General features: G+C 37.6%; 2 protein-coding genes and 1 long non-coding RNA gene across 12 annotated transcripts in view; 1 reads left to right on the top strand and 2 right to left on the bottom strand.

Annotated features, from left to right (window-relative positions):
- LOC127148225 (uncharacterized) overlaps positions 1-527 on the bottom strand; it is a 1,528-nt gene extending 1,001 nt beyond the window's left edge. The window contains exons 1-2 of the long non-coding RNA XR_007819068.1: positions 280-527; positions 1-190 (exon numbers count right to left, since the gene is read on the bottom strand). The exon at positions 1-190 is cut by the window's left edge and continues 26 nt beyond it. This is a non-coding gene — a long non-coding RNA (uncharacterized LOC127148225). The remainder of the gene's footprint in view (positions 191-279) is intronic.
- Positions 528-23,101: 22,574 nt separating this feature from the next.
- Positions 23,102-28,219, top strand: LOC103490125 (uncharacterized). Its single transcript, XM_008449490.3, has 4 exons — positions 23,102-23,791; positions 26,681-27,130; positions 27,415-27,724; positions 27,838-28,219. Exons 1-4 carry the CDS (start codon positions 23,384-23,386, stop codon positions 27,972-27,974), a joined length of 1,305 nt encoding a protein of 434 aa, XP_008447712.1. The 5' UTR covers positions 23,102-23,383; the 3' UTR covers positions 27,975-28,219.
- A 1,305-nt stretch (positions 28,220-29,524) lies between these two features.
- LOC127148222 (uncharacterized) lies at positions 29,525-43,668 on the bottom strand. Of its 10 annotated transcripts, none has more exons than XR_007819063.1 (4): positions 37,936-38,111; positions 37,760-37,836; positions 37,623-37,686; positions 29,525-29,763 (listed from the first exon to the last, which is right to left on the bottom strand). XR_007819063.1 is itself a non-coding variant. In XM_051081546.1 (2 exons), the coding sequence occupies exons 1-2, from the start codon at positions 36,455-36,457 to the stop codon at positions 29,714-29,716; spliced, it is 1,254 nt and encodes a 417-aa protein (XP_050937503.1). In that variant the 5' UTR covers positions 36,458-36,555; the 3' UTR covers positions 29,525-29,713. The 10 variants fall into 10 exon arrangements, 2 of the variants coding, with proteins under 2 accessions (XP_050937503.1, XP_050937506.1); XR_007819065.1 differs by lacking the exon at positions 37,623-37,686 and adding an exon at positions 30,373-30,436; XR_007819062.1 differs by lacking the exons at positions 37,623-37,686; positions 37,760-37,836 and adding exons at positions 30,373-30,436; positions 30,510-30,586.
- Between the last annotated feature and the right edge of the window lie 28,421 nt (positions 43,669-72,089).

Genomic DNA, 72,089 nt, shown 5'->3' with positions numbered 1-72,089 from the left:
CGCAGAGGAAGTGTCAATCCTCATCACTTCTAACCAATGCGTTTGGTGGGTTGGCACGAGCCTTCTCCAGGTCGATGTACTTTTTGAAATGTCTATGATAGTCGGCCCGGAACTCTTTAAAGGTCGTGAGCATCTGATGCTCAACAAACCTGTTCATTGCTTGATCATTGAAATCAAGCACAAACAATCGCTACACATTACAAACATAACACATTAGATTGGTTAAAGTTAGATATGTTTCAAATGAAATCATATATAATGTGTAGTGCATTTAATTACCTGGCGGTCGCCCTTGACGACCTCAATGTATTCTCTCCCAACGTCTGCTCACTTAAGACAGCGGACGGGAAATGTCTTTCGCACACGCCTATCGCCTGGCTGAAGCGAACGGCGTGTAGAGAAATAGGCTTCTCCGCTTCAGGGGCGATCATCATCGGAATGCGCCCATTTATTGCAACGTGGTGTTCTAACTCCAAGAGTCGAGACTGCGCATGTCTCCTAGGAGTCGGAGTCGTTTGTTGAGAAGAAGACCCTGCTCAATAAATCGATAATAACATATAAAGTTAGAAAAAAGAACATGAAATATTTGTAAGTTAAAATGAAGAAAATTCTTAGACTCGCCCGTATTGTCGCCCACAGATGACGACCCTCCCGCGATGTTATCTAAATCGTCCTCAAATTGGAGGAACATATCGTTCGTCTCCATAAAATTTGATCATCGATATGACATAATGGCTATGGACATAGAAAAAAAACATTCAATAACCAAATACAAACACATAGCTAGAATCAAAATATATAAACTAGATATAAATATGTGGGTATGTGGTTTAATTTGTCACTATAATTCGTCATCGCTTGCATGTGACAAGTGTTCATCCACTGCAAGATAGCCATCCCAAACATAAGCAAATTCAAAACAAAAAAGCTACCATAACTGCAGGATAGTCATCTCAAATCAACAATAAAAATATTCAACACAAACAGGCTACCATAACTGCAGGATAGCCAAAACAAATCTTAACACACATATTACATTCAAAACATAAACTATAAATCCCCTCCCCCCCCCCCCCCTCCAATTTCAATTTTCAATTTAACTTAAACCCCCTCCCCCCAGTTCAATTTTCAATTTAACTATAAATCTCCCCCCCCCCCTCCCTTCCTCCCCTCCTCCCCTCCAATTTCAATTTTTAATTCAAATATAAACCCCCCTCCCAATTCAATTTTCAATTTAACAATAAACCCCCTCCCCCAATTCAACCCCCATTCAATTTTCATTTAACTATAAACTCCCTCCTCAATTCAATTTTCTAAATAGCCCTAAACCCTAAACCATTCAAATTTCAATTCAACCACAAATTACACACATTCTATACAAAAATACATTTAACAAACAAAAATCTATTATAAAAGAAAATCCTAAAATAATTTTCCTAAAAAAAACCCTAAAACATAAATTTAAACTAAATAAATTTTAATTTTCCACATACCTAAAGTGGCAGACGGCGGCGAGGGACGGCGGTGGAACAGCGACGAAAGGATGACGAAAACGACGACGAATCTCTCTTTTCCCCTCTCGGCTTCTCCTCTCTTTTTCCCTCTCGGTTTCGGTTCTGTAAAATACAGAACTGAAACGATTAAAAAAGGGATCCCGATGCAGTGCTGCGGCGTCGGGAAATCCCCTAAAAAAGCATCAGGAAAAGGGGCCATTAAATGGTTTTCCCGACGCTTAGGGTTGCGTCGGGAAAAACCCCTATTCCCGATGCCGCTCCCGACGCATTGTGCACGACGTCGGGTATAGTTCGTTTTTTAAAATTAATTTATCCTTTTCCTGACAAATACTTGCCAACGCCTTCGTGATGCGTCGGAAAAGAGTGTTTTCCCGACGCGTCTCCCGATGCGGTGTTGATGGCATCGGGAAAGCCCTTATTCTCGACGTTCTTTATGCCGACGTCCTTTTTGGCGTCGGGAATGCTCCATTTTCTTGTAGTGAATGTTGGACCTTCACCCAAAAAAAGAAGAAATAACCCAACAAGTCTCCCACTATTTCACTTGTGGAGGAACTTGTCATTCTCAATACAATACAATAAAACTCAAGCTTCTCTCTTGGTAGATTCTTCGTCAACATATCAGATCCATTATGATCAGTATGTATCTTCTTAAGCTCAAATAGTTCATCATTTAAAGCATCTCCAAGCCAACGATACCTATCTTTAATATGCTTTGTTTTAGAATGAAATGTAGCATTATTCTTACCAAGATGAATAACACTATGGTTATTGCAGTATATCACATATCGTTGTTGTTTGAAATCAAACTCTTAAATAAAGCGCTTCATCCAAAATATCTTTTTACGAACCTCTACTGTTACACTATACTCTACTTCAGTTGTAGAAAGTGCAACACACTTTATGCAACCTTGACTACCAAGACACTACACCGTTTGCAAATGTTATCAAGTAACTGGAAGTAGACTTTTTGTGTTTAAACCTCTTGCCATATATGAATCAGTGTACCTAGCAAGTACTAGCTTTCCACCCCCAAATGTAAGCTTCAAACTAGAAGTACCTCTAAAAATCACTACAAGAAATTTTGGATCTTCTGATGTCGATTTAGACCGTCGGAAGATATGGTACCCTCTGACGTAATAATTGAAGCGTCTGGAGATCAAGTATCTCTCGACGCACTCCGTTATGTGTCAGGAGTTATGTGGGAACTCCTGACACCTTAACAAAGACGTCGAAAAATAGTAGGGAACTCTCGATGCCACCAACAATTCGTCGAGAGTTCCCACATAACTCCCGACACATTATGTGAGGCGTTGGTTGAAAAGAAATAATTTAAAGAATGATGGTGTGTCTCCCGACGTCTGAATGTACGCGTCGGGAGATATAAGGGTACTCTTGATGCTTTAATAGATGCGTTGGAATTAATGGGGAACTCTCGATGCTTATTGGGTTGTGTCTAAAGTTTCCCTTTAAAAACCCTCCACATATCTATAAAATACATATCTAAATAAAGGGAAGAAGAAAATTGAGAGTAGAACACCGCTCGTGCCCAGATCGGAAACACGCACCACTGTCGCTCGAAAATCGCCAATCCACCCCTTTCCTATGGTGTCGCTGCTTGCCCTGTGTCTTTTGATATGTAATTTATTTAGCTAGATTACTAATTTTTCCATAAAACTCTTTCTTCCTTAAAATCCTCTCAACAGAAAATAGAACGTGATATTAAAGCAATATGAAGGTTTATTAGATTCTCGAGTGGTTGGGGCACATTTCATGGTGAAATTGGTTTGAGAGATGGAGATAAACGTTTGTTTGAAATAGTTAATATAGAACAATGTGTTTTTAAGGTTAGCTCTTTTAGAAACGTTGAAACTCAGCCTCAATGAACAAGAATATTCTAATGCCAAAACATGCTCTTCTTTCGACTTTTTTTTTAAGTGTTGTGTATGAGCGAGACAACAAAGGTTAGAATGTTGTCCTCTTAGTTGATGATCTAATTGAACAATGTGTTAAGTTTATGTAAATGTATATTTTGTGGAGATAAAAGGGAACTTGAATATGATGAAATATCATACATATATTTTTGTATCTATGTATGAAAATGTATTTGATGAGATTCTATAATTGATATAAATTTGATGTTATGTTTTGATGAAGTTTTTAACAAATTAGGGACTTGTTAATCTACTATTAATGAATTAACGACAATGAATTGAATTTGATAATAATTTTTAAATAAGGCGTTTTTAAATATAGAAAAAAATTATTACTCTTTACACAAAAGGAGAATTGTTATGGATAGCAAAAAGATATATATAGTGGGCTTTTGGCGTGCAAGTTCGAAATCAAATTCCTAGAAATTAAATGCCTATGGGCTTATCTGATGGGGTTCTAATGTTTGAGAATTACAAATATCTATGTTTGAAATGCAGGGTTTGGAAATCTGAGTTTCTAATGCCTATGTTTGGGGGTTGGTTTTGAATTCTTGAATTTAGCTAATATGTTTTTTTTTCTTTTTGAATTGTTTATCTTAAATTTACCATGTATCAATTTTAATTGATTTCTTTTCCGTATTCTATACTTCTAGTTCAATTTCTTGAATTTATTAATTTTCAAGACAATAATGTAAAACCAAGAAATTTTATTATTCAATAACAATAATTTTGATTACAGTTGCATTAACACAAATGGTCTAATTAACATGAATGGTCTTATTAGGAATATTACAAATCATTCACAAAATACAAAGGTCACATAATCTAATGAGATTCACAAAAAAGTTACAGTCTAATAGGTTTTAAAATAAGTATAACCAAAAGGGTCAAACAAAAGTGAAAGTCAAGTAAAGTTACTTTTAGTCATTGTTATGGTTGTCTTCCTATGATACACATGCAATGTATTTTAAACCACTTTTATCGAAAGGGGGTTTAAATAAAAATGAGTTTTTTTTTTTTAAATAACTTTTTCTTTTAAGTCAATGCAAATAGGTCTCAAGTTTTCCAATTAAATTGACCAACGAAAAAAATGAAAAGTATTATTAAACAAAAAAAGGTATATGGATATATATTTACAATATTCACTATATTAGTGATATATTAATATTTTGACTTATACTTGAGATCACAATAGATTGATCATCAATTTTCATCATGAAAAATAGTAAAAAAAAATAAACAAAATCTCCTAAAATGAAGAAAGATTAATTTTAAACAAAGAAGAGAAAAAAGATGATCTAATAATAATAATTATTAAAAAAACTCCAGAAGAAAGTAAAATATAAGAATGAGCAAATGTGTATTTTAAAAATTATTGTTGTGATTAAATCAAAGGCATGTTTGTAATGATTCGGAAAAAAAATTTTTTCAAAAAATCATTTTTATTAATTTTTCAAGGTTGGCGGTTGTCGCTAGAGTTGGTGGTCGACAGTAGAGTTATCAGAAATGACATATAGTGGTCATCTAACAATGGTCATTGAGGGCGGTGTTCGAAGGTTGCCAACGAATTTTCTAGATTGAATTAGGAAAAAAATGTAATCCTTGGGCTTAAAGACATGGAGAAGAGTGTAGAAAGCTAACCTTGATGAAGACAATTGTCGATCAATGGTGAAGACAGTCAATGTTCACCAATGATTAAGATGATTGGTTGGTCGCCGACCATCATGACAATATCATTCGCCAAGGGTCATGGCTATTGGTCATTGAACATCACTATGATCGTTTGTAATAGACACGATGATCAATCATTAACGATAACTATTGTTCGTTGATCACCAACGATCATAATGATTAATCACTAACTGTCAAGACGATTCGGAGGCGACGATCAAGATGATCTAGAGCCAACGGTCAAGACAATCAATTGTCATGACCGTTGATCAATCACTATCGGTCATCAATGGTTGATCGTGAAGTCAGCCAACATTTGTTGCCAACGGTCATCAATGATCACTGATAAAAGGTTTAAGTGATTTTTTTCTAAAACATATGACATTCAATAATAATAATAATAATAATAATAATATATTTCAAACCCATGGGTTTGGTTCCTTAATCCCACGAATTTTATTCCAATTGTCCAAACATGGATTTGGCTTCAAATGCCAAACCCCCTTAATTCCAAACCAATGGCCCAAACACCCCCATAAACTTTTAGTTAACTTCTAAACAATTTTTTTTTTGTTTTTGTGTCTATAAGTACTATTGCATCATTCTCAAACAGTTTTCATAAGTCTAATGATTTGTTCAAGGAGTTGAACATATCCCCTCCCACGAGATCCTCAATGGGTGACACATCAAGTTAGTCTACTTGGATGAAACTTTAGGTGAATTTCACAAGTTTACATGAGTTCGCCTACTACTATTTTCTTTTTTAGATGACTCTAAACCCATTCATAAGACACATGCCACTCCCAAAACATGGAGTTTGAGAAATATGTCTGCAAACATGAAAAATTCCAATCTTCATCACATCAAGAGCGAAGAAGCCAATCTCTCGACATGTGTTTGGTTCAGCAAGACTATCGATGTTGTCGTAAGAGATGTATTGCTCGTTCAGTGCCTTAGATTTGTAGATGTTTCGTTGGAATATATTGAGATTATTAAGGGTTCTTTACAGGTAGGTTTATAAGTTTACATCATAGCCCATATATACACAAAAACCTAATCCATTTGTTCTTTCCTTTGTAGCGCCATTTTGTGTTTGATTTCATAGATCATGCACTTAATAGATTCGTTGAACATAAAATGTTAACATCTTTCAAAGAATACAAAGTAGACTTATACAAATATTTTAAGAAAGGTTGCAACCTTGAGCAAGCACGTGCCATTTATGTTAATAAGTCAACAATTTCAGGTGATTTTACATCTTTTAATGTATCATTACTGCATTATAAGTACTTCAGTAGAAGCAATCACATATCATTTACATCTTCTAAAGTTACTTCATGTATCATTTCTGTTATTTGCATGAAGGAGCAATCAAGGACTAACAACACGTAAGCAACATTAGGTATAATACATACCATGGCATACGTTAAGCTTCCAACTAGTGAAGTATATTAAATCTTACTCATATTTTCCTTCTCTTTATCTGTGGGAGGACTCTATTTAGTACTCAATTTAAAGTGACTAGATAAAGGAAAACCGACTGGTTTCACTTCACTCATGTCGAAGCGCTTAAGAACCTTCCCTAAGTGTTACTCCTTCATAGGGCTAAAACTGAACTAGTTTTTATAGCTTAAGACTTCTAATATTGCATCACTTATTCATTAAACTCTCATTCCGTAGGAAATAATAATATGGACAAGATCAAGAGTACAATGCAAAAAGAATCACTCAACTTGAAGCTAAAATGAGCTAGCGCAAATGGGCTAAAACAAGATGTACTAGTATTTTCGTAAATGAACTAAAACACAATGCAGCCCCCAGCGCCTAAGCTTTGAGTGTAATAGTCGCACCTTCGTAAATGCTTTAAGGCGATCGTGCAACACTTGTTCCCATGCTAGAACAAGTCAGCCAAACTCAATCCAAATAGTTGATGACACGATGGATGTACTTCACAATCTTCACCCCCAATTCTTGAGGAAATGTTTTAGAAAACGGATTTAGAGGAAAATGTTTTCACAAACATTTGAAAGCATATTTGAGAAAAGAAAGATTGTTATAAGGCTATAAACAACAAGGGACAACAACAACTTTATATCTTATAACTCATGAATGTATGGATATGATGATTAGTCTTACCCCCACATAGTTCATTTTGAAGAAAAAGAGAACTGGCAGGCTCACATATGCTAAAGTTCGAGATGAAATACTTAATAATAATATTAAAAAAAAATAAAAAAGCAATGCAAGGTGTCGAAGCGGTCATGTAATCATGGACAACACTTCCTGGATAAACATAACTGTGACATTCTCCCCCACCTAATTGGTTGATGTCCTTGTCAACCAGCTCTGCTAAAACTCAACAATTTGTTGGGTAGCATTCTTGAGGTCTTCGACGCTCTCCCAACTGACTTCTTTGACAAAGGGGTCTTTCCATTTCACTAGATACTCATTCAAGCACGTTTTGATCTTGTAACATGGCACACATCCTCTGCCAATATTTCTTTGACTTCTTTCTTCACAGGGACTTTCATTGTAGCAAACTGACAGTTAACGGCATCTTGTTGCTCATCTTCCAGGATGGGATGATAGGTTTCAAATTGCTAACGTGGATGATTAAGTGAATCTTCGTCCACGAGGGCAATTGAACCTGATAAAATGTTTTTCCAATCACTTCTACGAGTCCGTTATATTTTTGCATAAGGCATTGGTCTCTTTGTCCACAGAACCAAAATCACCCAGTGTGCAATTTGGTTAACACTTTGTCTTCTGCTTGAAATTCGAATTCCTACATCTTGTATCGACTCAATTTTTCATACACTTTCGAGAAATTAAGGGATTGAGGACTTTTACCCCATAGGGATGGTCAATAACATGTGGCATGAGGGGTTGTCTACCGCATATTATGTCACAACCCAACTTTTTATACTAAGTTAAGGTCATTACTAAAAAGAAACAATAATAAAAGACATTTTCTTCCTGAAAGGAGGAAGACTAAATTTTCATTAAAAACAGAATACTGAAACACTGATACATAGACGCGGAAGCAAAACTGAGTCCCCATATGGCATGTCACGAATCATTCTCTATCACTCGCCAGCTTTCCACTACCTTTACCTTTGCCTAAAATATTAAACATAGAAATAGTGAGTATAAATGTATACTCAGTAAAGGACCCACTACTAGTCCCGCTAGGTGTCTGTTATCTTCCCATTAGAGTCATGTAAAGAAATACCCTTGAACTAGCACGTTCTCGAATACGTGCAATCTGTAATCCCATAGGAACATCTCTGGTATTTGATGAACCCAAAGGGACACCTAAGACAAAACTGGTCTTTAGTGATCTCGGAAGAAACACTTAGACAATCGGGCTGTGAGTGACCCCATCGAATCACTCGTAATCATGTCTATGTCATATTGGACTAGTGATCCCCTCAGACTACACAGTCATAAAAAGGCGGTGATTCCGAGGGACACCCATGTGGATACGACTCTAATAGACAAAGTTAATAGAACGCCCATCCATAGCATGTTGCATATCATAAATATCATAAACAAGACATGAATATTAATCTTAACGTCCTTAATCATGTGATTAATATATCATGCATTAGCATCAACATCAACGGTCATCATCATCAACATACTACCATTCATTAACATAATGTCAGCCATCATCATCAATCATCAATATAATGACAATCATTATCAATAGCATCAAGTCATGCATTTTAGCTACCATCAATGCATAGTCATAATTACATGCGGTCTCTTAAATTCAGTTCGAAGGTCTAGTAGAAGAATCTCTTACCTGGAGATTTTAGCCAAACAAAGTACTCCCTATCTGATAGTAAAAAATTCTCCAATTAATTTGATCCTAATCATAAAAGAAAAAATTCAGTATCTTAATTAATAAAATTACCAATTGGTTATCATCCAAAAATTCTCTCAAATTAATTAACTTTCTAAAAATTGGGATTGAAACCAATTCAACCTTGATTGGGAAAAATTTAGGATTTAAATCTTAAAAAATTAGCCAATTGAACCTTTAAAGAAATCCCAAATAAATCCATTAATTTAATTATCTTAGCTTGACAAGGTTACTCAAATGGAGGTTGAAAAATTCTCTTATCCTTGATGAAAAAATTTATTACTTTAAATCTTCAAGCTTTGCCAAATTGATCAATCTTAACTAAAACTGGTGAAGCGACATCGACAAAGAGTTATCTTAGTGAAAGAGATAAATAACCTTTTTCTTTTTCCTTTTCTTTCCAACATAAGCATTCCAATGCTATTTATAGATCCAAATAATAACAATAATATTTACTTTGTTTTATTCATAACCAAAAATCAAAGAAAAGGAGAAGAAAGAGGGACAATCAAGAGCGGATCCTCTTGCAAACAAAGTTTTTAAAGCTCACTACAAGAAATCGGAGTTTTTCCGACACACAAAAAGGTATCGGAAGAAACAAAGTTAGGAGAGACGTCTTCCCTCGACGTCACTTTTCACACGTCGGGCAAAGGCGAACACATTATTTTATTATTACCATTTCCCGATACCGTGATAGAGTCATCGAGAAATAAGAATACATTTTCAACGTCTAGGTGTAAGACGTCGGAAATAATTAGAAATTAAATAAAATATATAACTTATCTTAACGTCCCGTGCACACGTTGGGAACTCGCAATCAGAAATCTTCAAACATATAGAGATTCCCAACGCCTCACGCATGGCGTCGCAAACGGTTTTAACTATTCCCGATGCCATAATGATTCATCGAGAATGGTGTTGGAAGTAAGAAGAGCTTCTAACGTTTTCATGCTGCGTCGGGAGTTTCCATATATAAAAGATGTTTCAATTATATGAAACACATAATCGAAACGAAAGAGAAAGAAGAAGAGGAGAGTTCGGCCGACGAAACGAAAAGAGGAGAAAATATCAGCCATCACCGCCGTGAGCCTACTGTCGTGCCTCTCCCGCCATCTACCACCGTACATCCTTTTCACATCCCTATTTGAGGTAAGTTTAAAACCTTAAACTCTTAAATGTTAGTTTAGTTTAGGTTAGGTTACTTTAAATAGTTTAGCTTTTTGTTTTTAAAATTTGTTTTAGGATTTTAATGATGAATTAGTTTTAGGATATTTGATTTTAGTTTTTGAAGTTGAAATTTTGAATGTGGGCTGAAAGGGGGGTTATTTGAGAAATTGATTTGGAGAATTAAAATTTTGAATGTGTGGGTTGAATTTGAAAAGGAGGAGTGAGGTTTAATTAGAGGGGAGAGGGGTTGATGATGAAATTTTGAAGGGGGGTTAAATTGAAATTTTAAAGGGAATGAAGGGGGTTTGAATTGAAAATTTAAGGGATTATGGTTGAAATTTGAGGGGGGAGGGAGGCAATGGCTATTATTATGTTAAAAATTCTGTAATTTGTGTTAAAATTCGTTTTGGCTATCCTGCAGTTATGGTAGCCTTTAGTTCAATTCTAGTAGTTTATTTCTTAGTAGTTTTGAATAACTTTGTTGTTGATTTGGGATGGCTATCTTGCAGTTATGGTAGCCTTTTTTGTTTTGAATTTGTTTGTATTTTTTAGAGTTTGAGAGGGTGGTAGTAGGATAGCTTGTAAGGTAGCGTTGTTGGAAGGGGTGAGTAGGATGCAAAGATTGAAGTTGTTTGTGGTTAATTAGGTTGTGCTTGCTATCCTGAAGTTATGGCAGTCTATATAGTTTGAAGTTAGTTTTAGGAAAATTTTGAGATATTGTATATTCAGGAGAGTAAGTTTAGGATGTGAGAGGAGCAGAACATGTTTCTAACCAAACCTATTTATGTTTTAGGGACTTAAACGATAGACAAGGGTTGGATGGAACTTAGGAATAAGTTTGCCCTTGAGTATAGAGAGGGAGTGACCCAATTTTTAGAAGTTGTCAAGTTTCACGTTGATGCCTATTGACGAATAAGGTATTCGTAGATGTATAAACTCAAATTGGAACTCACTTGAAGGTGTGGAACTACATCTACTGAGTATTGGAATATCCCCTTACTACAAAAAATGGGTGTATCATGGAGAGCCATTGAGCTTTAGAGGTACAAAAAACTTTGAGAAAGAAACTAGTAGTAACCCTTTTAATGAAGGAACTAGTAGTAGGCAGTTTGATGAAGAAGATGATATGTTTGGTATGCTGAATGATTTACAAGCCCCGATTAAAAAGGAAAAGAAAACGGAGGAAGGTCGTTTGGAGGATGAAATGTCAAGGAATATTGAGGTAGATATAGATGAAGATACAACAAACATATTTCAGGACTTATTGAATGAAGCACATAATGAGTTGTACCCTGGTTGTTCTGAATTTTCCTCCTTTAATTTTTTGGTTAAGTTGATGCATGTGAAGGTTCTAAATTGTTGGAGTAACAAGTCGTTTGACATGTTGTTAGAACTCTTAAGAGCAGCGTTTCCACGGAATTTTCTGATTTTGAGATGTGTTGAGACATCCAGCTGATGCTGAGAGATGGAAGCACTTTGATTCTGAATTTTCTGATTTTGCTTCTGATCCACGAGCATGCATTTGGGGTTGGCTTCAGATGGATTTAGCTCATTTGGTCAAATGAGTACCTTGTACAGTATGTGGTTTGTTGTGTTACTTCCTTATAATTTGCCACCATGAAAATACATGAAAGAGACAGATTTCTTCATATCCCTACTCATACTCGATTCTAGATTTCTTGGTAGGGAAATCAATGTGTATCTTCAACTATTGATTGAGGAACTGAAAGAGTTATGGACTTTTGGGGTGCGTACGTATGACTCTCTTATAGGTCAATTCTTTTAGCTACATGCAGCCTTGTTATGGACAATTAATGACTTCCTAGTGTATGATGACCTATCAAGGTGGAGTACAAAGGGGTATTAGGTATTTCTCGTATGCATGGGTGATAGATTGTCGTTTGGGATACGAGGTAGAATATCCTTTATAGGACATAGACGCTATCTTCTAGAGAACCACGTGTGGCATAGAAGTAGGCTACACGATTAAAAGGTAGAGTGTAGGACTCCTCCAGTTATGATGAATGGGTATGAAATCTTAGAACAGCTAGATCAGTTGGAGTTTTCAATTATGAGTAAACATCCTTCAATAAAGGATAAGAAAAGAAAGAGAGCTCTTAATTGGACGAAGAGAAGTATTTTTTCGAATTTCCTTACTGGTCGAGACTACTGTTACATTACAAACTTAACGTAATGCACATTGAAAACAATGTTTGTGACAATTTGGTTGGTGTATTGTTGAATATCGAAGAGAAACTTAATTAATCTCAGGACTCGAAACGCAAGATTGTCATGTTTTATTACATCGACTACTACCTATTGGTATTCGAGCATTCTTACCGAAAAATGGGTATACTGATATTACCAAACTATGTAATTTTTTTCGTGACTTGTGCGCCAGAACGATAAGAGCAAGTGATTTGGACTAATTGCAAGCAGACATCATAATCATACTTTGTAAGTTAGAAAGAATATTTCCACCTGCCTTCTTTAGCGTTATGGTACACCTAGCCGTATACTTACCATACGAAACCAAGGTTATTGGTCCGGTTTCATACAGTTTTATGTATCCCATTAAAAGAAGTCTACGCACTTTAAAAAAGTATATTAGAAACAAAGCACGTCCTGAAGGATCCATTGCAGAAGCGTATGTGATGAATGAATCGAGTACCTTTTGTTCGCGTTATCTAAGTGTTATAGAGACTCGATTCACAAGAGATGAGTGAAAAGATAATACCATTCTAGAGAATGAGCTAATTGGTGAGTTTGAAATTTTCAAGCAGAAAGTACGACCATTGGATGCGTCAAGTCTTTGTACTCTAGAACAGGAAGAGGAATGTCTCTTCCATTGGTACATACTTAACAAAGTAGACGAAATATCGGAGTATTGCAAGTAATCATTTCTTATTTTTGTATTTCTTAGGTATAGTTGTTGAGTATCTGTTATATACATTGTTGTTACACAAAAAAACTTATAATGATCCCCGTCAGGAAACATTTGAGGCTAATACGTCGACAGGCTCAAAATGCTACTGATTTGTACAAAAGGCATCAATGGAGATTCTTTAAATGGTTTCGAGCACAAGTATATAGCAAGTTTTTGTGTGCAATGTATGCACTAACGTATTTAAGCACGTGAATGTGTATAATCATTGTCACATTGATTTTAGTTTATAAAACTGCATGAGTCTGAAAATCTATCAAACGATTTCTTCTTACTTGCGATGGGACCATCATTTGACGTTCATTGTTACAACGGATGCATCGTGGGTGGGCTGAGATTTCTCATGTTAGAACGTGATTCTCGGCGCACTACACAAAACAGTGGAGTAATGGTAATTGGTGAAAGCGATGCAAGTGAAAGTGTTGAGAATAATTTCTACGGTGTTCTGGATGAAGTGTTGCACGTTCAATATCAGTTGGGAAGAAATTTCTGGTTATTTAAGTATCGGTGGTATGACACGGACGTCAATAAAAGTTAAAGAACACACGTTGAACTACGGTACAAATCTCTCAACACGATTCGTTTTTTGTTCACCAAGGAACCTGTAATTCTTGCAACGCAAGCACATCAAGTTTTTTACCTAGATAACCCAAAAAATGGTAGCAATTGAAAAATTATGCAAGTCGTCCAAAATAAGCATATATGGAACGTGCCAGAAGTGGACGATGTTGACAATGAGTACCTAAATGTATTAGAAATCGTTGTCAGCCATTGAGTGAATGAGCACATCGAGGATGACACTCTATGTAGAACTGATGTTGATCCCACAATCGTTGAAAGACCAGTTGTGCGTCATGTCACTAACGACTTCATCAACGATGTGAATGAACACTTATCACGTACAAGCGGAACAAGCGACGACGATGAATGATAGTGACAAACGACGTACCCACATATTTATGTAGTTTATATATTTCGATTCTAGTTATGTGTTCGATTTTCTTATTGAATGTTTGTTTTCTATGTCCACAGGCACTATGTCGTCATTCCGAGCGGTTTCGATGAGACGGATGTCATGTTCCTCAAGTTTGAAGAGGATCTAGATAACCTTGCGAAAGCATCATCTTTGATGGACGACAATTTGGGTGAGTCTATTAATGGTATACATTTTAACTTAGAATTATTTCAACTTTTTTCTAACATTATATGTTCTTATAATTTATTGAGTAAGGTCGTCTTCTTAACCATCTACGACCCAACTTTTAGGAGACGTGTGCAGTCTCAACTCTTAGAGTTTGAGTGCTACGTTGCAGGCAATGAGCGGATTCAAATAATGATCACCCCTGATGCAGAGAAGCTTATTTTCCCACATGTCATTCGCTTCAGCCAGGCGATAGGCGTGTGTGTACAAAAGATATTTTCCGTCCATTGCCTTAAGTGGATGGACGTAGACAGAGAATACATCGAGGTCGTCAAGGCCCAACTCCATGAAATAAACAATATAATTATTTTCATGCAGTAGCAATCACAAACAAACAAGGCTGCTAAGTAGAAGCAATCTTACAATCATAGTAGCGAGTCAAAGTCATTTCTACAACGACGGCACGAGCTCACTGAGCAAAGAGGGGAGTCGGTCGATTATGTGGAGTTGTTCCAGTAAACACACGTTCGAGATGGGACGTTCGTGTCACAGGCTGCGAATGATGCACATGTAAGTTATCCAAGCAACACTTTCGCTCTTATTTGTCATCTTTAATATATAATATATTTTTTACTTGCTAAGATAGTTTCTATATTTGTTGCAGAATCAAATGCTAGAACTTCAGTCTCAGCCTACCCTAGAGGGTAGTACTCATCCATTCTCTGGAGACGAGATATGCGAGACGGTGTTGGGTAGACGACCGGACTACTCAAAAGATCTTGTTAGGGACCCAAGCTCAAGGCCCGCAAGACAACTAATACGAGCAGTTCCATAATCTCATGTCCGCAGTCCACAGTAGAGCTCTAATTACAGGCTAAGCTTGATCAAGCTATGCAACGGATTAAAGAACATACAAGAAATCACGATGTGTTAGCTTCAGAAGTGGAACAGATGCAAAAGATCATATAAGACATGAGTCGGGCACAGTAAGAACCACCACATGATCTCTAGCTTTGCGGTACATATATATGTTTCTATTATTTTTAAGTTCTTAAAATGACAGTATACAGTAATGATATGCATATATATGTACTAAACTTAGCCACTTTTGTATAATTGTAGAACCTGCGGTGTTGAATGGCATACGAGGCTTGTTAGGAGACTTACGTTATGAAGTACGACTTTCTTTGCGCTATTTTTTTTTAACGAGGAATATTATTTATTAGTATTATGAACTTTGTTACATTTTTTGAACTTCTTTATTTATGAACATTTAACTTCTTTTGATTTTGTGTTTGTATTTTGTAATTTACTAATTTATTTTGAATTTTCTTTAAATGAATCCAAAAAGAATGCAAATATTTTAGAAAAAAATAAAAAATTACATATTTAAAATATTTCTCGATGTAGTACATATGTCGAAAATATGGTGCAAATGTCACATTGGGGATGGTTATTGCTGATGCATGGATGACCTCGAATATACAAACGTCGAGAGTCGTTATTTTCGACGCATAGCTGACGTCGGGGATGCCTTGTTGCTGACGCATTAAAGACGTCGGGAGAAGATTATTCCCGATGCCTTGTTGGTGACGCGTCGGCCATCGAGAATCTGTCTCTCGACGCATTTCTTTCGACGGTCGTCCCGATGTCCCTTTCTACGTCGAAAATTCGGTTCTCGACATCTTTACCACTTTCGCCGACGTATTTATGCGTTAGGAGTCTCCCCACTCCTTGTTGTGGTTCTAGAACTTCTACATAATTGAAATTCCATATTCAACTTCTTATTTATCTTTCTTTCTTTATTTAATTTCAACATAGTCCTTATATTTTTTTAAAGAAGAATTCAACTACATTTTGTTTATATTCTAAAATTTTTCCAACTCTAATTGTAGATCATGTTAGGTAATCTATGTTTAGTGTTGTCATTCATCGATGTAAAAAGTGTAAATGTTTATTAGACAACTATACGACCTATTGTATTTTATTGTCAAAATAAGTATCAAGATATTAGAAATTTAGGTAGACGATCACTGTTGATGGCAAAATTTGGACAAGGAAGAAACTTACCATGTGAGAGCACTACAATACTGCATTAATCAAATGTAAACTCAAGGGAGGAAAACACAATTGTCAACTATTTTAGAATGGATGATAGATCTATTGACAATTTTTAATAAGATAAAAAGGAATAACGAATAGTTTATTCTTTTGGAAAATATTTTTTAATGATTTGTTTGTTTATTGTTTTTCAATGGTCACATTATATATATATATAGAGAAATAGTCATTGAATTTAATTAATATGCTGACTCAACAAAGTTACAAACAAATAAAGGCCAACAAAGTGTAGGTAACAAACATTGCCAACTTAACTTAGAAAATGAGGTTATGTATTTGTTTACCCAAATGGACTAAATTGACAAGATACGTTATTATTTTATTTTCTCACATATTCATATATATTAGTTCTAGTTTATCAAGACATTGTGATTTTTTTTTACTGGAAACTGTTATTATTATTTGGGAAGAATTTTTAATTCCAAATTAAGAATTGTTGAAATTAAAATAATTATTGAAAAAAAAATGACTAAATTTTAGATATTAAAAGTATAGAAATTAAAATAAAATTGAATGGCTTGAAGTTATAAAAACGTCAATTTTGCACACGCCAATCTTAAGTTCAGTTGGTTAAAGACATGTTAGAGAGTTTAAACTTTTAAAAATTTATTAAACATTTTTAAAGCATCCATCATCTACAAACTTATTAGCTACTTTTAAAGATTAAAAAAGATAATGTATTTGACCCGATGTTTTATGTCTACTCAATTAGCTTAGTATAAGGAGAGCAATATGAATTATGAAGAATCTTCCAAACCGTTAAAAATTTGCAATGTTAAAATTGTAACATTTATTTAAATTTAAGGATCAATTTGATAAAATTGAAACATTATAAAAAAAAAAAGTGGAATAAACTAATATAAAATACGTCAATGTGTTAGTTGCAAAAACTCAACCGGATAAAATGTGCATGATCTTCAAGTAACGATAAATTAATGATTTGATGAATAATGTGTGATCCACACAAGATGGAAAAACATAAATATAGGTGTGGTGTTTGATCACGTAAACTTCAATACTTAAGTTATTAAAAAGTACAACGGTGTAGCAAGTAGAAATTTTGATTATTATATTAAACTTACTTTCTCTAAAGTCATAATGATATATTTATATTGACATCGTAGCATATTAGTTGAACCAAGTCAATTTGGACCTTGAACCAACCCCCCCTCCCCCCCTTGTGCTTAATTGGATACTATCTTTTTGATCCAATGCATTCAAAAAAACATTTATGTATAATATAGTTCCTATTCCCTAACATCACGATTTCTTAATTATTTTTAATGTATTCTCATTTCAATTTTTAAAGGTTGAAAAGAGAGAGTGGATAATAACCCTAAAAGATAAATATTATAATTTAGAGGAATATAATATTCATTATTGTTTTATTATGAAGCAACTAGTTATATTTATTTAATTTAGTACCCCCAGTGTCTTTCTACTTTTGAAAATTTAGATAGAAACGTATAATTTTAAAATATAAAAATTATATAGCTTTACAGTTGTGTAACATTCATTATTCCTTTCGTTATTACTTCTTTTTCTTTTTAATTTGACTTTTATCTTTCTCATCAATAATAATTCAAAATAGCCTAAAAGATAATGATATTTCAAAACACACTGATTACCAACCTAACATTCAAATAAAAATTTGCTCAACTCTTCAAGATTTTTGTACTTTTCATGGTTACAAGAAATTGCATATTCAATGACGCACAAAAAATATCACTAAAAAGCAAAAACTCGTTATTAAAAGTATTAGCGACAAAGAGTCATTTGTTGCTAGGACTATTGTTGATTCTGCGTTGGTTAAAGTTTTAGCGACACAAAGAGTTCACGCCACAAAACGTATACTTTTAGTGACGTTTGCGCATTACTAAATGCTTACTTTTAGTAACATAAGTTATGTCACTACTTATTTTCTATGTTGACGTTTTAGACATGCCACTAAAGGTGACGTTTTAGTGATAAATATTATTATTGCTAAAGGTTAATTTATGACCGTTACAAATATCTTTTGCAATGTATTGAGGTGCGCAACTAAAAAGTCTTACAATTTTTCTTTTAAAAAAAGTAATGCTTTTGCGACGTTATTGAACCAGTAAAAGAATTTTATTACATATAAAAAAGTAATATCCAATTGAGTAATTATATAAACCTGTTATAAAATGTCAAACATAATAATTTTAAAAACTTATCACTAAGTAACATGTAATAACACCAACTTCATCACAAAAAATATATGTCAAGAAACTTCAATAATTTCATAAATAGTTCAAGCAATGTCAACTAAGTTATAAGTACGAAGTTATATCTAGTAACTGGATGTAAGTTATTTCCAAGTTATAACCATGAAGTTATATTAAGAAGTTACATCTAGAAACAAAAAGTATTATGCACAACAAAAAATTGCTACAAGTCTTGGACCAAAAGTATTGTGCATAACAAAAAATTATAAGATACGAACCAAAAACTCTTTTCATATTCATTCGAAGTCCATTTGTGCGTCAAATCTGAAATGCAACATAATAGAATAAATAAGTAAAACATGTAAGCAAAAGACGAAATTTAGTACTTAAAATATGACATACTCAAATGGATAAAACTCAAACTTTCTAAAAAAAAATGAGAAGGGAGGGAGGAGGGGGGACATGTCTACATCAAAAGCAACAAATTCAATATGATTGAATTCAATAAACGGCTTCAAAGCATTATACCACTACTCAAATGGATGGAACTCGAACATTCTAAAATAATGATGGAGGAGGGGGACATGTCTAAGATGAAATCTCAAACATCCTAAAACAATGAGAGGGGCTTTGGGGGGGGGGGGGGAGTGGACATGTCTACATCAAGGACCAAAATCATCACAATGACGAATATATCATGTTTGTATATACTACTCTAATCCTTCACTTTATATCAAACTAAATAAGTTGAAAAAATAAGGGGGAGGGGGCTGTCTAAATTGAAAACTAAAACGGGGGATGTTTACATCAACCTACAAAATCATGACACTACAAAATGTCATGTTTGTATATACTACTCTAATCTGACACTTTATATCAAACTAATTAAGTTAGAAAAATGAGAGATGATGTCTAAATTGAAAACTTAAACAATGAGGAGGAAGATATGTCTACATCAAGCTAAATATACCATGTTAGTATATACTACTGTAATTCGACACTTGATATCAAACAAATTTCTTGTAAGGCCTCTAATCTTCTTAATCCTCTTATCCGATCAATTTTTGTCTCTTTACTATCACATTCTACGAACTATTGTACTTCAATATCTTTATGTTGTTATTTTTTATTGTACTTCAATGTTTGTAGTGTATTTGCGTACCATTGTCATTAATTTCATATTTTATGGTTTTTCGTGAATTTAGTGAATACATTTTAGTATATTTATATTAAATTTACCTACATCCAATATTTTTTTTAAAGAAAAAAATGTATCTTCAAACGTATCAGTATCCTAATTTTTTAAAAATTGACGTGTCGACATATCATATCATATTTATATTCTATATCTGTATTTGTGTCTTTGCTTCACAGGGTCTTAAGAATCAATGTTTACTTTCATAATAGTTTAAGAACAAAAACAAAAATTGTGAATGTCAACAAAGCTGAAGTGACAAAAATATGATAGTATAAGGCTCAAAGAAAAATATGATTCTCTTTCCAAAACATTTACAACTTCTTTATTTGGCAAATCAAATGAAAACATCAAATTACATCATAAAACAGAAAAATATAACTTACAAACTCTAGATAGGAACGAAGCAGAAATGTTGTGTGGAATCTCTATTTTCCGAAAAAAAATGAACAAGACCAATAGACGTCTCCCACGGCAGCACAAAAAGTCAACAGAACAGCACATTGACCCATCAAATCAATACTGTTTGACAAAAAGAATGGCGATCTTCCAATAAAAAGATGCCACGTATTCAGCTACTAAACTTCTTTATTCATATAAAAACTTTAAAAAAAGAAACGAGACAAAAAGAAATGTTCGGGTCACTAGATCTGGGGCATCCCACGTGGTGTATTTTCATTGGTTTTCCATACCAGCTGTCTAATTGGGCATCATTAATTTATAATTTTTAATATATTACTTGTTTTAATTGAAATTTTCTATTCTAAACTAAACAAGCCCATGTGGAAGTCTAAGGTTCAAAGCTCAACACTTTCCACTTAATCATACATAATAATGTTCTATGATATAATACTGTTATAAACTTTATTTTTCTTTATTACTTTGATATCTTTTTTTTTTTTTTTTTTTTTTTTTTTTTGTTAATCAGCACTTTAGTTTGGTCACTATTATATAAATAATTATAAGATCTTATTTTCCAAAAAAAAAAAATCTTTTCTTTTTCAATAAAAATACAGGTTTAATAATGATTTGATTGGAGTCTTTTCAAAAATATAACAAAGCGCCAAAATATTTACAACAATTTCGAAAACGGAAAAAGCTCACAGACACACAATGAGAAATACAAAAAATGTTCCGTCAACCACACCGTCAACAACGTATGTAATGTATTTGACAGACGATCATTTAAATTTGACTATTGTTTAATACACGATCGTTTAGATTTGGTTACACGATCATTTAGATAGTCAAATCTAAATTTTTTTTTTCAAAATTTGGTACACAATCACTTAAATTTTGCTAAACGAATTTTTTCAAGATTTTACGACCGTTTATTTTCTCTAGATTCTTTGGTACACAATTGTCTATATTTTGCTAAACAATTTTTCTTAGTTCTTTTAGTACACCATCGTTTATTTGTTTTACACAATCGTTTAAATTTGGTTACCCCAATTTAAATGATTCTTTTTTAAGATTCTTTATACATCATCTTTTAGATTTTGCTATTTTTTTTAATCGTAAATTATGTATTTTTCAAGTTCACACAATCATTAACAACCAAATAACAGTTTGGAGAAAAAAGAAAAACGATGAAAAGAAATCGTAACGAAGAAAAGAAAAAAGATGAAAGGACCAACTTAAAATACTAAAAAAATAGCTAATTTCATAAACTTTGCTATAGGAACCATACATTTATGAAAATTTCTCATTTCAATTTTAAATTTTTCTCATAAGTATTGATGAGTTAATGTAATTATATTATATTTCAAGTAAACAATATCACTAAATTGAAGTGCCAAATCAAAAGATTCTCCAAATAATCAATATTTTTAGTACACAAGTTTACTCAAGTATTTAATATTATGGTATAAAACAATTTTTGTCCACGTATCAACTATCTTTGTATTTTCATAAGTTTATCATCAAACATATAAGACTTAATCAACAATGTCGATATATATATATTTTAATAAAGGATGATTTACATAAATATAACAAAATTCAAAAATATTTACGGGTTCTTGTAACAAAAAAATAAAAATTCATGAAGTCACCATTGTATTCATAAATTAAGTTTACTTTTGAATATTGTAATATCATTTATCACTTTTTTTTTTTAATTTCTCCATCTCATCTTCCATATTTTTTCCTCTATTTTTAAACGATTTATTCTTCTATTTAAATCATCTATTTCATCTTAATCATTTTCGACAAGATGCTTTGAAGCTATTTCATGATTGTTTCAACATTCTTCTTCATCTTTCTCATATATTCAATATGGTTTTAAATTATTAACACGATTGTTTAGCATGGTCAACACAATCATTAGATTTGAAGTTTTTCACGATCATTTACATTGGACTACGCAATCGTTTACCATAATCAACACGATCGTTTATAATTGTCAACACGATCGTTTATAATTGTCAACACAATCGTTAACCACAATCAAAACGATCGTTTAAAATATATTATTTTATTACATGATCGTTTATCCTTGTAATAAATTTTAAACGACCATGTAGTTATGGTAAACAATCATGTATATGGATCCAACGATCTTCTAGATTATATTATATGATCATTTACAAATATCAATTTTAAGATCGTGTACCAAGATTAGTTAAATTTAGTACAAATTGTACGAAGATCGTTTAGATCTGTCATAAAATTATGTACTAAGATCATTTATCAAGATTTGAACGATCGTGGTATCAAGATCTGAACGATCATGTACAAGGCTTTTTGTGCACGTATATGACCGATTAATTGTAGGGTATTTTTGTAATTTCACCTTATGGGCGTGTAAGCTTTTTTATGTTTTCAAAATTGTTTTATACGGTGTAAATATTTTCACGTTTTGTTCGATTTTTTAAAAAATCTCCGTAATAAAACCATCTATAAAACATAAAAAGAATATAAAAAATTTCGTTATTGTAAATATAATATAAACAATAAACGTGTCAATTTGTTTAAATTTTTTTAAAAAAAAGTAAATAAACATTTTTTTTTAAAAAAAATCTTCTAAACAGTAAATGAAGAAGTAGATATTATAGTAGAACCAAGACATGGAGATTTTAAATTTTACTTCTAAGCTAGAGAAATACATCTGTAAACTACTCCACTATTCTTAGATTTATGAGTTTTTTCATCATATAACAAATTTAACACAAATAATTCAATAAAAATGTAAATATTTGATAAATTAAAGGTTATAAAGATCAAAATTTAATAAAACAGTATAATTCTAATAATTTAATGAAATACTCATATAGCCACGTGGCAAACATTCCTTGGCTGAGGGTTCTTGATCTTCTTCAACGAAATATAAAATGAAAAAACCCCAAAGCCACAAGGGTTCTTCTATTGTTCCTCTTTACCCATTCTTCTCTGTAATCCCTTTTCATTCAACCTTCCACATAAATCAAAAAAAAAAAAAAAAAAAAAAAAAAAAAAAAAAAAACAGAAAAAAAAAAACAGAAAAAAAAAGTGAAGTAAAAGTAAATTCAAATTCCCTTATCATCTTCTTCAATCAAGATATCTCCATCCATCGGTTGAATTTCTACAAGAAATCGCAGGGGAGAAGAGGAACAATCCAGAGACTATTTTTCTTTTTTCTTTTTTCTTTTTGTTTTTTTGGCCATGGGAGATAGTAACAGAGAAGCGTTGATTAACAGAAAATCAAGCGTATTCAAGCGCTCGGTCTCTCACGCTCACGATGAATTACATAGTTTCAGATCTTACCTTCGGTGGATGTGCGTCGATCAATCCGACATTTGGACGGCCGGATTATCATGGTCGATGTTCTTTCTTTTCGCTATAATCGTTCCAGCAACCTCTCATTTCCTTCTGGCTTGTTCTTCTTGTGATAGCAATCACGCTAGACCATTCGATCGCGTTGTTCAATTGTCGCTCAGTAGTGTTGCAACGGTTTCTTTTCTCTGCCTTTCCAGTTTCATTCGGAGATATGGACTTAGGAGATTCTTGTTCTTCGACAAACTCTGCGATGAAAGCGAAACTGTGAGAAGAGGATATACGATCAAGCTCAATGTAAGTATAATTCGATACTGAAATTCTTTTGGATCTGGATTTTGAATCTTTGATTGTGGTTTTTTTCTGGATTCTCCTTTTTTTTTTTTTTTTTTAAATATAATTTGAAGAATGAGTTTGAATTTGTTAAAGATTTGGGGATTAATTTTTGGGGTTGTGCAAAAATCTGTTGGTTTAATTGGTCTTTTTCTCGCCTCTCATTGCGGCGTTTGTTTTTTTGCCTTTTAATGGTAAGAATTTTAATGGGTTTAAATCCTAATTCTTGTTTAGTATTATTTAAATAAATAAATAAATTTTGTTTCGTATTAATATAACACAATTTTTAATGAAAATTTTTCATAAATATAATAAACTATTAAAATATTTATTTTATGTATTTCTTCTTTTCGTCCTTTAGATTCGGTTTTGGTAAAAAATAAAGTTCGTGCAACAAAGAAATTTGAAAAAATAGACGATCATATAAACAAATTGTGTACCAAAATATATTAGGCATGATTGTGTAGACTTTTTTTTTTGTCGCTTTGTTATATTTTTGAAAAATAAATTATTCTTTAAATATTAAAATACATCACTTTAGTTCAAGTTCTTTAATAACGTTTTTTATTTTACATTCTTTAATTTTAGTCATTTTAGTGTCAATTATTATTCAGTGTCAATTATTATTTTATTATAAATTTTTTTAAGATTTAAGAAAAGTCTACAAAAATGATATTTTGATTTTATTGTAATTTTTCTTTTTTTCTCTTTTATTGTTTCTTTTAAATTTAAAGTTTAAATTTTGTGTTACGGATGTGTGCATACATATTTGGTAGTTTAACACAATATTCAAAATTAGAAAATTTAATTGTTCAACTTCTTCATCGAGAGAATATGCCTAATTAATTGAATTATCTGGTTTAATTATAATTTTCTTTTTAAAAGTTTACTCTCTTATCAATTTTTGTTTCTTTTAAAAAAGATTTACACTTCAAATGTTTTATTCTTACAACTAATATCAGATAATTGAAAACGAAAAGACATTCGTCTAAAGAAATGAAAAGACATCATTATTTAAAAAAGAAAAAGATAAAAAACAAAATTTAAAATTTAAAAGTTACAAAAGCAAATGGTTGAGTGCACCCAATTAAAATTTCATACACCCAAAAAAAAAAAAAAAGAAAAATTTAAATGATTAATTTTTGTGTGAGTGTATATATAGATAATGAAAGCATGAAACTTAGGTGGCCCTTCTTTTATAAAAGCAACTAATCTCCGGAAATTGAAAACAGAAAAGACATCATTTTTTTAAAAAAAGAAAAAGGTTTACAAAAATAACTTACTCTCTAAGTTTATGCCTAAAAATCCTCTAACTTTAAAGGTTGCTGGACAACTTTCATACTCTCATCAACTTTTATGTTTATGTTTAATAATCTTTTAAACTTTAAAATACTATTTAATAAGTGTGTGCATTTTAAATTTTATGTTTAACTAAGTCATAAAAAAAAAAAAAAAAAAACAAAGAATAGATTCATGTGACATAAAATTAAATTTTGTGTAATAATAGTATAGTTAAAACTTCTAGTTTTGTATTTGATTCCATACTTTTGAAAATATATGTACCTTAGTTGTTAAATTTTAAAAACTAAGTTTATAATTTATCAAAAATATTTAATTCATGAATCTTTAAATATTTAACTTGTATTTTCTTAAGAATGTCTAACGGATTTTTGATTTTAGATTAATAATCCATAAAATTTATTACACTTAAAATTTAATTTATAGTTTAATAGAGTTTTAAATTTTGGATTAGATCTATGAACTATTAAACACAAAAATTAAACAAAATGTCCCCCCTAAACCAACAAACACACATGTATACTGGATTGTAATAAATTTAAGTTAAAAAATCACCGTACAATTTTTATAATTAAAAGAACAGATAAGTAGAAAATTAGAATTCGAAATAAATCAAATACCCCCACCAAGTCATGGTATGATAAACATTAAAATTTTGGAAAAGTTGTATTTTTGATCCCCAACTTCTAAGTCACCTATTTGGTCCTAAGATAGCAAAACATTATTTTTTTTTATCTTCAAGCTTTACGTTTGTTTTTCGGTTTATTCGTATGTTTCAAATGTTACATTTTTATCCCTTGAGATTTGAGTTAAGTCTCAATTTCTATCCAATTTTAAGGTTTACATTTTTAATCTCAATTTTAAGTTGAAACTCAATTTCTATTTTTACTATTAATATTTATTACTTAAAAGAAGTACTTCCTGCATGTCTAGCCAATTAAGTTAAGTTATATACTTATTGAAGACTTATTTACTTTTGCAAAATGATAAAAAAAGCTCAACGCATGTGATACATTTGATATACACCATATACATCTTAATACATCATTGATATATAATGCATATACTATTATTATATACATATAATACATTACTGATATCTACTTTGATACATATGATACGCTTCTAATAGGCATTTGATACACGTGATATAAATTGATACATTATTCGAATTTATGATAAAAGATTCTGAATTTTTGTTAAATGATTGAGAAAAAGAAAAATATATATCTACTGACAAAGTATAAATTACCACAAACACACTCGATTATTACCTAAACCAAAATAATCTAGATCCTAAACACAAATTATTATAACCTAAAACTATAATAATCCTGCCTCATAAAAATGTTTTTTTAGCCAAAAGTTGATAAAAGATAAACTTATTTACAAAAATATAAGAGACTCTTTCATTCACTTAAATGCTATTAAGTATATTTACTTAATTGCCGTTAAGTTATAATTTTTTTTTTTTGATATTTTATCATTTTCAATATTTATATATATAAATTTGTCAAAGTGTATATCAGGTGGTTTGTGTGATGGGTTTTGCAGAGATCACTAAGAGTACTGTCAACATTCGTGATCCCATGCTTCGCAGCGGAGAGCGCATACAAAATCTGGTGGTACGCATCGGGCGCCTCACAAATCCCCTTCTTGGGTAATGTCATAGTGAGCGATGTAGTAGCTTGTTGCATGGAGCTTCTCTCCTGGCTTTACAGAACCACCGTCATATTCCTCGTCTGTATCCTCTTTCGTCTCATCTGTGACCTCCAAATCCTCCGCCTCCAGGACTTTGCCACCGTCTTCCAGGTCGATTCCGACGTCGCCTCCGTCCTCTCTGAGCATTTGAGGATCAGACGACATCTCCGAATCATCAGCCACCGTTACCGCGTCTTCATATTGGGATCCCTCGTCCTCGTCACCGGTAGCCAGTTCACTTCCCTTCTAATTACTACTAAATCCTCTTCCAACCTCAATATCTACATCGCCGGTGAACTTGCGGTACCTTCTCTTTTACCTTTCTTTACATTTACCTTTTTCACAAAAAATATAAAAATGAAAAACCATATTTTGTTTTTAGTTTTATGTTTTTCCGCTTAATTTCTTTAAATTATGGCATTAAAGAAAAAAAAAAAAAGCTTTGTATTTTAGATTTTAAAACTTTACTTTCTTAGTTATGACATCGAAGTAAAAGAAAATCCAAATGGAAGTCCAAAAATCCATTAATGTTGTTACTTGGGGACTAGAAATAATTACTAACCAAAGATGCAAAAAATTGAGTGCAGTTATGCTCAATGACACTTCTTACCAGCCTTATGATACTATTACGAAGTGCTACAAAAATAACCCATAAAGCGCAATCAGTGACCGCACTTGCTGCCAAGTGGCATGTGTGTGCCACGTTGGATTCTTTCGACGTCACGGACGGCGAGACGCCTATGGCATCCACCATTCACCAGGCTTTTCCAACGCACCACGGCGTGGGAGAAGAGTCAGAAGGCGACGAAGGTTGCGACGAAGATGATTTGGACAACACCAAGTTGATCCCAGCATACGCTTACAGCACAATCTCATTCCAAAAGAGACAAGCATTAGGTAATTTTAATCTTCCTTTACCTCTTCACTTAAACTATTGTTATTGGTAATTGAAATTGAGATTGAAATTGAAATTGATAATGGGTTGTTTGTTTGGTAATTGGAATGTGCAGTGACGTATTTCGAGAATAACAGAGCTGGAATAACGATATACGGGTTTACACTGGATAGGACTACACTCCACACCATCTTTGGAATTGAATTATCCTTGGTTCTTTGGCTCCTTGGCAAAACCATCGGCTTTTCTTAAAACCACTTTTTCTTTTTCTTTTTATTATTATTATTATTATTGTAATTATTTATTTTTTCTCCCTAAAAAAAGAAAAAAAAAATCATAATCCTTATTATTTGTTGTCCCCTTGTATTGTGTTTGTGTATTATTATTATTATTATTATATTTAATTTTAGTCGTCCCCATGGCCATGTATTTGTTCACCTCCTTGTGTTTTTGTTGGTTGTTAATAATAGAAATTTGAGTGTTTTTTTATCTTTTCATTTTTTTCTCTGAAGTTGTATCACTCATCTTCCTCAACATCTTGGTAATTGTATGAACCTTGGGGAACCATCTACTTCTTCTTGCTTGTAACCTTGTCGGTTTCCAAGGTAACACAACTATCTTTCATCTTGTTTTACAATTTGAAAACAAGGAATTCTTCTATTCATCCTACATTCTAGATGTCGAACAAGAATGGTAAGATCCTGTCAGATTTGTCAAAATTGAAGCCTACAACAGTTCAATTAACGTCGTTGGTCTCAAAAGCTTCTCATATTTTTCGAGCGACTACATCCTCGTTTCTACTAGAACCGATGAAGGTAAGATTATTGACAAAGGCAAGGCTATTGGCAAGATTGATCTAAGCAACTCCAAAATTAATAACCCCTTGTAACCTGGTCGGTCCAAATCCACGTCTGCTTCAAATCCAGAAAAGCTTGAGAAAGATAACAAGATAATCTGTGACAATTTCTTCAATCATGACGTACTCGTTATTTGATATGTTCATGATCTTGAAATCAGTTAGGGTTATATAGGACACTTTAGAGTCAAGATATAGAGGAGATGATGCAGGACAAAAGAAGTATGTTGTTAAAAAATGACTGTAATTCCAAATGACGAATGAGAAACCAATTGTGGACCAGATTCATGAATACAAGAATCTAGTGGCTAATGTTTTTTCTGAAAGTATGAAGATGGGCGAAATCCTCTCTGCTAATGTATTGCTCGAGAAACTTCTACCATCTTGAAGTGACTATAGAAATCATCTGGAGCATAAGAAGAATGACCTAACGCTACATAAACAAATTACTCACATGCGGACAAAAGAGGTGAATATCGACAAGAAGATAAGCTAATTTCTAAAAGTTTAAATTTAGCTAAGGCTAATCTGGTTGAGTCATCTGTTGTTAACAAAAACAGGTTTAATAACAACAGTAAGCAGCCTCACAAAAATAGTTTTGCTCGAAAGAAGGGACATCATAAAGTTGATGGTTGGAAGATCCAAAAAGAAAAAGAAATAATTTGCTGGATTTGGTGGATACACGAAATCTATTGGTGCAATAGAAAAAGAAGTCCAGATCAACAACAAAATCCACATGCCTATCTTACGGAACAAAATGACATTCTTGCTGATGTGGTTGTCTATGGAGGCAAATCTAGTGGAAAACAAATTTGATTGCATTCTTGACACCAAAGCATCGAGATATTTCTATTCAAATTGTAACGACCCAACTCCTTATACTGAATCGAAGTCATTACCAAATATAGAACAAGTGGTTTAAGTCATAAAAAAATTTCAAAACGCATACGGTTTAAGAAATTTTATTTATAAAATTTAAACAAGGTAGTCATGCAAAAATGTAAAAGCGTTCTGAAATCCTACTCGGGCCCTATCTACATAAAAGATGGTAAGTGATGAAAAGTACTCAAATTCAAATGCGAAAATCTGAAATAAGAATAAGCGGAAGCGGTAGTCCCTATGGCCCTCCACGGTCTCACTTCGGGTCGCTCGCCAGCTTGCCCTTGCCCTTGCCCCGTCCTCTACCTGAAAACATAAAACGAAGAGAGTGAGTATAAACATACTCAGTAAGGGACCCACTACTAGTCCCACTAGGTGCCTGTTAACTTCCTGTTAGAGTCCTGATAACTGGTACCCAATCTCTGGCACGTTCCCGAACACGTGCAATCATGCGCTCCCATAGGAACGTAACTCTGGTCTTCGGTGCCCCGGGGGACACCTAAGACAGTCGGGATGCGAGGACCCCGTCGAGTCACTCGAGTCATATCTATATCCATGCTAGACTGGCGTCCCGTCGGACCACACAGTCCTCAATAGGTGGTGATCCCGAAGGACACCCATGCAGGTACGACTCTAACAGATCAAGCTAACAGGTACCCTAAATTGCAGTATACATACACATGGCATCAGCATATAACATATCATATAAATCATCTCTGCCCTCTCCGTCTCGACATTCGTCGTATAGCTATAACAGCTCTCGCCACACATAACAGGCTATAGTGTAACCATACCGTCATTTACATCATACTAACATTGATTTCAGGCATCGTTCCGTCCAATCCTCAACATGCAAAATTGGAGTATACATCATCTCATATTTCTAAGCATGGAGCTAGTAGTAGAATCTCTTACCTGGAGATTTACTTGACGAGTCCTAACCGCGAGGCAGTACGCTTTCCAAGCGACGAGGTCCTAACTGTTTAATATGCCAAAATTCGTAATTAGGTCGCCAACGACTATCGGTTCAAGACTCATTTGAAATAACTTACCCTAGAGAGGTTGCAGTGCTCGAGCCCCCCTGCTGAAGAATTCCCGCGCTGCAGCACTTACTTGGTCCAAGACGTCCCTTAAGGAAAAATGATCTAATTTAATTCCAAATTAAATTAACTAGTGCCCAAAATATTGAATCTTACTGGATAATGCCCAAAATAATTGATTTAATTACCAAAAATTAGGTGGAAGGAGCCAAATTAGTCCTGGCGGCTCGGCTGGAAGAGGACAGGGATCGGCTCGGCTTGGCGCAGGCGCGGCTCGGCTCGGTACAGGAGGCTACGCGTGCGGCTCGGCTTGCAACAGGAAGGAGATGCGGCTCGGCTTCGCGGAAACGCGCGGCGCGGCTTCCCACGCGGACGCGGCTCACATGCGGAGAGGGCTGGACGCGGCGCGGCTTCGGTTTCGGCTTCGGGCGCGCGGGCGTGGAGCGGCTCCGGGTTCGTTCGTCGGCTGGAGGCACGCGCGGCGGATCGGCTTCGAGTGGCGGCTGCGGGAGGCGGCTGTGCGCGGATCGAAGCGGCTCCCTTCGGCTCGATCGGAGCGGCGCGGCTGGCTGAACTTCTCAGATCGACGCGGCGCGGCGAGCTTCGGCTGCACAGATCGGCTTGCTCGATTTTTCCGACGCGGCTGGAAGCTCGGCGGCGGCTCGGTTTCGACTTGCAGGCGCGCGGCTGGTTGGCTTCGGCTGTCTCGGCGAGTTCCGGCTGCGCTGCGTCGGATCTACGCGGCGCGGCGTGGCTGGCTGCAGATACGGCGCTCGGCTGCGCGGATGAGGAGCGGCTCCGGATTCGGCTTGCAGACGCGGCGCGGCTGGGATGGTGGTTCGGCTCTACTACGGCCGGCTCCGAGGGTTATTTTGCAGCTGGCGTGCGGCGGCGTGCGGCGGCGGCGGAGAGTGGCGGCGGCTGTGGTGGGAGCAAAGTGGGGCTAGGGTTTTCTTGGGAAGGTGATGAGTTTCACGCCTCCCAATGCCCCCTTTTTAAAAGAATAAAAGAATAATAAAAAGATAAAATAAAACCCACACCAATTTACTTTCTTTTCTTCTTTTATTATTAATTTCTTTTCTACTTTAGTCCAATGGCAACTCTCCTCTCTCTCTCTTCATTAAAGCCACCATTGACCCTTTCCAAGGCATTAATTAATTTGTTGCTTCACAATTAATTAATTTATTTCACCCTTAAACCTCAACAATTAAATAACCAACCAAGGAAAATTTTAATCTTAATTAAGTGTAAGTCAAAATAAATCTCATTTCATAACCACTTTAGAAAATAAAATACTCTTGAGATGAACAATGGAACTCTAATCTACTGGGGCGTTACAACCTTCCCTCCTTAGGGAACTTTCGTCCTCGAAAGTTCTAATCCTCGAACAGCTCGGGGTACTGGGCTCTCATGTCCTCTTCTTTCTCCCACGTGGCCTCTTCCCCTTCATGGTTCTGCCAAAGGACTTTGACCAGTGGAATTTCTCGACTGCGAAGCTTCTTAACCTCCCTCGCCAGGACCTCGACAGGCTGCTCCTCGTAGCTCAAGTTCTCGCTAATCTGTAGTGGCTCGAAGTCCACCACATGTGTTGGGTCTGCGACATATTTCCTCAGCATGGAGATATGGAATACGTCATGCACTGCCGCAAGGGACGGGGGTAGCGCCACGCGATAAGCCACGGGGCCAATCCGCTCCAGAATCTCGAACGGCCCTACGAAGCGTGGACTCAGCTTCCCCTTCTTCGCGAACCTCAAAACACCCTTCATGGGTGCAACCTTCAGAAAGACCATATCTCCCACTTCAAACTCGAGGTCCTTACGTCGTACATCAGCGTAACTCTTCTGTCTGCTCTGGGCTGTCAGCATACGAGCTCGGATCTTCTGTATGGCTGCGTTGGTCGTCTGCACTAACTCGGGGCCTAGCATCCTCTGCTCTCCAACCTCGCCCCAGCAGACAGGGGATCTACAGCACTTGCCATACAGAGCCTCGAACGGTGCCATACCGATGGTAGCCTGGTAGCTGTTGTTATAGGCAAACTCCATCAGATGCAGATGGGAGTCCCAATTTCCTGAAAACTCTAGTACGCAGGCTCGCAGCATGTCTTCCAAAATCTGGTTCAATCTCTCTGTCTGACCATCAGTCTGAGGGTGGAATGCCGTGCTGAAGTCCAACCTCGTACCTAATGCAAGTTGAAGCCCTTTCCAGAACTTCGATGTGAAACGGGCGTCTCTGTCTGAAATGATGGATACGGGTACTCCATGAAGTCTCACAATCTCTGTCATATATAGCTGCCCCCACTTACTGGCAGTGTAAGTGGATTTCCCTGGCACGAAATGGGCCGACTTCGTGAGTCTGTCGACCACAACCCAGATCACCGTGTAGCCCCTTAGGGTCTTGGGCAGTCCCGTAATAAAATCCATCGACACACTCTCCCACTTCCACTCTGGCACACTCAAGGGTTGCAACAACCCTGCTGGATGCTGCCTAGGTGCCTTCACCTGCTGGCACACCAAGCATCTACTGACAAAGTCTGCCACATCCCTCTTCATGCCCCTCCACCAATAGACACTCCTTAAGTCCTGGTACATCTTCGTACTCCCAGGGTGCATGGTAAACGGGGAACTGTGGGCCTCAGTCAAAAGCTCCGTCTTAACTGCGCTGTCTTCCGGCACACACAGGCGTCCCTCAAACATAAGGCCACCGTCAGAGGATATGGAGAAGTCTTCACCTTCCTCTGTCTCTACCATGCGACGCTTCTCTGCCAAGTAAGGATCATTCAGCTGAGCAGCAATGATCTTTTGCCTCAAGGTTGGCTGAACTGTCAACTGAGCCAACTGTGCGGTAACCTCACCTACTGAGACTGCAATCTCGGCTCTCTCAAAATCTCTGAGTAAGGGGGTCTGCTTGGTGATTAGCGCTGCTGAATGTGCCACTTTCCTACTCAGCGCGTCAGCCACTACATTTGCTTTGCCTGGGTGGTATAGGATCTCGCAGTCGTAGTCTTTCACCAACTCGAGCCACCTCCTCTGCCTCATGTTCAACTCCTTCTGAGTGAAGAAGTACTTCAGGCTCTTATGGTCGGTGTAAATCTGAATCTTCTCACCGTACAGATAGTGCCTCCATATCTTCAGTGCAAAGACTACAGCTGCCAACTCCAAGTCATGGGTAGGGTAGTTCTGCTCATGGATCTTCAACTGGCGGGAGGCATAAGCAACTACCTTACCTTGCTGCATCAGGACACAGCCCAGTCCCTTCTTGGAGACGTCACTATAGATTACAAAGTTTCCCGAACCATCGGGCACTGTCAGGACCGGTGCAGTCACTAGCTTCTGTTTGAGCTCCTGAAAGCTCCTCTCGCATGCTGGGCTCCAGACAAAAGGGGTTCCCTTTCTGGTCAACTGGGTCAACGGGCTGGCTATACGTGAGAAGTCTTCCACGAACCTCCTGTAGTAACCTGCCAAGCCCAGAAAACTTCGAATTTCACTAACCGTGGACGGTCGAGTCCAGTTGGTCACCGCTTCAATCTTTGCGGGATCTACTGAAACTCCCTCACTGGAAACCACGTGGCCAAGAAACGTCACCTTCCTTAACCAGAATTCACACTTGGAGAATTTGGCATACAACTTGTTGGCTCGAAGGGTCTCCAAAACCTGGTGTAAGTGCTTCTCGTGCTCCGCCTCAGTTTTTGAGTAAATGAGGATGTCGTCAATGAAGACTATGACGAACGAGTCTAGAAAGTCCTTAAACACCCTGTTCATCAAATCCATGAATACTGCAGGAGCGTTAGTCAAGCCGAAAGACATCACAACGAATTCGTAATGTCCGTACCTCGATCGAAAGGCCGTCTTGGGAATGTCACCGTCCCTAATCCTCAACTGGTGATAGCCTGATCGCAGGTCGATCTTGGAAAAGACAGTGGCTCCCTGCAACTGATCGAACAGGTCGTCAATCCTGGGCAAGGGGTAGCGGTTTTTGACTGTCACCTTGTTCAGCTCTCGGTAGTCAATACAAAGGCGCATCGACCCATCCTTCTTCTTCACGAACAATACTGGGGCTCCCCAAGGCGACACACTGGGCCGGATGAAGCCTTTGTCCAGCAACTCCTGTAACTGGACCTTCAACTCCTTTAGCTCGGCTGGAGCCATTCTGTAAGGGGCCCTCGAGATAGGGGCAGTGCCCGGCTCTAACTCGATGGCGAAGTCTACTTCTCTGGGAGGCGGAAGTCCTGGAAGTTCGTCTGGGAAAACGTCGGGGTACTCCCTTACCACTGGTTCGGAAGATAGGGAAACTTCTGGCTCTCTCACATCCACTACGCTTGCCAAGATGCCCCAAGTTCCCTGGCTGAGTAGTTTACTAGCCTTCATGGCTGAGATGACCTTGGGTATACATACCATGCCTGCCCCCCTGAATTTGAAGCTAGCCTCGGAGGGTGGGTTAAAGACAACTTCCTTGCCAAAACAGTCTATATTTGCATGGTTGGCTGACAGCCAATCCATGCCTAGTATCACATCAAAATCCTGCATGTCTAACACTAGCAAGGTCACGTCTAACATACGATTCGCTATCTCTACCCGACATGCCTTTATTTGTTCTTTGGACAACAGAACCTCCCCAGATGGAGTGGAAACCGACAAAACACTACCCAAAGGCTCTACCTCCAAACCCACATGCTGAACGAAAACGGAGGATATAAACGAGTGGGATGACCCAGAGTCGAATAGCACAAAAGCATAATGCCCCAAAATTGGGAGCGTACCTGTCACCACTGTGCCAGCTCGCTCGGCCTCCTGCCGGGTGGTGGCGAAAACTCTCCCCTGCTGGGACGCAGAAGGCTGGGGCAGTGTCGTCTCAAAGGGTTTCCGAGGACACACATCAGCAGTGTGCCCCGGCTGTCTACATCTGAAGCAGACTCCACTTCCAGCTAAGCAACGACCTCCGTGGACTCTCCCGCAGGTAGTACAAGCGGGTAGCTCTCTCAGAGTCCTCCCGGCTGCTGCAAGCTCCCGTCGGTGTCTCTGGAAGACACCTCCTGACCTCAGTGTTCGCTGCGGTGCTACGTCAGGCTGCGTCTCAACCTTTCTCTTCTGTCCCAAGGCTGACCCTCTGCCGGCAGCCTTAGACAGATCGGCTCTCTCAGGCAGGCTCAAATCCAGTGCTATACGTAGTGCATCAGCATGCGTGGCTGGGCGGAGGGCTCTGACAATGCCCTGAAGGTCTAGCCTGAGTCCTCTAACGAATTTCTCCGTCCTGGCAGCCTCATCCCTTACCATATCGGGAGCAAAGCGGGACAGCATATCGAACTCGGCGTCGTACTGCTCTACCGTCATGTCGCCTTGCTCCAAGTTTAGGAACTCTTGCAGCTTGGCGTGCTTCACATTGGCGGAGAAGAACTTAGCATAGAAGTTCTCCTTGAACTGCTCCCAAGTTATTTTGCTGACATCGCCCCCCAGCATTCTCTCAGCGGTCTCCCACCAGGCGGTGCCCTTGTCCTCCAAGAAGAAGACTGCACACTGCACCTTCTGGTCTTCTGGGCACTTCATGTACCGGAAAATAGTCTCTATGGACGTCAACCACATTTGGGCCTTTGTGGGGTTGTCCATGGATCCGTCAAAGGTCTTGGGATTATACTTCCTGAAATCCCGTAAGTGTTTCGCCTCGGCCGACAGTTGAACTGGTACTGGTTGAGCTTCCTCAGGGGCTGGAGGAGCGACGGCCTGAGCCTGAACAGGGGCGGCCTGGGCCTGAGCAGGGGCGGCCTGGTTCTGCTGGGCGGCAAGGAAAGGCGCCAAAGCAGCTTGCAGCATGTCCTGATAACGCTGCTCCATCGCGGCGAGATCCGCCTGGGTGACCGGTGCGTTTGGGTCGACTGCCGGTGCAACAGGTGGCGCCTCCGGCTGGCCACGACCGGCTCCTCTGCCTCCCCTACCACCTCCTCGGCGTGCACCCCTACGTGGCGGCATTCTCCCTAAAATTCACCAACAAACTTTTCACCACAAGAACTTAACACCCTATATCTAGGTCTTAGACTATTCAGGCAAAATTGTAATCTTAACATTAGCAAGGCTTTAGACATAGCTGGCGAGTGCCGAAGGACCGTATAGCCATAGGGTGAAGTAAAACCAAAACAAAAAAAATGACTTACATCGTAGGTCAGTCTACAGAACCTAAAACACTGTGCTCTGATACCAACTGTAACGACCCAACTCCTTATACTGAATCGAAGTCATTACCAAATATAGAACAAGTGGTTTAAGTCATAAAAAAATTTCAAAACGCATACGGTTTAAGAAATTTTATTTATAAAATTTAAACAAGGTAGTCATGCAAAAATGTAAAAGCGTTCTGAAATCCTACTCGGGCCCTATCTACATAAAAGATGGTAAGTGATGAAAAGTACTCAAATTCAAATGCGAAAATCTGAAATAAGAATAAGCGGAAGCGGTAGTCCCTATGGCCCTCCACGGTCTCACTTCGGGTCGCTCGCCAGCTTGCCCTTGCCCTTGCCCCGTCCTCTACCTGAAAACATAAAACGAAGAGAGTGAGTATAAACATACTCAGTAAGGGACCCACTACTAGTCCCACTAGGTGCCTGTTAACTTCCTGTTAGAGTCCTGATAACTGGTACCCAATCTCTGGCACGTTCCCGAACACGTGCAATCATGCGCTCCCGTAGGAACGTAACTCTGGTCTTCGGTGCCCCGGGGGACACCTAGGACAGTCGGGATGCGAGGACCCCGTCGAGTCACTCGAGTCATATCTATATCCATGCTAGACTGGCGTCCCGTCGGACCACACAGTCCTCAATAGGTGGTGATCCCGAAGGACACCCATGCAGGTATGACTCTAACAGATCAAGCTAACAGGTACCCTAAATTGCAGTATACATACACATGGCATCAGCATATAACATATCATATAAATCATCTCTGCCCTCTCCGTCTCGACATTCGTCGTATAGCTATAACAGCTCTCGCCACACATAACAGGCTATAGTGTAACCATACCGTCATTTACATCATACTAACATTGATTTCAGGCATCGTTCCGTCCAATCCTCAACATGCAAAATTGGAGTATACATCATCTCATATTTCTAAGCATGGAGCTAGTAGTAGAATCTCTTACCTGGAGATTTACTTGACGAGTCCTAACCGCGAGGCAGTACGCTTTCCAAGCGACGAGGTCCTAACTGTTTAATATGCCAAAATTCGTAATTAGGTCGCCAACGACTATCGGTTCAAGACTCATTTGAAATAACTTACCCTAGAGAGGTTGCAGTGCTCGAGCCCCCCTGCTGAAGAATTCCCGCGCTGCAGCACTTACTTGGTCCAAGACGTCCCTTAAGGAAAAATGATCTAATTTAATTCCAAATTAAATTAACTAGTGCCCAAAATATTGAATCTTACTGGATAATGCCCAAAATAATTGATTTAATTACCAAAAATTAGGTGGAAGGAGCCAAATTAGTCCTGGCGGCTCGGCTGGAAGAGGACAGGGATCGGCTCGGCTTGGCGCAGGCGCGGCTCGGCTCGGTACAGGAGGCTACGCGTGCGGCTCGGCTTGCAACAGGGAGGAGATGCGGCTCGGCTTCGCGGAAACGCGCGGCGCGGCTTCCCACGCGGACGCGGCTCACATGCGGAGAGGGCTGGACGCGGCGCGGCTTCGGTTTCGGCTTCGGGCGCGCGGGCGTGGAGCGGCTCCGGGTTCGTTCGTCGGCTGGAGGCACGCGCGGCGGATCGGCTTCGAGTGGCGGCTGCGGGAGGCGGCTGTGCGCGGATCGAAGCGGCTCCCTTCGGCTCGATCGGAGCGGCGCGGCTGGCTGAACTTCTCAGATCGACGCGGCGCGGCGAGCTTCGGCTGCACAGATCGGCTTGCTCGATTTTTCCGACGCGGCTGGAAGCTCGGCGGCGGCTCGGTTTCGACTTGCAGGCGCGCGGCTGGTTGGCTTCGGCTGTCTCGGCGAGTTCCGGCTGCGCTGCGTCGGATCTACGCGGCGCGGCGTGGCTGGCTGCAGATACGGCGCTCGGCTGCGCGGATGAGGAGCGGCTCCGGATTCGGCTTGCAGACGCGGCGCGGCTGGGATGGTGGTTCGGCTCTACTACGGCCGGCTCCGAGGGTTATTTTGCAGCTGGCGTGCGGCGGCGTGCGGCGGCGGCGGAGAGTGGCGGCGGCTGTGGTGGGAGCAAAGTGGGGCTAGGGTTTTCTTGGGAAGGTGATGAGTTTCACGCCTCCCAATGCCCCCTTTTTAAAAGAATAAAAGAATAATAAAAAGATAAAATAAAACCCACACCAATTTACTTTCTTTTCTTCTTTTATTATTAATTTCTTTTCTACTTTAGTCCAATGGCAACTCTCCTCTCTCTCTCTTCATTAAAGCCACCATTGACCCTTTCCAAGGCATTAATTAATTTGTTGCTTCACAATTAATTAATTTATTTCACCCTTAAACCTCAACAATTAAATAACCAACCAAGGAAAATTTTAATCTTAATTAAGTGTAAGTCAAAATAAATCTCATTTCATAACCACTTTAGAAAATAAAATACTCTTGAGATGAACAATGGAACTCTAATCTACTGGGGCGTTACAACCTTCCCTCCTTAGGGAACTTTCGTCCTCGAAAGTTCTAATCCTCGAACAGCTCGGGGTACTGGGCTCTCATGTCCTCTTCTTTCTCCCACGTGGCCTCTTCCCCTTCATGGTTCTGCCAAAGGACTTTGACCAGTGGAATTTCTCGACTGCGAAGCTTCTTAACCTCCCTCGCCAGGACCTCGACAGGCTGCTCCTCGTAGCTCAAGTTCTCGCTAATCTGTAGTGGCTCGAAGTCCACCACATGTGTTGGGTCTGCGACATATTTCCTCAGCATGGAGATATGGAATACGTCATGCACTGCCGCAAGGGACGGGGGTAGCGCCACGCGATAAGCCACGGGGCCAATCCGCTCCAGAATCTCGAACGGCCCTACGAAGCGTGGACTCAGCTTCCCCTTCTTCGCGAACCTCAAAACACCCTTCATGGGTGCAACCTTCAGAAAGACCATATCTCCCACTTCAAACTCGAGGTCCTTACGTCGTACATCAGCGTAACTCTTCTGTCTGCTCTGGGCTGTCAGCATACGAGCTCGGATCTTCTGTATGGCTGCGTTGGTCGTCTGCACTAACTCGGGGCCTAGCATCCTCTGCTCTCCAACCTCGCCCCAGCAGACAGGGGATCTACAGCACTTGCCATACAGAGCCTCGAACGGTGCCATACCGATGGTAGCCTGGTAGCTGTTGTTATAGGCAAACTCCATCAGATGCAGATGGGAGTCCCAATTTCCTGAAAACTCTAGTACGCAGGCTCGCAGCATGTCTTCCAAAATCTGGTTCAATCTCTCTGTCTGACCATCAGTCTGAGGGTGGAATGCCGTGCTGAAGTCCAACCTCGTACCTAATGCAAGTTGAAGCCCTTTCCAGAACTTCGATGTGAAACGGGCGTCTCTGTCTGAAATGATGGATACGGGTACTCCATGAAGTCTCACAATCTCTGTCATATATAGCTGCCCCCACTTACTGGCAGTGTAAGTGGATTTCCCTGGCACGAAATGGGCCGACTTCGTGAGTCTGTCGACCACAACCCAGATCACCGTGTAGCCCCTTAGGGTCTTGGGCAGTCCCGTAATAAAATCCATCGACACACTCTCCCACTTCCACTCTGGCACACTCAAGGGTTGCAACAACCCTGCTGGATGCTGCCTAGGTGCCTTCACCTGCTGGCACACCAAGCATCTACTGACAAAGTCTGCCACATCCCTCTTCATGCCCCTCCACCAATAGACACTCCTTAAGTCCTGGTACATCTTCGTACTCCCAGGGTGCATGGTAAACGGGGAACTGTGGGCCTCAGTCAAAAGCTCCGTCTTAACTGCGCTGTCTTCCGGCACACACAGGCGTCCCTCAAACATAAGGCCACCGTCAGAGGATATGGAGAAGTCTTCACCTTCCTCTGTCTCTACCATGCGACGCTTCTCTGCCAAGTAAGGATCATTCAGCTGAGCAGCAATGATCTTTTGCCTCAAGGTTGGCTGAACTGTCAACTGAGCCAACTGTGCGGTAACCTCACCTACTGAGACTGCAATCTCGGCTCTCTCAAAATCTCTGAGTAAGGGGGTCTGCTTGGTGATTAGCGCTGCTGAATGTGCCACTTTCCTACTCAGCGCGTCAGCCACTACATTTGCTTTGCCTGGGTGGTATAGGATCTCGCAGTCGTAGTCTTTCACCAACTCGAGCCACCTCCTCTGCCTCATGTTCAACTCCTTCTGAGTGAAGAAGTACTTCAGGCTCTTATGGTCGGTGTAAATCTGAATCTTCTCACCGTACAGATAGTGCCTCCATATCTTCAGTGCAAAGACTACAGCTGCCAACTCCAAGTCATGGGTAGGGTAGTTCTGCTCATGGATCTTCAACTGGCGGGAGGCATAAGCAACTACCTTACCTTGCTGCATCAGGACACAGCCCAGTCCCTTCTTGGAGGCGTCACTATAGATTACAAAGTTTCCCGAACCATCGGGCACTGTCAGGACCGGTGCAGTCACTAGCTTCTGTTTGAGCTCCTGAAAGCTCCTCTCGCATGCTGGGCTCCAGACAAAAGGGGTTCCCTTTCTGGTCAACTGGGTCAACGGGCTGGCTATACGTGAGAAGTCTTCCACGAACCTCCTGTAGTAACCTGCCAAGCCCAGAAAACTTCGAATTTCACTAACCGTGGACGGTCGAGTCCAGTTGGTCACCGCTTCAATCTTTGCGGGATCTACTGAAACTCCCTCACTGGAAACCACGTGGCCAAGAAACGTCACCTTCCTTAACCAGAATTCACACTTGGAGAATTTGGCATACAACTTGTTGGCTCGAAGGGTCTCCAAAACCTGGTGTAAGTGCTTCTCGTGCTCCGCCTCAGTTTTTGAGTAAATGAGGATGTCGTCAATGAAGACTATGACGAACGAGTCTAGAAAGTCCTTAAACACCCTGTTCATCAAATCCATGAATACTGCAGGAGCGTTAGTCAAGCCGAAAGACATCACAACGAATTCGTAATGTCCGTACCTCGATCGAAAGGCCGTCTTGGGAATGTCACCGTCCCTAATCCTCAACTGGTGATAGCCTGATCGCAGGTCGATCTTGGAAAAGACAGTGGCTCCCTGCAACTGATCGAACAGGTCGTCAATCCTGGGCAAGGGGTAGCGGTTTTTGACTGTCACCTTGTTCAGCTCTCGGTAGTCAATACAAAGGCGCATCGACCCATCCTTCTTCTTCACGAACAATACTGGGGCTCCCCAAGGCGACACACTGGGCCGGATGAAGCCTTTGTCCAGCAACTCCTGTAACTGGACCTTCAACTCCTTTAGCTCGGCTGGAGCCATTCTGTAAGGGGCCCTCGAGATAGGGGCAGTGCCCGGCTCTAACTCGATGGCGAAGTCTACTTCTCTGGGAGGCGGAAGTCCTGGAAGTTCGTCTGGGAAAACGTCGGGGTACTCCCTTACCACTGGTTCGGAAGATAGGGAAACTTCTGGCTCTCTCACATCCACTACGCTTGCCAAGATGCCCCAAGTTCCCTGGCTGAGTAGTTTACTAGCCTTCATGGCTGAGATGACCTTGGGTATACATACCATGCCTGCCCCCCTGAATTTGAAGCTAGCCTCGGAGGGTGGGTTAAAGACAACTTCCTTGCCAAAACAGTCTATATTTGCATGGTTGGCTGACAGCCAATCCATGCCTAGTATCACATCAAAATCCTGCATGTCTAACACTAGCAAGGTCACGTCTAACATACGATTCGCTATCTCTACCCGACATGCCTTTATTTGTTCTTTGGACAACAGAACCTCCCCAGATGGAGTGGAAACCGACAAAACACTACCCAAAGGCTCTACCTCCAAACCCACATGCTGAACGAAAACGGAGGATATAAACGAGTGGGATGACCCAGAGTCGAATAGCACAAAAGCATAATGCCCCAAAATTGGGAGCGTACCTGTCACCACTGTGCCAGCTCGCTCGGCCTCCTGCCGGGTGGTGGCGAAAACTCTCCCCTGCTGGGACGCAGAAGGCTGGGGCAGTGTCGTCTCAAAGGGTTTCCGAGGACACACATCAGCAGTGTGCCCCGGCTGTCTACATCTGAAGCAGACTCCACTTCCAGCTAAGCAACGACCTCCGTGGACTCTCCCGCAGGTAGTACAAGCGGGTAGCTCTCTCAGAGTCCTCCCGGCTGCTGCAAGCTCCCGTCGGTGTCTCTGGAAGACACCTCCTGACCTCAGTGTTCGCTGCGGTGCTACGTCAGGCTGCGTCTCAACCTTTCTCTTCTGTCCCAAGGCTGACCCTCTGCCGGCAGCCTTAGACAGATCGGCTCTCTCAGGCAGGCTCAAATCCAGTGCTATACGTAGTGCATCAGCATGCGTGGCTGGGCGGAGGGCTCTGACAATGCCCTGAAGGTCTAGCCTGAGTCCTCTAACGAATTTCTCCGTCCTGGCAGCCTCATCCCTTACCATATCGGGAGCAAAGCGGGACAGCATATCGAACTCGGCGTCGTACTGCTCTACCGTCATGTCGCCTTGCTCCAAGTTTAGGAACTCTTGCAGCTTGGCGTGCTTCACATTGGCGGAGAAGAACTTAGCATAGAAGTTCTCCTTGAACTGCTCCCAAGTTATTTTGCTGACATCGCCCCCCAGCATTCTCTCAGCGGTCTCCCACCAGGCGGTGCCCTTGTCCTCCAAGAAGAAGACTGCACACTGCACCTTCTGGTCTTCTGGGCACTTCATGTACCGGAAAATAGTCTCTATGGACGTCAACCACATTTGGGCCTTTGTGGGGTTGTCCATGGATCCGTCAAAGGTCTTGGGATTATACTTCCTGAAATCCCGTAAGTGTTTCGCCTCGGCCGACAGTTGAACTGGTACTGGTTGAGCTTCCTCAGGGGCTGGAGGAGCGACGGCCTGAGCCTGAACAGGGGCGGCCTGGGCCTGAGCAGGGGCGGCCTGGTTCTGCTGGGCGGCAAGGAAAGGCGCCAAAGCAGCTTGCAGCATGTCCTGATAACGCTGCTCCATCGCGGCGAGATCCGCCTGGGTGACCGGTGCGTTTGGGTCGACTGCCGGTGCAACAGGTGGCGCCTCCGGCTGGCCACGACCGGCTCCTCTGCCTCCCCTACCACCTCCTCGGCGTGCACCCCTACGTGGCGGCATTCTCCCTAAAATTCACCAACAAACTTTTCACCACAAGAACTTAACACCCTATATCTAGGTCTTAGACTATTCAGGCAAAATTGTAATCTTAACATTAGCAAGGCTTTAGACATACCTGGCGAGTGCCGAAGGACCGTATAGCCATAGGGTGAAGTAAAACCAAAACAAAAAAAATGACTTACATCGTAGGTCAGTCTACAGAACCTAAAACACTGTGCTCTGATACCAACTGTAACGACCCAACTCCTTATACTGAATCGAAGTCATTACCAAATATAGAACAAGTGGTTTAAGTCATAAAAAAATTTCAAAACGCATACGGTTTAAGAAATTTTATTTATAAAATTTAAACAAGGTAGTCATGCAAAAATGTAAAAGCGTTCTGAAATCCTACTCGGGCCCTATCTACATAAAAGATGGTAAGTGATGAAAAGTACTCAAATTCAAATGCGAAAATCTGAAATAAGAATAAGCGGAAGCGGTAGTCCCTATGGCCCTCCACGGTCTCACTTCGGGTCGCTCGCCAGCTTGCCCTTGCCCTTGCCCCGTCCTCTACCTGAAAACATAAAACGAAGAGAGTGAGTATAAACATACTCAGTAAGGGACCCACTACTAGTCCCACTAGGTGCCTGTTAACTTCCTGTTAGAGTCCTGATAACTGGTACCCAATCTCTGGCACGTTCCCGAACACGTGCAATCATGCGCTCCCGTAGGAACGTAACTCTGGTCTTCGGTGCCCCGGGGGACACCTAGGACAGTCGGGATGCGAGGACCCCGTCGAGTCACTCGAGTCATATCTATATCCATGCTAGACTGGCGTCCCGTCGGACCACACAGTCCTCAATAGGTGGTGATCCCGAAGGACACCCATGCAGGTATGACTCTAACAGATCAAGCTAACAGGTACCCTAAATTGCAGTATACATACACATGGCATCAGCATATAACATATCATATAAATCATCTCTGCCCTCTCCGTCTCGACATTCGTCGTATAGCTATAACAGCTCTCGCCACACATAACAGGCTATAGTGTAACCATACCGTCATTTACATCATACTAACATTGATTTCAGGCATCGTTCCGTCCAATCCTCAACATGCAAAATTGGAGTATACATCATCTCATATTTCTAAGCATGGAGCTAGTAGTAGAATCTCTTACCTGGAGATTTACTTGACGAGTCCTAACCGCGAGGCAGTACGCTTTCCAAGCGACGAGGTCCTAACTGTTTAATATGCCAAAATTCGTAATTAGGTCGCCAACGACTATCGGTTCAAGACTCATTTGAAATAACTTACCCTAGAGAGGTTGCAGTGCTCGAGCCCCCCTGCTGAAGAATTCCCGCGCTGCAGCACTTACTTGGTCCAAGACGTCCCTTAAGGAAAAATGATCTAATTTAATTCCAAATTAAATTAACTAGTGCCCAAAATATTGAATCTTACTGGATAATGCCCAAAATAATTGATTTAATTACCAAAAATTAGGTGGAAGGAGCCAAATTAGTCCTGGCGGCTCGGCTGGAAGAGGACAGGGATCGGCTCGGCTTGGCGCCGGCGCGGCTCGGCTCGGTACAGGAGGCTACGCGTGCGGCTCGGCTTGCAACAGGGAGGAGATGCGGCTCGGCTTCGCGGAAACGCGCGGCGCGGCTTCCCACGCGGACGCGGCTCACATGCGGAGAGGGCTGGACGCGGCGCGGCTTCGGTTTCGGCTTCGGGCGCGCGGGCGTGGAGCGGCTCCGGGTTCGTTCGTCGGCTGGAGGCACGCGCGGCGGATCGGCTTCGAGTGGCGGCTGCGGGAGGCGGCTGTGCGCGGATCGAAGCGGCTCCCTTCGGCTCGATCGGAGCGGCGCGGCTGGCTGAACTTCTCAGATCGACGCGGCGCGGCGAGCTTCGGCTGCACAGATCGGCTTGCTCGATTTTTCCGACGCGGCTGGAAGCTCGGCGGCGGCTCGGTTTCGACTTGCAGGCGCGCGGCTGGTTGGCTTCGGCTGTCTCGGCGAGTTCCGGCTGCGCTGCGTCGGATCTACGCGGCGCGGCGTGGCTGGCTGCAGATACGGCGCTCGGCTGCGCGGATGAGGAGCGGCTCCGGATTCGGCTTGCAGACGCGGCGCGGCTGGGATGGTGGTTCGGCTCTACTACGGCCGGCTCCGAGGGTTATTTTGCAGCTGGCGTGCGGCGGCGTGCGGCGGCGGCGGAGAGTGGCGGCGGCTGTGGTGGGAGCAAAGTGGGGCTAGGGTTTTCTTGGGAAGGTGATGAGTTTCACGCCTCCCAATGCCCCCTTTTTAAAAGAATAAAAGAATAATAAAAAGATAAAATAAAACCCACACCAATTTACTTTCTTTTCTTCTTTTATTATTAATTTCTTTTCTACTTTAGTCCAATGGCAACTCTCCTCTCTCTCTCTTCATTAAAGCCACCATTGACCCTTTCCAAGGCATTAATTAATTTGTTGCTTCACAATTAATTAATTTATTTCACCCTTAAACCTCAACAATTAAATAACCAACCAAGGAAAATTTTAATCTTAATTAAGTGTAAGTCAAAATAAATCTCATTTCATAACCACTTTAGAAAATAAAATACTCTTGAGATGAACAATGGAACTCTAATCTACTGGGGCGTTACACAAATCGAGAGTTTTTTGTTTTGTTTTGTTTTTTGTTTTTTGTTTTTTGTTTTTTGTTTTTTTTTTTTTGACTTCCAGGATAAAGTCGATAACAAGTATTTGTTCATGGGTCATTCTCCACTATAAGAACTTGCATGATTTTAATTAAATTAACTATTAATTAAAATGAAGTACCATTCATTTAATTAAAATAAAGAATTAATTAATTTCATTTTCATTTTTTATACATATAATTTAGAGTCTTGTATTTAATTACCTTTAATTACCTGTACATTCAAATATACATTTCTCCTTATATTTTTAATATTCATCTTTTTCTATTATTTTTAAACTATAGCTTTAATGAGAATCTAATTCATAGTATTTATTATTTGAATCTGACTGAAACACAACAAAGCTCCTTTATTATGCAGTTTAATTTTGACTCTAATTTGTTAACTTTAATTTATAATGTATTATTATACATTATATTAATTTTATATTATAATGTAGGTATATACATAAATAATTGTATCATTAATATTGTTCTCTCATATAATGTGAAAAACTCAAATTTTTTACAAACTTAATGGTCCTTGTTAACCCATTGTGAGCCAGTAGGAATTCTAATGGACCTACGTATTTGTAGCTTCAATGATTCAACATTAACTAATTAAGCTTTTTAATTATTGTTATTGAGCATTCATTAACGGTGGGTTACTCCACTAAAAATTCACAACTACTCTCTTCACACTGTAAAATATTTTTTCGTCCATGAAATTAACCATTATAGTAAGTCAATCCTTCACATAGTGTGTAATTACAATTAAGTCCAATAATTATTTTACTCCTCTAATTCCCTCTTACTCCTTAAGTACCACGTTAATCCCTCTAATGAATAATTTGCTTATGATTTTATCATGAATCAAGTCCCTCTTGGGTTATTGAGAGGGTAAGTACCCTTTGTTCAAGACCTGAAATCAACACTTAAGGGAACTACTCCTCTACTTTTCTTAAAGGGGAGGAGGAAGTGAAGATATGTTCAAGACTTGAAATCAATTCCATCTTGTGAAGATATGTCACATCTTGTGAATTCCAAAATAGTAGGAAAATTAAGTCAACGTCTTGAACCACTCTCACTCATACAATTCAAATAATTCTCTTCATAGACAGAAGTCCTTACTTAGAATTGAGATTGAGTTACATGATTATCGTATAAAATATTAATCTCTTCGGTTAATGGTGTTACAATGAAAAATTAAGTATTTCATGGTCCAGTCTTATACAAACTCAATATATAGGATACCCTCACTCCCATGTCATCACATGAATAGTTGAGATCAAATTGTTTATAACACTTACAACGTTTGTAACAGTTACAAAGTGATCGTATCCACAGTATTACCAGGATAAGGCACCAAACCTTAGTTCATATACCATAGACCTTTAAGATTATAAACTTGAAATAAACTTGATTTTTTTTCGGGTTATGGATAATTAATTATTGCATATTTTTTTAAAAATAAACATGATATCAAATAACTAATTCTACGAGGCTTTAGGGTATAAATCCCAACACTTCAACCACCCGATATGAAAGACCAAAGATTATTGAGTATCCCCATGGTTAGAAAAATAGTTCATAGAATTATGTTGTCACCCAATGTTAGCGACATCATGCTTTGGAAATAATGATAAGAGCGATAGGTAGGTCGTTAAAAGAATAGAAATGTATATAAAAATTGGTAACTATCACATAAAAGATAATTGAATCAATACATTAATGTACATGCAATAGCTAGGGAAAAGATTATACAAAAAGAATTGGATATAAGAAATCTCTACGTAAAAAGCATGTAGTTAATTTTTTTTGTTCAATAGAGATAGGCATTCATTATACATATGCATTCCATTACTTGGATCCTTCGACGACAACAACATCCCTCATACAAAGACATTCCATTCTATTTTGAAAAAGCGTGAGATAATCAGAATATCCTTTAACTAATTCTAAAGCAAGTAACTGAAAGAATGACTAAAGATTTAGCAGAAGTAAATAACACAGAGAGCTTTGGTAACCTAGTTCTGTGAATGCCACCTACGTCTGGGGAGCTTACTTAGCTCAGATAAATAATATTATTAAGATTCAATGGAGTTAATAATTTGACAATACAATAATAAACTTTCTTCTTATATAACGACTCTCTTTAAGTTTATAAAGCCATATAAAACTTAAACACATTCAGGCTCCTCTAGAATTCGTGAGTGAATCTTCTTGAAGACAGAATCATGCTCCCTTGAGTTCAATGACTACTCGTTAGATATAATATCTTCATCCATATTACTTATCATTGATTTATAATAATTCCATCCAATGATCATCACAAAAACGCCATAAACAAGAAGATAAAACCACCTTTTGCACACCGCTTCAGTTTTTCTTGCGTTGAAGAATAATAAACCTGTTTACTTGATCTGTAAACTTCAGTTTTCCGTATATATAGCTACAACGAAAATATCTCAAAAAGATATTAATAAAAGATTACTAATAATGTGAAAGATCTTTTATCTTTTTAAATTTAAATAACAATAATCGATTTTTAAATAACAATTAAAAGAATCTATTTAATTCTTTTTGACAAAAATACCAACATATTTCATATGCATTCCATAAATTATGTACTTGATGAAAAAAATAAATTATATACCAAAATACACGAGGGTAGGGGGCAAGGGAGAGGACAGGGGGTGGTGTGGCATGGACGACAGTAGAATGGTCGACGGTGGGATATGTGGCAGTAGGAAACACAGATGAGGGCAAGGGCGGCGACTACGATGTACGTCTTCTTCACTTCTCTTGTTCGCCCTTCTAAAAAAATTTAGAAACTACAAATCCGAGGACGGTTTTTTATAAGAAAACTCTCGACCACCCCGACAAGAAACCTTACTAACTACCAACGCCTGAAACCTAGTCATCTGAAGAACCTTCCTGATATTTGTTATGCTTCCATATCTCTCGACGCCACCACAAAAGCAGCAATAGTTCTCCCATATCTCCTGATGCTTTATTGGTGGCGTCGGGAGATATAAAGGAACTCTCGATGCTTTGGTAGTGGGTTGGGAGTTTCTCTACATCTTCGGACACATGTCGTGAAGCGTTTGAAGTTTGTGTATATCCTGATGCTTTGGTTATTGCGTTAGGAGAAGATACCATATCTCCCGACGGTGTAAACCGACGTCGGGAGAGCTAAAATTTCTTGTAATGGGTAAGTGAATTGATGCATCTAGAAAATAAAATGGGGAAGATGATTAGTTTTTAAAAAGAGAGATTTCCTGACGCCTAAATAATAGAGTCGACATTTAGGACGAACTTTCGACACCTGACACTATCTTTTGTAATATCTCCCAACGACGTATTTGATAACTTCAGAAGTTACGCCAAATCGTTTAATGCCTGTATAGCAACACAGAGAGTTACCACAATCTCTTGACGTCTTATTGATGGCGTTAAGAGTTATTGAGAACCACTGACGCCTCCTTTACGTGTCTGCTAATCACACTGTGTATCTCGAGTGCGTACTTAGGTACATCTTGTAGTGGATCTTAAAGTTGATAGTTCAAAGTTTGTGCCAGATGAACTATGTGTTGTGAAAAAAATTAGCCTATCACTTGAACATTAATTTATTTTGACAAGAAATCAATGAGAATGTAACAAAAGATTTACCAAGGGTAAAATTGAACCAATAGATTTCAAAATTCACAACTTCTCTAGTATATTTTGATTAGATAAGACATATACTATTATAGGATGATACTTGGATGCATCCAAAGATGTACACATCTTTATGCATTCCTCTTTCATCACTACTACAAAATATATTTTTTAAAAAGAGTGATAAGAACTTTTTACATAGAAAATTATGATTGAACAACGTAATGAGATTATACGTACAAGTCAGAGAAGTAACTAGGTATTTTCTTACATTATCTGTCGACTAAAGGGATCAAGCATTCAAGAGAATCCAATAACCCACCCCACCCTCCACAAATTCTAAGAACAAAATAAATAAATAATAATAAAAGAAAACAATAATAATAGCAAACATTTTCATGAGCATCTTTGTAATATTATGTATTAAATACGGATGCCAAAATTTGAATCTTTAGGAGGTGTTTGGGGGAAGGAAAGGAAATAACTAAAATAGTTATTTCCATGTTTGGGGCAAAGAATGGGGTGGGGAAGAATAGGTTTAATCCCCCTTATTTCTTCTTAATCTTTTTCTTTCTTCCTCAAAAGTTGTACTTTTATTATTTTCATAATAATAATTACTATTATTATTATAAATTAAGAAATTTATCATCATCATCATCATTTTAATACTATATTTAAAAATTGAGTTGTACGATGTAATTGACATTCACTGTTTAAGTGCATTCGAAAAAAAAAAACTTTTGTTTTCTGTATTTCATTTCGTTTCAATGTTATTATGTTGGTCATCGTTTTTTTTAAATTGATTGTTAACGATTGCAATTTGTTGATATTGCATTTATAACATCAATTTAAAGAAAATACATGTAATTTCTTTCATATGCAATGCATTAATTAATTTTTTGGCACGGAAAGCTTGCTTACAAAACGTCCAAAATTGACATCGTATTTACGAAAGCTAATGAAACATGTTTTCCGATAAAAAGTTCAAATTTCGGGAAATAAAATACGAATATTTGTGTATTGGATTTACAATACAATTTGTTTTAAAAAAATTGTACGAATTTAAAAAAATAATAAACTTTTTTTACCATAATCCTTCCTATTTATACCTTCTTCAAACAATGATTATAAATAATCTTCATAATTCTTCCACTTATAATCTTTTTCTGTTCGTAATCTCCTTTTCTTAATTATTTAAAAAGAAAATGAATTAAATAAATGTATTTAGGAGTTGAGTTCCATGCATGACATGAACAACTTTATTTAATAATAATAATGTGGATGAATGAAGAATCACTATTTGAAGTTTTCGAAGATTTGATTGTTCAAATTAAAAGTTGCAAAAATACTCTCTCCATATATTAAATGTAAAATCTTGATTTGGGAAGTTTTTATTTTTATTGGCTTTTAAGGGTCTTTCTAAGTAGCAAATCAAATGGAAAAATCTTGAGGACTTTTGTTTCCATTATAAACAAATATATATATATATTGTATAATGTCATGGATAAACTTGAGGAAATACAAGGAAAATTATAAGAGTTATAAGATGTGACTAAATGAAACTTAATATCAATATTTTAGGTGAATTATTAATTAATTTGATTAGACTAAGTTGACAAAGTCACAATTTTAGATAATCCTAAGTGATGCATTAAATCTTGTACACAAATATCGACGGATATGCTATAATATATATGGTAGGTTTGAAACTTATTATCTTTTTTTTTTCCATTTCAAATGATTAATGAAAAACGAATATTTTAAAATTTGAACCTTACACCGTACATGTCTAGCTTAACTCTAGTTAGCAGTAATTATCATCTTAACCATACTTATTTTCCATCACTGTTTTTTTTTCCTAATTTGAATATAGTTAAGCAGATAAAGACGTCAATTGTAAAAAAAAAAAATTGATGGTTTCGATTGTCGTCCAGTCGGACTAAACTTAAAAACTATTTCTTTTTTGAGAAATTGTTATGGATAGCAAAATATTGGAACTATTTGCAAAATATAGCAAAAACCTTAAATTGGTGTAATACCAAAGTCTAATTTTGTTTGAATGGAGAGGAGATCTTTATTTATTGGGGAAAACTTAATACATATGTTAGTTATTCAGTAACTAACTAAGTAGTTCTAATATTTATACCAATAAGCTATAACATAAAACTAGTAAGACAATAGGTTTAAGCTATTTGAATTACATCATTCCACCCCTAAGATCAAACTCGTCTTCGAGTTGGGTCTCCTACGTGAGTTGGAATCCATCAAATGCATGGTACCTTTTTAGGTATGCTATGTTTAAAACTGAGCTGAAGTTGATTCTTCATTCATCTCAAGCTTGTAGGCATTTGACTCGTATTTAGCTATTATTATATAAATGCCAATCTATCTATCTTTTAGCTTTCAATAGGTTCGGCCAGCTGAGAACCTTTTCTTCTTCAAATGGACAATTACAAAGTCTCTAATTTGAAAGTTAACTACCCTTCTCTTCTTATCTTTCTCCTCTTTGTAAGATTCTATAGCTTAGTTAGATGCTCTATGACTTCTGTGTGAAGCTTTTGGATACTTTTGACCATGTCTTCTTCTTCTTGAAGTTCCACTTCTTTCGATAGACTAGTTAGATCAAAGGTAAGCCTTGGAACTTTAGTATACACAATCTCAAGAACACTTGCTTATAGTTCTATTCTTCATGTTGTTAAACGAAAATTCAACTTGGGCAAGAATCATATCTCATTGCTTAGGATGGGTTCCACTTAGGCATCAAATCAAAATTTCCAATGATCGGTTAGTTACCTTTGGTTGTCCATCTGTTTGGGGATGTGCAACAGTACTAAATTTCAGGGTGGTGTTGAATTTCTTCCATAAAGTCTTCCAAAAGTGGCTAAGGAATTTGGTATCTCTATCAGACGCTATTGTTTTAAGAATGTCGTGTAGAAGAACTACCTCTGAAGAAGAAGGTAGCTATGTAAACTACGTGAGTAGTCTTCTTGCAAGCCAAAAAGTGTGTCATCTTGTTGAATCTATCAACAACCACCATAACTGAATCGTATCCACTTTTAGTTTAGGTAGGCCAACAATAAAATCAATTGGTAAGTCTTCTAATATGTTTTTAGGAATTGGTAGAGGAGTATAGAGGCTGACATTTGTTGAAGTCCTTTTTGCTCTTTAACCAGTAGCACATCTCTTAACGAAATTGTTGGTGTCTCTCCTAGCTTGCGGCCAATAAAACCTTTTATTGATAACATGGAAGGTCTTGTCTTGACCAAAGTGTTCAACTAATGCACTTGAGTGTGCTTCTTTTATCAAGGCTTCCCTTAATGAAGTATGAGTGATGGATAATTGGTCTCCTTTGAAGAGGAATCCTTCCATTAACTAATAGTCTCCTTCTCGGATATGGTTAGAGAAATTGCTCCAAATCTTCCCAAAATCTTCATCATTTTCATGCAGCCTTGAGAGATGCTTGAAGGCTATAATCTTGGCTCAAAGAACAGTCAATAAGGTTCATTTTCTACTTAGAGCATTGACAACACTATTTTCTTTCCCAACTTGATGTTTGATTGTAAAATCAAGACATTGGATATAAGACACCCATCGAGCATGCATCATGTTTGTAACGCCCCAACAATTTGAAATTTAATTTATTGTCTTAAGTGTAATTATAGGAACCTTGGATGTAATTGAGGAAACTTGATTAATTATATTTTGATTTTGTGATTAACTAAGTTTTGAGGAATATAATTATTTTATTTGGATGATAAAATATTGGTAGAGATATTGTTTGTAAATAAAGATGTTTGGTTGGTTGAGGAGAGAGATGTTGTGATTTAATTGAGAAAAGAAAGAAAAAAAATTAATTAAAAGGAGAGAAAAAGGAAAATTTGGTGAGATTTAGAGGAGGAGAGAGAAGGTTGGGTTGTTTGGAAATTCAATAAGGAAAAGGAAAGGGGAATTTAGTATTGGGTTATTTGGTGTTTAAATAAGGCTTAGGGACCCGTGCACAAAAAAAAAACCCATCATCTTTTTCAAAAAAAAAAGGGAGCTAACCTTAATATTTTTTTGGAAACCCTAGCCGCCGCCATCACCGTCAACCGCAGCCTGCCGCACCGTTGAGCTCCAGCCGTCACGCACGGATCTCAGCAACGTCTCCAAGTCGTTTACGTGGAGCCTCGCCGGTCCGTCGTCCGCCCAAGCGCCTCCGTTCCTGCGCCAGTCGTTGCGTTTGAGTCGAGGTCTGCGAAGCCCGCGCCGCCCAGCCGCTGCTTCCGTCGCACACCTGAGCAGCGCCGCCTACCCCAGCTGAGTAGTCCCGAGAGAAACGCATGCCGACCCGCGACCGCAGCCGATTCGCATTCCCGACTCGAGCAGCCGCACCGCGCCTTCGACCTAGAACTCGACCCGCGCGCCTGCATCTCCCCTTCTGCAACTCGAGTCGCGCGCCGCGCCTGCATCGCTAGCTGAGCCGCACGACCAGCGTGAGCCGCACGTCCGCGTGAGCCGCGTGCGCCCCTGTCGAGTCGTACCTTCTGTCGCAAGTCGAGCCGAGTCCTGCTCCCTAGCCGAGCCGATTCCTGCTTTCTAGCCGAGCTGATTCGTCTGTCTTTGAGCCGTCAACCTGCTTCGATCCTTTGCACCTATTTTGATAAGTTAATTGGGTTTTTGGCACACCCAGCAAGGACTTAAGATTTTTGAACCTAAATAAATTATTTGGATTAAACTAATTTATCTCTCTTAAAAAGGAAACTTTGACCAATTGACTTGTAGAGTGAAAGACTTCTCCAGTTAAGGACCATCTCGTTGTAACCACGACCTCGGGTGAGTATTCCAACTGAATTCTTGCGTCCTTGGTCATTTAATGCTCAAGTTATGAAGACTGGTGTTTTCTAACCATTTAAGACCCCGCAGCTTGGAAAGCGTGTTGTTCTTGCTGTTAGGACTCGTTGAGCAAATCTCCAGGTAAGAGATTCCTACTACTAGCTCTACGACTAGAATCACGAGATCGCATACATTCTTAATTATGCACATTGAGGACTAGGCGGTATAGCGATATGTCAATTAATGAGGATATGATGTGACTGATGATGTGATTTGATATGATGACATGGTATAACGTGACGATGTGGCTTGTTATGACATTATGTTTTGACATTGTGATGAGATGTGATATGATGATTAGGCGTGATATGATTACGTGATGATGCTATGTTATATGTAATGTTGTGGTTAAGGTGCATATTAGCTTACCCTATTAGAGTCGTACCTACATGGGTGTCCTTCGAGATCACCACCTATTTAGGACTGTGTAGTCTGATGGGACCGCCAGTCTAGCATTGATACAGATATGATTCGAGCAATTTGACGGGATCCTCGCAGCCCGATTATCTTAGCGCTTCCTCTGGGTATGCTACAAACTAGTTTGTCCTAGGTGTTCCTTCGGGTCACCGAAGACTAGATTTTGTTCCTACGGGATCACATGTTGCACGTGTTCGGGAACGTGTCAGTTCTTGGGTACCATTTTCAGGACTCTAATAGGAAGTTAATAAGCTAGTGGGACTAGTAGTGGGTCCCTTACTGAGTATTTTATACTCACTCTTTCCATTTCATATTTTTTAGGTAGGGGCAGAGGTAAGGGCAAGGGCAAGCTGGCGAGCGACCAGAAGTGACCGTGGCGAGCCATAGGGATCTCTGCTTCCGCTTTACATCCGAGTTTAAATCTTGAGTGTTTGAGTTTTAATTATTCTTTATTTGTTATTGCGTTTCTTTAAAAATAGATAGGGCCCGAGTTAGGATTTTAGTATTTGTTTACATTTCGCACATTACTTTTGATTTGGTTTTTAAATAAATAAAATTTTGAGGTTTTGTTCATTTTAGTCAAACTTTATAACTTTATTTCTGTTATTTACATTTAGTAATGACTTCAACTTAGTATAAGGAGTTGGGTCGTTACAATGTTGATGCTTTAATGTGGTTGTAGATACTTCAAAGAGAAATGGTCAATGAGGAGTACAAACTCCTTAGAAAAAAAGATAATGCTCCTATTGTTTTAAGGCTCTTACAAGAGCATATAACTCCTATCCATAAATGCTCTAAGATTGTTTAGAGGAACTTGACTTTTCAGTAAAAAAACAACACTAGATGCCTACTTGTGATAGGACTCCCCCAAATCCAGCTCTACCAGCAATTACTGCCACTTCAAAGGTACTACAAAATTCTAGAAGTTTAAACGCATTGGATGACTGCTAAGCTTCTTTTTTATCAAGTCAAAGTTTTTCTGCTGATTACTAAGAAGCATCGACACTTCTAATATGGCGAAGTATCAGTGTTGAACAAGTTTTCAACCCTGACACGTCGCTAACACGTCTTGGTGCAACTTTTTAAAATTTTTTGACACGTCAAAAGTACGGCTAGGACACAGGTTGGAAACATATGATTAAAAAGAAAAAGAAATGGCCCAAGCCCATTATCCCATTCCCATCCGACTCCTTTTCTTTTCTTTTTAAATTTTATCTTTCTTAATCCATTAAAGAAAAATCTCATTCCATTCGACCCGCTTTCTTATTATTTTTTTTAAATATTAGCTTTCTTAATAGTTAATTCCATTTACTTTACATTCACGCAAGAGGCAACGACAACCTTTCTCCTTTCATCTTTCCAAATTCCTATTCCTTTACCCTTTACATTTTAGCTCTAATATATTAAGTTACGCAAGTTAACCAGCAGACCACACCTCACGAATGTCTCTATTGACTGCCGTAAGGGAACTTTGTCGATCGTCCTTTGTTGCTAGCCTTTGCCAATTACTTTTTGCCTTTTTCTTCACGAAGTACTCTACCAACTACTGTAAGAGAAGTTTTTTGATCGTCGCAAACGCCCCTTTGTCCTTATTCATCGCCAGCGTGCACGTCAGTTACTTTTTTGCTACTCTTTTTCTTTTTGTGGCCAACTGTAGGAAAAAATCTTATTTGTTTATTTTCCCATTTTTTATTTTAAATTTAGTATGACAGAGTCATCTTGAAGTAATTCAAGAATGACTATCAAAGACGAAACAAAATCATTATGGCAATATGTGACAAAACATGAATGGTTGAATGGTGGAGAAGGGAATTTTACTTGGCAATATAATTTTTGCCAAGAAAATAGTGGTTCTTACACAAGAGTTACAGTGCACCTTCTAAAAATTGTCAAATTTGTATTAGGGTATGTGAGAAGGCCACTTCTAAAGATCTTGCTGAAATGAAAAGGTTAGAAGAGGAATCTAAAGTTCGTAAGACAAACAATGCTTCCTAATTAAGCAAGTTCCATTACCACCTCCATGATATATGCAAACTGAATCTCAATATTCTGGATCGGGAATGGGAAGCATAGGTATCTATTCATATTCCTTTTCACCAATGGAACAAAAGAGAAGGAAAGGAAATACTAGTGTCCTTAAGAAGTCATTTAACTTGACACTTCGTGATCAAGTAGATCTGGAGATAGCTAGAGTGTTTTATTCCTTAAGTTTGCCTTTCCATTTAGCTAGAAATCCACATTATGTGAATGCCTTTGCTTTGGTTGCAAACAATTATTTGTCAGGTTATTTACCTCTGGGGTATAATAAATTGAGAACAAGTCTTCTCTAAAGAGAAAAAGCAAATGTTGAGAGATTGTTGCAACCTATGAAAAGTACTTGGTCTACGAATGGAGTAAGTATTATCAGCGATGGATGGAGTGATTCGCAGATGACGCCATTGATTAACTTTATGGCAGTGACAGAAGGAGGACCAATGTTTCTTAAAGTTTTAGATTGGTTAGGTGAGACAAAAGATAAAAATTTCATAGCAAATTTGATGAAAGAAGTCATAAATTTGGTGGGACACGAGAATGTGATTCAAATAATCATTGATAATGTTGCAAATTGTAAGAGTGCATAACAAATTATTGAATTACAGTTTTCCAACATAGTTTGGACACCATGTGTAGTTCATACCCTCAATCTTGCCTTGAAGAACACATGTGTTACAAGAAACATTGATTGTAATCAACATGTATTTGCAAAGTGTAGCTGGATTTCTGAAATTTCTAATAGTGTTATGTTTATCAAACACTTTATCATGAATCATTCGATCAGACTAGCTATGTTCAATGAGTTTGCATCTTTGAAGTTACTTGCAGTAGCAGAAACACGATTCACATCTACCATCATTATGCTTAAAAGATTTAAACTTATTAAGGGTGGTTTACAAACAACGGTTATCAACGATAAGTGGGAATGCTACAAAGAAGATGATGTGGTGAAAGCAAGACGTGTAAAGGAGTTGGTGCTTGATGATATTTTGTGGGATAAGATTGATTATATCCTTTCTTTTATTGCTAATGTTTATGATATGATTAGACTTTGTGACACGGACAAACCTTGTCTTCATTTGGTATATGATATGTGAGACATCATGATAGAAAAAGTAAAATTGGCAATCTATAAATATGAAGGAAAGTGCACCAAAGAATTTTCATCTTTTTATGAACGTGGTGTATCAAATATTGATTGATCGATGGAATAAAAATAACACCCCTCTCCATTGTTTGACACATTCTCTAAATCCAAGGTACTTATCTTTGATCTTTATTTTATATTTTCAATTCCTAAACACAATAAACATACTCTAAGTTCGGTCCATTTTAAAATTTTATTTAGGTATTATAGCCTACAATGGCTTCAAAAAGACAAGTCTCGAGTCCCACCACATCAAGACGTAGAAGTACTAAGAGAGAGGATGAAGTGTATTAAGAAATATTTTAGTTTAGAGGATGAGCACACAAAAGTGAACATTGAATTTGCCAATTTCTCTGTCATGTCTGAATAGTTTTCTACCATGAATCCATACATAATTGATATGATATGCCTCCGAAGAGTTGGTGAGCCATCTATGGTGCCTTTCCTCCAACTTTACAGTTACTAGCTATGAAGTTACCAATTCAACCTTCATCCTCCTCTTGTTGTGAGAGAAATTGGAGTACATATTTATTTGTGCACTCCATGAAAAGAAACAAGATGACACTGCAACATGTCGAAGACTTGGTGTACATCCATAGCAATCTATGTCTTTTATCAAAAACTCCTGAATATCTCAAAGGAGAGACAAAAATGTGGGGGCCATTGCTGGGGATTCGTTTGATTTATTTAAAAATTCATAAATGCTTGAGGTGACTTTTTTATCTTTGGACGAACCAAAATTAGAAGCTATAGTTTTTACCGATGTTGGTGGTGAGGCTGAAGTTCAGGATTCTCAAGAGATCATTGGAGAAAAATGAAGACATGTTCTTGATTCTATTTTGTAGTTTTGTAATTTTTTGCCTTTTAGCTTTTTTTGTGTTGAACAAAGTGCTATACTAAAACTCGTTATGTTTTATGACTCTAAACTTGTTATTTTGATGTTTTTAATTGGAACCATTGTTATGTAATATGTTTATATGATTATATGCATGACGTATATTTAATATTTTTAAGTAAAAAATTGACGTGTCCATAACGTGTCTTGTTCTACTTTCTTAAAAAATGGCGTGTTTCCGTGTTATGTATCCGTATTTGTGCTTCCTAGGTTGATTATTCCTCCAAGTAACTGCACATTTCTTCAAACAATAAGTTATTGGGACTGTGTTATGAACTTGAAATTTCTGATGAATTTCCTGTAGAATGATGCTAGCCCCATGAAAGCTTGGACTTCTTTCACTGAATTAGGAGTTGGCCAATTTGCCACAACTTCAACTTTTCTCTCGTCCATAGGAATGAAACTCTCTATGTGTAGAATGTAAACTTCTTCAAGTTAATATACAATTCATTCTTTTCTAGAGCTTCAAAAACTAGTTTTAATAAGGTGTTGTAAATGATCTTCCTCATTCCTGCTATACACCATGATGTCATCAAACTAGACAACCATGAACTTGTTTAGGAAAGAATGAAGCACTTGATGCGTTAGACGCATGAAAATGCTTGGTGCATTGGACAAGCTGAAGGGCATCACTAACCACTCAAATAACCGTTCATTTGTCTTAAAAGTTGTTTTCCATTCATCTGCCGACCTTTTTTCGATTTGATGGTAGCCACTCTTTAAGTCTACCTTTGAGAAGATGAAGGCTCCTCCAAATTGATCAAGTAGATTACTGATACGAGGGATAGGAAAACGATACTTGATAGTGATTTGTTGATGGCTCAATTGTCAACAAATATTCTCTAGTTTTCATCTTTCCTTGGAGTCAATAGGGCTGGGACTGCATAAAGGCTAATACTCGGCTGGATATGGCCCTTCTTCAGAAGCACTTCTATATGTTGATGAAAGATTTCATACTCCTTTGGATTCATCCTATAGTGAGGAAGGTTAGGAATGGAAGAGCTTGGAATCAATTCAATATCATGTTGAATGTCTCAAAGGGGATGAGGTTCAGTTGACTCTTTCTTGATGCTTGGAAATTGATCCAATTATTTTTGAACTTTCGGTGACACATGTTTGGAGTAATTTGTGGAAGAATGGAGTGCAACAACAAGGCCTAAAATATCAGATTTTTATCTTTAATAAACTTCTTATCACATACAGTGATGAAGAGATGGTTATTGAACTACTTCAAATTAATTCCTTCTTCATTTTTCTTGTTAAGAGGAATTAGGACGACAATCTTCTTATTCATTTACTGGAATTCATAAGTATCCTCCCTTTCTTTATGGACTGCTTGAATATCATACTGCCACCACTACTAGAAAAATATGTTTTAATGACACTATTAATCAAGACATTGTGTCGTAGAAAAGAAAAAAGGGATGAGGTGAGGTACAATTGTGTTGTTGAAAATAAAAGTGACACACTATTTCTTGACACAATTCTATTGACACAATTTAACTTTTCTTGACACATTTAAAGTGTCATTAATTAATGAAAATTTTTTTGTGTCATTAAAATTTTTTCAAAATAACATTTTCACTTTCTCTCTCTACTAAAAAGGAGAAACAACAATTGTCGAACGAAATTACCCAGCCAATAATTGTGAAGAACCCTTGTCTTCCATTTTCTGCCACCCACTGTCGTCAATTAATCAAGGCTCTAGCCATTTTCGTCATTGACACCACAACAAGCCTAACACAATCGAACCCACCAACTTAGCCACTGTCGTCGAAGTGAGATTTCTCACTGCAATCGCCTGAGAGGAGATCAGGAAGTGAGATTTCGTTCTTTGGGAATGATTTTGAGGATAAACAAAGTAATGGGTTCCCTTCTTCTTGTCTTTTGAATTTGAAGAATCTTGTTTCTAGGTCTAAAAGGGGTTTCTCAGACGCTATTGATGGGTCTTCTATAAAATGGATTTTCTTTGGGAGTAATGGATCTGAGGTTAAGTTCGGTGAAGGGGTTGTGCTGTTGTTACCTAAAAGTGGGAAGCCGATGATTGGTGGCTTAGGGAGCAATGTTAATACGATACAGTCTTGTGTTACTTTGGAAACTGTGAAGGAAGTGCTTCATGTTTCTTAATCTTCAAATTCTGTTCAAGAAAAGAAGCCGCATGTTTCAGAAAATGGTGGTGCTCCTTTGGCTAAGCTAATCCTAGAAATATTGTTTTTAGTTAAGTTCATGTACATTTGTTTAGTTTGATGGAAATAAATGTTGGGTTTCCTTTTTTTCTTCACTTTGTTTTTCTCATGTTGGTGTCTTTGTTGCTGATAATGACATTTTTTTTTCTTTTGGGCTGGGTTCTTTTCTTGTTAATGATATACTTACACTATTCGGTTTGCTATATCTGCATGTTTTGGTGGTTTAATTTGTGGAAAATTGAAATTAGAATTTGTTTAGTTTCTTGTAAAGAAACTTCTGTCTGTAAATGAACTTCAAGCACAATCAAGGTTGATGATATTGAATTTGGAGCTTAGCCTATTGGGAGTTTCTCCTCCCCCTTGGTGGTCACATACTCTCAGTCTTAATTGAGTTCTTGAAGAATTTGTCTCATGATGATAAATGCAAAAAGTGTAGGCATGAATAGTATGTTCTTCTGTTTGGTCAGAGGGAGAGTATTAGGGCTTTCTTATCTGTTACAACTTTTGCAGGAGTTGGTTCATCCTATATGATCTATTGTCAATAATATATTTGAAGTTTCTCTCTGATTTTTGCTTTGAGATTTTTCTTCATATCTGTGAATTATACTTGGCAAATGATGAATTACTAATCGGAAAATTCTATGAAATGCAGGGCACAGGTTGTGGGATAGACTAGAAAATTCTTCGGTTTATGCATAAAGATTACAAGGGTTCTTCATTAGTTTTTGAAACTACTTATAGTCAACTAGTGAATACATTAAGGACTTGCTTGCTGTTTGCTAGAATAGATTTCTATTTCGATGGATAGAACATAGTGGAACAATCTAAACTTAACAAAATGCAACATGTGGGACATATGTTGCATGTTTAAAATACACCTAAAGAGCTTTCCTTTACAAATTTATTGCTACATATTTTGTGTGGTTTACAGCACTATTTTGACGACATATTAGTTATAGTTTATAACAAAACTACAAAAGAAAATTTGAAACACTTAAATTGTCTTTTGACAATCTAACCAATTATACATCAACCCCAAAAAATTCTTTATCCTTATCAGTTAAATACTTCCTTAGTTTTATCATTGGGGATTCGAGAATTTAGGTTGACACTAGGAAAATTTCTAGTCATTACTGATTGGCCCCCACCAAAGTTTGTGTAGGACATTCAAACTTTTCTTAGTTTTGCTTCTTTTTATAGAAAGTTCATAAAATCTTTTAATTCTGTTACTACCCCTTGACAAATTGCTCAAGAAAAGGAAATTCTTGGTGAAAATAGAGCCAATGCTTCATAATTCTGTCTGTTGTTCTTTAATTCTTATTTCCTTTTCTAAAATTTTAACTCAATTCGTTTTTTATTTCATTTTTCTTTTCATTTTGATATTTTAAGCCTTAATTGTTATAGTTGAGGTAACAAATCAATTACACCATTTGCTGTGTTTGAGAAGAACCCATAAGCTATTTGTGAGCCACACATTTTGAGATAGATACTTCATACTTGGCCATATGAACTCATTCTATTACTCGATGAAATGTTTGATAGGTACAATAACTGAATAGGGAAGCTTCATTTAAGAGTTTTTTCCTCCTTTTAAGTTTTGTGTGTGTGAGTGGGAGGTTAGGAAAGTTTGTGGTTGGATGACAATTTTATTTACATCTTGTAGTTCATTTGATGAAAGTTATTATTTCAGAAATGTCAAATTAAAGGTTATATTTTCTTCTTATTTAGTTTTTTCTAGCAGACATTCAGAGTTCAAGTCGACCGTTCCTTGTGGATAAGACTGAAGATGGTTTCTTTCAGATTGATGTGAGGATAGTCATTATATTGTAATTTTTTCCATAGTACAAGTTCTTTTATTAAGTTCTTTTATCTTCAAGTTCTCAAGCGTACGTGATTTTTTTTTTGTCAGTTGATGGAAGGTTTCATTAATCGTTAAAATACAACCTTTTTATAGGCATTTAAACCACTTATGAAAGCTTTCACAGATCACAACAAAGCAAGTATATTTGACATAGAGTGTAGGGAACTCGGAGGAGATAATATCATATTGACTCTGTTTCGTTTTAGTTTGGAAACCTACCTTATATAGTTTTAGGGGAAATACTTGGGTGGTTCCTCTTGTTGTTGCTGAAAACCCATCTGCTTTGCTCCAACTTCCTGTAGAAGATGAGAAATAGGGAGGAAATGGAGAAGGGCAAGGAAGAGATGGCAAGCATAATTTCAGATAATGGGCTAAAGAGTTCACTAGCATACGAATTCATTGGAATGCATGTTTTTTTTTCTCAAAGGTAAAATTTGTAAAACATACAACTTTATATGTCTTTTCGTGTGGGTTTGATTACATAATGTGTTGTTGCTTTTACTATCCTGTAGTTATGGTACTCATTGAAAATCTATCTTGTTCTATATGCTTAGACATATGTTTTAGAAATCGTGTTGACATGTACTTAGGAACTTGATACTTTGTTTTGTACTGTTATAAACAACGTGACTTTATTTATTTGTAAAGTTTTATTTGTAGCATAGGTGTTTGGGGAATGGGAGGGGGAGAGGGAGGGGGAGGGGGTAAGTCTATTTTTAGGTTTAATAATAAACTTGATGCAAACTAGAACATTGCTGGGTCTATAAAGATTGAATTGAAACTTATATTCACAATACTTGTATACTTTGCTTATGTTTATGTAGTCGTTGTTTTTATTTATCTTTCGCGTCCCTTATGAGTCTTTTATTAAGAACCTTGGCAGTATAAACCTTGACTTATGTTGAAAAGTTTATTTGTTTTCTTATTAAGAAGGTGATTTCTATTTGAAATGTACTTAATGTTTATGCTTATGCTTATGCATTTTTCGTAATGAATGTTGGCTCCATGGACCATAGTATCAATCAAGTTCATTTATGCGTCAGTTTGATTAGATTAGGTCACACATACATGTAGTATTACAGTTAATTTATCTTTTGGATTATTGTAAAACCTTTATCGACAATGTAATTTACATTTTTTATTATAACAATCTTTCTAAAAATATGTGGGTAATGTTGAAATTTAGTATTTAATTTTTTTACCGAAGAAATATATGATAGAAAAATATGTGTTGCGAATTGAAACAATGCCAAACAAGTGCCAATGTACAAGCCTTTATTAAACAGAATCAATGTCGTCAAATCACATTTCTTGATAATATATTGGTGTCGAGTTATAGATAAATATGACATATTTAAAGCGTCAATATAAGGGTATTAATGACAACATATTCGTGTCGAGTGATAGATAATGGTGGTACATTTAAAGCGTCAATGTAAAGGTATTAATGACAATATATTGGTGTCAAGGTATTAGATAACGATGACAAATGTAAAGCATCAATGTAAGGGTATTGATAACAATATATTCATGTCGAGTTATAGGTAACGGTGACATATTTATTGCGTGAAGGTAAAGGTATTAATGATACAACTTTGATGTGATTTAAGCATATTTAATGACACGTTTTCTAAAGTATCGTTAAATAACCTTTCTTGATAGTGGCTTTAATGACGTGAAAAATGTGTCATTGAAAGTCTTTATGTCACAAATTTTATGTCGTTAAAACCCACTTTTCTAGTAGCGCACGACCTTCCAAGCAAGATATGGCCAACATCCATATTTAATACATCACAGGCGTTTTGGTCTTTATAGCTTCCTCTAATTAACAATGACACCAAGCAAATCTCATTTATCTGTGTATCTCCACCCTTCTTCATTCATCCTATTTTGCAAGAATTGGAATGTTCTTTAGATTAAGGGCAAAAACTAGCTTTTTTGAAACAAAATTCTCATTGTTGCTGCTGTCGATGATCATGTTGCATACTTTATTTTGAATAGTGCATTGGGTCTTGAAAAGACTATGTCTTTACTGGTAGGCGTTATCATTCTTAGGTGCAATTAACACTCTTTGAAGTACATAGAAGAGTCGTTGTCCTTCATCAGGCTTAAGTATTTCTTCATCTTAATCAAAATCTTCTTCTTTCTCATCAATGATATCTTCCTCTTCCTCTCGAATAGCTATGGTCGTTCTTTTAGTGCAAGAGTTAGAGAGATGGTTGGTTTGACCACAATGGAAGTAGTTGCTTAGATTAGGTCTTTGGTACACATTTTTTGTTTGTCTCTTAGGAATTACTTTAGTCTTCTTCCCATTTGGATCGAGTGTCTTGTCTTTCTCTTGCTCTTTAGTGGACTGAGTAAGAGAAGAGTTTGTAATTAAGGCTTTGCTACTACTAGTGACATTCCATGGGTTTCTCTAGTAGTCTTTCTTGAATTAAGTTCAATAATCTCCTCAACAGATTTTGCATATGTGATGGCATTAGATAGAGTTAGGAAAGGTTGAAGCTTAACTTTTTCTTTTATATCAAATCGTAATCCTCGAACAAACCGAGCAATGAGATGTTGTTCATTCTCCACCAAATTTGTTTTATGCCCTCAATCAGTGGAGTTCTTCAATGTAATCTGTTGTAGTTCGAGTCCCTCGCCGGAAACTTCGATATCGGCAGTAAAGGGCTTGTTCATAGTTGAGTTGAAGGAATCTATCTTTCATTAGTTTCTTCATTTTGTCCTAAGAATCAATATGTCTTTTTCTATTTCTTCTCCTATTGACTTCGATTTTCTCCCACCAAGTTGAAGCTACAACTTTTAATTTCAAAGCAACTAAATGCACCTTCTTATCCTTGAGTGTGTTTATGGTTAAATATTTTTCAATATTCTTAAGTCAATCTATAAAAATCTCGATATTTCTCTTACCGTTGCAGCTAGGCAAGCCAATTTTCATCTTATATTCGACCAGCTGCCTTCTTCTTTCATCAAAACATGATTGGAACCTTCTTTCTTGATCATTTACAGACCTTTCTTAAGATTCATCAACCATTACATGAGAAAGGGGTCTATCGATAAAGAGATACGTTGGCATAAGCTAGGAATGCATCAAAAGAGGCTACGCCGATGTAGAAACGAACATCAACAAGAACGTCGTGAGAAAAGCATCGTGAAAGGCACTTTTGACAAGTAAATTGGACGGTGTCGGTAAAGGGTTACTGTCGTTGCAATGTTCGCTAACATGGTCAACATCGACATTAGGGAACTGATGACATCTGTTAACAACGTCACAAACAGGTTACTACCAATGTCGTCAAGTACATTGGTGTACATAAACCATTGATGCGGCGTTTGCAGACCTTCTGTCGATGCCGCGTTGTCAGAACATCCATTTGCGACGTATAATGTACGTTGCAAAGTCCTTATTATAATATATTTTAAAATTTTATTTTATTTTATTTTTTTGCAAATTGAAATCGAATTCTATTTAAATTCATTCAAATACTAAAAACTTTAAACGTAAATATAATAAAATACCAAATGAAATTTATATTAACAATAATTAAAAAATACACGTTCGTAGTGTAGAAATTATATACATAATGAACGAAAAACTTAAACTAAAAATAGAAAAGTAAATACATAATCTAAGCGTCGATGTCCCATGAAAGTTCCCCATGCCTTCGAACCTACAATGACACAAAATTAAGTCTAAATATATATCACCAATAATATGAAATTAAAGATCGTAAAAGTTGAAAATTACGTATCTTAATGAAATCAAGGTCCTTTCAAAGCCCGAGAGAGGTCTTCAATCATTTTCCTCATGTCTTCCATCTACCGAGCCTGTTCTTCCATATGGCGAGCATGTGCTTCTATCAAGCGAGCATTTTCTTCATGCTTCCTATTACTCTCTTCTTCTATTACTTCAAGAAAAGTTTTTAGCTCGTTAACCTTTGGCGTAGGCCATTTCTCGCTCGACAGATGTAGATGAAGAACTGCCAGCAACATGTTAGGACTTTAGCTTGGGGCCCAACCAAGATCTTTTTAGTAACTCGATCGTCTACCTAAAAGGATCTCGCATATCTCGTCACCAAAGATTGGTTAAGAACCCTTTGGGGTAGACTGAGATTGGAATTCTAGCATTTAATTATGCAAATAAATTTTTTGTTAATTAAGTAAAACGTGTAAATCAACTGTTGTGTGAAATAAGATAAATGGTAGCTTATAAACTTACATGCGCATCTGCAGTAACCTAGAAAACGAACTGGCCATCCCGAGCATGTATTTCCTGAATAACTCCAATCGATCGAATGACCCCACTGTTCAGCGAGCTCGTATTGTCGTTGTAGAAACAGCTTCATGCCGCTACTGTGGTTGTAGGGCTGCTTTTAAAGCAGTCCTATTCATCGACGATTGTTTCTACATGCAAATAATCAAAATGCTACATAAAAACAAATAAAGTACCATTTGAGAACATTAAAAGTACTAAATCACCTGAAATTGTCGAGTGAGGTAATGGTCGTAGAGGAAGTGCCAATATTGAACCTAATTACTCAATCGGGGGGTGGATTGGCACGAGCCTGTTTAAGATCATCAAACTTCTTGAAATGGCGGTAGTTTTATCTCCTAAACTCCTTTCACATGGTGAGCATTTGATGCTCAACAAACTGAGTAAGTGCTGGATCAGTGAAATCCAGCATGAACCATTGTTGTAAAAGAAAAGTACACACATATTAGGATTGAGTCTATGTATATTCGTATAGGTAACATATATGTATGGGTGATTTAAAAACTTACATGTAAATTGCCTTTAACGACTTTGATGTACTCTGGTGTCACGTCAGCCCACTTAAGAAAGTGAATTAAAAAAGTGTCTCATATTAACACATCAATGGTATTGTTAAAGTGAACGACGTATGGCGAAATAGACTTGTCCTGGCCTAGAGTGATAGATATGGGGATCTTCCCATTTTGTGCAACATGTCTATCCAAATTCAGGTTTCTAGAGTGTTGTCGTCTCCGAGGAGTGAGAGCAACAGGTTGAGAGGATATAAGAAAATAGAATAATTTCATAAACATAACAAAAATACTTATGCATAAACAATTGTTTATGTAACGGTGACTAACCAGACGTGTAGCCAATCGATGACGTGCCTGGAACGATATTGAACTCCTCAACATTAAAATCAAATAGATCATCACTCCTCATCAAAATCGACGGAGAATTGAGACACAGTACCTGTGGACATAGAAACCAAAATTAATTAAACATATGAGAGTACGTATAACTAAATATGTCAAAAAACGAAAAACTATGAATACATGATTTGTTTGTTATTGTTCTTCATCATCGCTTGATCAACTTTGAGCGGATAATTATTTATCATCACTGTTTATAAAATCGTAAATGACATAGTGCACAATCGATCTTTCCACCACTATAGGATCAACGTCGACTCTGCACAGGGTGTCGTCCTCAACGTGATCAACGATACGATGACCGAAAACAATTTTGAGTACATTTAGTTGTTGATCCTCAACATCATCCACTTCAGGTACGTTTCATATACGTTTATTCTAAACTACCTGAACAACCTTTCAATTGGCACCATTTTTTGGGCTGTCGATGTAAAAAACTTAATGTGCCTGGATTGCGAGAATGACTGGTTCTTCAAGGAATAAAAAACAAGATGTGTTGATAGATCTTTAACCCAATTCCACGTGTGTTTTATGACTTTTGTTCTTGTCTGTGTCCAACCATCTACACTTCAATAGCCAAACACGGCGGCCATTAGATATACCTCGGAAAGAACCTCTTCTAATATACAGTAAAAATTATTGTCGTCATTTCCATTTACACTGTTATTTTATCTTTCAATGGTTGATGTTTACTCATCAGTGGAAACTCAAGGAAATCTACTTGTTCCATGATATCATGTCCATTTAAAACACCGGAGGAGGCCTACGCTCTACACTTCCATCATGTAACTTACTTCTATACCAAACATGATTATTAGAAAGATAACATTGGTGTCCATGAAAGCTATTTTGCCTCTTATCCCAAACAACAATTTATCTTCCATGTAGATGAGACATGTCTGATACCCTTTCATACTCCATCCGGATAAGTCACCATATACCAGAAAGTCATTAATAGTCCATAACAAAGCAACATACAACTAAAAAAGTGACCGGTAAGAGAATCATATGTAGGAACACCAAGATTCCATAACTCTTTCAGTTCCTCAATCAATGGTTGGAGGTAGACATCAAGTTCCCTACTGGGAGATCTTGGACTGGGTATTAGCAATGAAATGAAGAAGTTGGACTTCTTCATGCATTTCCAAGGTGACAAATTGTAAGGAATTAACACAACAGGCTACATGCTGTAGACAGTGCTCAGATGCCTAAAAAGATTAAACCCATTAGAAACTAATCCTAAACGAACGTTCTGTGGATCTAAAGCAAACTCAGAAAATTCATAATCAAAATGCTTCAATCTCTCTACATGGATGTCTCAATACGTCATTCGTTTTGACTCGTTTATCCTAATGTCATCTTATTTCAGACAAGCCCTCTTGTGATACAAATAATCTCTATAATCTCGGTATCGATTGAAAATGTCGCAATACTTTTTGCATAAGTTTTTTCCGTTGATAGTACTAGGCTTGTACTGAGACTTACCATAGGTTGGATAATGTGTCAAATCAACAAACTCCTTCGAATACAACACACAATCATACTTACATGCATAAATAGTATCGTATCCCAAGCCCAAGTCACGCAGCTTTCGTTTCGCTTCATAAAAAGAACTAGGCATAGTAGTATTACACATTGGAAATGCACATCTTAACAGTTGTAACAACATGTCGAACGACTTGTTACTCCAACCGTTAAGAACCTTAACTTGCATCAATGTAACCAAAAAGTTGAGGGATAAAAATTTCAAACAATTGGGGGTATAGCTCACAACGAGCTTGGTTTACTAACTTCTAAAATATATTTGCCAACTCCTCTTCACAACATTATTGAATGACATGTCATTCTCCAAACCTGCTTCCTCCGTTGTTTCTTCTTCATGTTCGATCAGACCTTGTGAATCATGCAACATTTCCAACATTTTATTATCTTAAAAAAATATATTACTACTGGTTCTTTCAATATGAAAGGGGTCACTGCTAGATCCTTCATGGAAAAGGGTCACTACTAGTTTCTTCATTAAATCTTTCTATACCTCTATACAAATTCTCTAGCTCTCCATAATACCCCATTTTGTGTAGGAGGCGCACATTCCAATGGTTAATATTTGTAGATTTATAAATGTCTCTCTACACTCCCTAATGAGTTCAAATTTGAGTTCATACATCTCTTGCATGGACACCTTATCCATACGCTTCACAACGTCTAAGAATTTGAAAATTCCCTCTCTATACTCAATCAATAACTTATTCCTAATGTTCATCCAACTCTTATCCATCGTTAAATACCTAAAACATAATTACGTGTAATTATCTTGTATTAAGGGCAACGATAATTCTAACTAAATAAACGCACTCGTACTTCTAACAAACAACTCGTGCTCACAAATAATAAACTATATGTTACCATAACGGCAAGATAGCCACAACACATCAATAAAAAGCTTCAAATTCTTCAATTTCATCAATATCATATATTTAAATTTTTTATCAATATCACAATTTTAATTATTATTATCACAATTTCAATAATAATCCTTCCCTAACATATTACAATTGTTAAAATTTCATTCACATGTAGAATTTGGTTCTTAAACAATTAAATATACATTATAACTAAAAAACCTTAACAATTTCAATTTACAATTTAAATTACAAAGATATTTACTTATTAATTCTACTAAATTTTATATGTTCTACAATATACATTATTCCCTAACATGCACAATATACAATATTTATATGATATACATTATTCCCAAATATACACATACAAAATTTATACAATATACAATTTATATATACAATCTAATTTATACATACAATATACAATTTATACATACAATCTAATATATATTTTTTAGAAACGCAAAAAAGAATAAAATACACTATTTTTACTGGTTGAGATAACGAACCAAATAGACGACAACACGAGGATGGTGGACGGCAGACACGAAAGCGACAAACGGTGGTGGACGATGATTCCTCTCTTTTATTTTCTTTCTTTCTCTTTTCTTCACGTGCCTCTATGTTATGTGAACAAAGCTAGAATGAGAGGGAATCTCCCAACGTAGTTTGAAAACATCAGAGAACACCCCACCCGCGATGCCGTCACTTATGACATCGTCGGTTCTCTAAGAACTACCGACGTAGTCACTTATGGCATCGTGAGAAGTCTATCAAAAGTAATCAAAACGTCATACATCTCACGACGTTACCTACCCCATATCGGTAGAGGGGCTACCTCTCACGATGTCATGCAATTTGGCATCGTGATATGATTGTTAGAATGTTTTAAATGTTCAACCTTTATCGACGTGGTCAAAGTAACGTCGACAAAAGGTCGACCTCTCACGATGCCTTGCATGCGATGTTGGGAGTTATCCAGGCAATGACGACGCGTACATGCATGGCATCGTGAAAAGTTATTTTTTTGTTTAATTACTCTTTAAAATCATTTATCA

The sequence above is a fragment of the Cucumis melo genome, chromosome 1 (assembly GCF_025177605.1).
Source record: "Cucumis melo cultivar AY chromosome 1, USDA_Cmelo_AY_1.0, whole genome shotgun sequence".
NCBI lineage: Eukaryota > Viridiplantae > Streptophyta > Magnoliopsida > Cucurbitales > Cucurbitaceae > Cucumis > Cucumis melo.
Note: the sequence above shows the minus strand (reverse complement) of the source record. Positions and strands in the feature narration are given on the sequence as shown.

What these genes read in the sequence shown, in the direction of transcription:
- LOC103490125 (XM_008449490.3), top strand. Translation starts at nt 23,384, where the DNA reads ATGGGAGATAGTAACAGAGAAGCGTTGATTAACAGAAAATCAAGCGTA. An exon ending in GATATACGATCAAGCTCAAT is followed by an intron (nt 23,792 to 26,680) that starts GTAAGTATAATT and finishes TGGGTTTTGCAG; the next exon opens with AGATCACTAAGAGTACTGTC. An exon ending in CCAAAAGAGACAAGCATTAG is followed by an intron (nt 27,725 to 27,837) that starts GTAATTTTAATC and finishes TGGAATGTGCAG; the next exon opens with TGACGTATTTCGAGAATAAC.
- LOC127148222 (XM_051081546.1), bottom strand. Translation starts at nt 36,457, where the DNA reads ATGCCGCCACGTAGGGGTGCACGCCGAGGAGGTGGTAGGGGAGGCAGA. An exon ending in AGCTGGCACAGTGGTGACAG is followed by an intron (nt 29,764 to 35,253) that starts GTACGCTCCCAA and finishes TTATGTTTTCAG; the next exon opens with GTAGAGGACGGGGCAAGGGC.